Below are 72,089 nucleotides of genomic sequence, written 5' to 3' on the forward strand. Positions count from 1 at the left end.
AAAAGCGTATTTTCAGCGTCAACGTCAAAGTTTTAGAAGCCTAACCTTAAATGCGAAACTCGCAACTAAGTTTTTTACACGAGACAGTTCATGTTCTGAGGCTGGAACACATGTCTAGAAGGACAAACACAAACGTGTTTATCATTTCTTTTATCATTTTTCACTTTCACACGGAGGAAGCGAGGTTTCTACCAAAACTATTTCTGAAGACTTCAAACAAACAAGCTTTTTTAGAAGAGAGAAACTGATGTTCTGAGGAAGGAACAATTTTATTTCTTTCTCCAGGAAAGTTTCAACGATCTCTTCGTGGACACAATGACGCCTCTACGTTTCGCTGTTGTCTTCGTCCTCCTCTTTGGTAACAGTAATATGAGATCTTATATGGGATGTTGTGAAAGTCTGATCGAATCAAAAGCTCCATTTTGAGAGCTGCGGTAGTTTTCAATTGACAATTATTCTACTATACCCGGAGGAGATGTCCTAGGATAGCACAAGAACCGGTAACATATCAAGACCCCCGCACCCCCCTAACACCCCACCCCCCAAATGTTCAGTGACACCCCCTAACTTTTTGACCTGTGTATCCCCTACAGGGGGTGCCCTTACGATTTCTGGTTTAGATACATGTCAGTGACGATATGTTGTGATAACGTAACTATGATAATGACGTACCCCCACCCACTTTTTCCAACACCCATCCACGCTTGGAATTCTGGGTAAACCACTGAAAAGAACACACGGTGTTGGAAACATTGGCGGGTTCCGAACTACGGCTTTTGTCCCCGACACTTACCCCTAACGGATCGCACCAGCATAATTTAGCTTTAGTTAGGTTGAAGATATGGCGAACCGACAGAAAAACGGCGATGTACACCCCCCTATCCTTTCCTTTTTCCTTGAACATGTCCTTCGCCCTAAAACAGTAGAAAGTTTTCTACACGAATGCTTTCTTCGTTATTCGGTAACACTTTTAGAGAGATGAGGTAGTCACGTGAACACGTGCTCAGGACGCGTAACAAGCTGTCGAAACCGCGTGACGCAACAGCTCACCTGGAGCGATCCAGGTGGCGGGGAACTTGAGAGTGCGAGAAACTCAAAATTTCCCTTTCTTTTTAAGGTGTATTTGTCGCCAGTGAAGCTGCACCTGAAGGACACGAGCTTGAACGTAAGGACCTTTGGAATTATTAACGATGTTACCGTATAGCCATCATTGTGAGGACGTTTCCCTTTGCAGGTCGTCAACTTGACGTCGACCTCTGCGGTTGTATTTTGAATATTTGCCCTGAGAACAAATGCACACGGGCAAGCGACTGTAAGAAATGCGCCATTATCCGTTGATGAACAACATGGCTGACCGGCAACCCTTAACTACGAAATGATCAATTGCACGTATATGAAATAAGAGACCCTGGTATTCTGTTTTACCAACATGATCATGAGTGGTGAGAACTTTTGAGGGCAATAAAGTGTACTAGGCAGCAGACGTTGCGTTCGTTTATTTCTCTTTCGATTTTCTGTACGACTACATTTACATCGGATCCCTTGCGTCTGCACAACTGCACGCCGTGCAGCGATAACAACACATGCCGTCTGAAAACCCAACTTTACTGCGTAACACTCTCGCCATCAACCATTTTGCCGAACGATACATTTATCGGTTCGCAGAAGAGTGGATCCTTTTTCTAGGAGTTATCGTATACATCCAGATTGTCACGGAAAGGGGTGCGCAAATCTCGAAAAAGAACAAATCTACTGGAAAGAGGACAATATCATATTCTGAACAACGATGATCTTGAGCGTACTAAGGGCCAGTTTTCACTTGGCGACACGGCGCATCCGTCGAGACTGACAATGTTAGGTAAGGAGTGTCTTTTATCTATTTCACAAATTGGGGTGTACGCCGGTTCATGTAGAATATGCAGCCGTGAAGGCTGACAAAAGTTTGGTCAGGAAAATCTTCACCTGACCCAACCTTGGTCAGTCTCTACGTGTTCATATCTATACATAAACTGACCCACTCGCCAAAGTGTAAAAAATTCGTAAAAGGCAGTCCTTACCTGACCCTGGTCAGTCCCGACGGGTGCATGTTCTACATGAACCGACCCACCCCCGAGTGTGAAATACGTAATAGGGTGTACAGGCATAAGCTTTGTTCACTCTCAACGGGTGCATATCCCACGTGAAGTGACCCACTCTACAATGCATGAAAAATATAGAAGGCTCTCCTAACCTACCCTTGGTCAGTCTAGACGGGTGCATATATTCTACGTGAACTGACCATCTCCACGACGTCTGAAATACACAAAAGGCTCTGAAAGGCTCCACACGAACTGACCCAATACCACACGTATAACTAACGACCCAGCACACCATTAATCAGATTCCTACAGCTTGGGACAAAAGTTTATTACGCAACACCTCTGTGCAGCATTTCTCCAATGGAGCGACAACCTAGCAGCAAGCAGGAGTAGGCACACATACTGAGAGATGGAAGGAATAGCCGGCCACCCGTTTCTTATTCGATCTCTTCGTCATAGCCCACATGGGGCTGCTCCTATGAAGAAATGGGCAGGCGCCGTGTTCCGTAAACTTTTGCCACAAAGCTGTACAACAACAGAGGATACGAAATGAATCTGCGGCACAGTGCCAGGTCCCAAACAAACGATTCAATGTGACTCGAACACACACAGTCGACTAAAATAACTGATCGTGTACTTACGAATAAAACGTGTTCCCGTGACAGAGCTGCTTTCTGTTCGGCGAGAGCCGCAGCGGGGACAGAAACACATTACCATACGTCGTTTCTACGAAGGTGCTCACATTTCCACAATAAATGGCTTTCGAAAAGCGAAATCACACGGTGAGCAGCGCGAGAAACAAAGTCTCGCAAAACCGAAACTTTAGAGAGGATCACGTGGTGGACAGGACGTAATGGCGATTTTGACCCGAGCGACCGCTAGAGGGCGGCTATGCCAGTCTGGAAGGAAGAGCCGCTCCTTGCATTTCCTTCCTCCATGGATACTGCCCCAGCGTTAAAGAGATGTAGACGCCTGAAACTCAACTGGAACTCGAGTCCTGATCGGCGATGATGGTATAGAAGCGTCAGATGTGCTGGAGAGCTCGTGGGTCCAGGAGTAAAGATCCACCAGGATAATCACATGAACAACATCCTAAAGAAGCATTTGGTCCCTCGGATCAATTTCTATTTTCGGTAACGAACCATAAGTGTTTCAACGACACTCGGCGCTAGCTCACGAAGCAACGATGGTGCGCAGCTGGAGCAGAGGAAGTCTCAGTGATTTGATCTCGGCACAGGAGTGATCCCCATACAGTCCTCATCTCAATCACACTTATCTGCGGAGTATAATAAGCACGGGCATGTTGTACTCCTGACTGCAGACTCCTTCGAGTCTCATTCGACGGAGGCGTGGGACAAAATGGATGACTACTACCTGCGACACATACTGTCAACTCCTTCCTGCGTCGTCATCTGCGAGTGCATCCCTAACAGAGGCGATGCAGTTAACAGGTCTGATTTATTTCGAGTAAATGCATTACGTTGAGCTGAAAATATTAGAAAATACGAATTATACAACTGAGGAGTCATTATTCAGGACAATCCGGATACAGCTTCACCACGCGACACACGCATGGCCAATCACTGCACAGATCTGAGGATAATCCAATAACGTCAAGTAAGAGGGGAGTAGTTGTGGTGTCCAGTCACTCCCTCGCATAAAAAGCGTTCCCCCGAGACTCAGGACACCAGCGATAGAACGTCAGACAGCCCCATCGGCAGCTGTATCATTGCGCCCTTTCTTAAAAAGCCCCTTCTCCTCGGAAGGCGGGACTAGTTGTAACTGCCGTAACGAACGTTTCTCAACTGTACCTGAAGCGTCAGTCACGAGAACATTTATTCATTAATTAAGCCAGCGCTGTCTCATGTAACAAACATCACAACCACATTTAGTCTCTCATACAACACACAACTGCCTCACAGTGATCGCTCCATAGTACCGAACGATTCATAGACGCTGTGTGTGTCGCATAGTCTCTTCCTCCGTTTCTGATATTTGCCTTTCGCCGTATTTCGAGTGGTTTCGACGGCAGATATACCACGTCGTTGTTGTCCAAACCAAAACCATGCACCCACATGGTCCCGCGGTCATCCTCGTCGTTCACAGTTGGCTCAGAGAATTGGATAGCTATGACGTAAGCCCTTTTCAAAGCCAATTATCCAGCAGTCACGCCCTGCTATTTTTGCCCGATAACTCTGTCCCAGTTGTACTAAATACAGTTAGAGGTCGATGTGTCTATTCGATAGTGAAGGATCATGAGAAAGTTGTCCTGCAGAGTGCTCGCTATTCACGGGAATCATCATGGTCCCTTTAAGTTCGTTAATTTGCCCATCACTTTCCCGCTTACCTGGTAGTGGCCTGGTACTACAGTGACTTGTGGTTCCTAGGAGTGGTGGTCACGCCGACACCACTGATTCAAACTGCTACCGTAAGGCACGCGTTCCTAGATGGTGGTGGTGGTGGTAAAAAGGCTTGCCGATGTCGCCCTCACATGGTCGCGTTCCTTCCTACACTCTTAAAAAAAGGGTGTACTTTAACTCCTTTCCTTGCCACATATATAACACCCTTTTGGAGAGTACAATTAGGCTCAAAAGGGTGTCTCCTCACTCCCTCAAGGGAGTAGCATAACACCTTCTCCCTGCCAGGGAGTAATATTACTCTCCAGTAGGGAGAAAGGTGTTATGCTACTCCCTTGAGGGACTGAGGAGACACCCTTTTGAGCGTAATTGTACTCTCCAAAAGGGTGTTATATATGTGGCAAAAAAAGGAGTTAAAGTACACCCTTTTTTTAAGAGTGTAGGTATGATCCTAGGCAGAATATTTCACAGAATTGTGTCACCGGCACCAGTTAACTTCATGCGTCGTCGTCATCGCCTTCAGCTAGGGGAGCACCCGTGACGAACATTTTTAATATAAACGCATCCGCCACACCAGTAAAGTTGAACGACTGGCGCTGAGGTTATGTAACAGTCGCCAAACTCGGATCTCGCGTTTGCGGTGATCGCCGCGGTAACAGTTGCAATATGGGTAAGCTTACACTCTTAAAAATGAACTTCACCTCATAGCACGCTCCTAGCCAACCATAATCTCGAATGATATCGTTATCTGACCTGATTGGTTGAAAACGGGAGGCGTACGCCTTTTTGTGACAATTATGAACAGCATAAGTGTCACAGAAATGGCGTACGCCCCCCGTTTTCAACAAATCAGGGCAGATAACGATATCATTCGAGATAATGGTTGGCCAGGAGCGCGCTATGCGGTAAAGTTCATGTTTAAGAGTGTATGTCTGCCACCTACAGTCATTCGGGTCGCCATAACTCGCAACACGTTCCGTTTCCTGTGGGCTGGTTCAGTTGAATGGGTCAGGAGGTCACCGAAATTGCAAAATTCCCATATCGGACCCCCCTCCTGGGAACAAGGCTAACCGGAAGTCGCGCGTCGCTAGTAATAAATTGCGCTGTAGTGTGCAAATTCTGTAGTGAGGTTAGGTTAGGTTAGGTCAGTACATTTTACACGCGCGGGGGGGGGGGGGGTGCTCACTTCCGTCTAAGCCTCGTTCCCAGGGTTAGATCGGAGGGGGTCCAATGTGGGATTTCTGGCTCACTCAGGAGGTCACAGCTGTATCTCACGCGTGATCGGGGCGGTTTAGCCGTGCCGGCTATCACGGAGCGCTCTCTAGCACTACAGATCCGGGCTCTCTTTGAGGCGCTTCACAATCCTGATCATCCAGCGTGACCACACCCCCCTCCCTTGACTTCGCCCCCTCTCCCGGCCCCGCTTCCCCTTGGGTGCCGCGCGCCTTCACGCCCGTAAGTTCCGGTCCTACAGCTGGCTAACCTTTTCAGTGACTTTCTTCGTTTACTCCACTCTTAGAAATGAACTTCACCACATAGCACGCTCCTAGCCAACCATCACCGCGAATGACAACGTTCTCGTCATAGATTTGTTGAAAACGGGAGGAGGAGCCTAGTTTGTGCCGGCCTCTCCTGTGGTTTTAAACAAATCAGGGTCGAGAACGTTGTCATTCGGGATTATGGTTGGCTAGGAGCGTGCTATGTGGTGTAGTTCATTTCTAAGAGCGTAGGGTACTTGCTCCAAAGCAACCATACGCGATGACGTCATCTCTGCTCTTGCAACCAATGCACAAAGTATGAATGTGAGTTCACTACATGCCATACAACATTTACTTAAATGTTATCATATATAGTAAACTATGTCATACTTCTACACTATACTACCCTACCAGTTAAGCGACGATTTATGATTTACGTGCTTCTTGCACTTAGTGGTGTAACTCTATTCCTTCAGTGCTACTCTAAACCCACATTCCCACACCAGGAGGTGACACTTACTCACACGACAAACAAAGGCGCGGTGAAAGATAACGCCTTATCTGCCTTCCACATAAGCAGGTTTCCCATATGCGTCGCTTCAGACTCCGCCAGGTGATGGATGGATCTCCATCTCTTCAACTGAACATCACTGGAAGTCTAAAGTGAGGTGAGGTCCCCAATACGTATATTTTTCACTATTATTTATGCTGCGTTGTAGCGATTCACTGTGTGGTTGCGATTATTTTTACTGTTCTCACTGTGTTGGTAAATTGTTTTTTATTAACTGTATAGCGTATTTTTAGAAGCGGGATTTTCTTGCGTCTGTCTTTGCTTGTCCTGCTACTCCTCTGCGACTCATTATCTATTAATCTGTATCGTCACAGTAAATAACGTACGCTGCATCCGGAAAGGTGGTTCGTTAAATTCCCGAAGCATCACCGAAGCGCGCCCTTGCTTCTCCTTCGATTAATATAAAGCGTCACTCTCATCGATGGTCGCTCAGAATTCCCACCTATTTGTGCCGTCTGCTTTTTTTTTTCCTTTCTCGGTGGTTGTGTTGCGGTTAATTGGAACGCTCGTCATTAATGCTACCATCCCTAAATAACTGCGTACTTCGCCCATCATTGTCACCTTGTCGTCTCAACACGATTTGTTGCATCCGCAGTGGGAAACAATCTCACTGCGCCATCCCTTCCCGTGTCTGGTGGTGTCTTTCAGAACAATTGCTGGCGACTTTTGCTCATAGTTTGTTATATAAAGTGTAAATTTAATGATGTCCTCGCTAGGAAAGGTCACCTTGGGTGGTCCGCAGGCAGAAAAACAACTGATAAGACGATAAGAACCCATGAAGGCATCACGTGAAGTACCCTCTCGAGCCTAGGAAAGAGATAATTATCTCTTTCCTAGTCACCGTGATGTGACTAGCTCACATACGGCACATAGACGTTGTAATATATAATCTTTTCCCCTTCTAGCTTAATTGATACATATTATAATACACATTTTTATATTTGTGCAGTTTTGAAACCTATAGCTCCCCTTTATGGTCCTCTATTCGACAGAAAATAAATTTTTTTTGTTATGTTAAACCGGTAGGGCCCTGCTGTAGGTGAAACTAACCCTGAATGACATTACTGACATGCCATTTAAAAGTCAGACTACGGACACTTTATGAATACGTTGTGGAGGCGATCTTCAACACAACGCAGTGACGAGCATGAATTTATGAACGCCAATCGTTGTTAGAAAGCATGCAGCAAGCCCTGTATGGAATGTGAGACAACACAGTTTACACCACACTTGTGACCACACCATGCAAGATCACCATGAGAATGTCTCGTAAGTCACATCGCACATTGCAGGTGGGCCATGGGTCCGGCGTGGGAACAACGACGACGATCGTAACTGAAGTGTTCGGCGGAGCCAGGGCACGATGAGCGCAGGGTACAAAGACTGACAAGTGATCTACCTGGTGCTTGAAAAAAGTACTGAAGAAAAAGGTTTGTAAGACTCGAATACTATTATACGCTCCATTGTGTGGTATTGCATTCAGCCAGATAACATAGCTGACGGGGACCATAGCCCGCATTGCCTTGACGTTTTCTTTTACCGTAGCAGGTATTCGATCAACCACCCGTCAACACGTGCCATCACAGCGAGGGCTCCCAGGGAGGTCACCTTCTTGCACACGGTTGTAACGCGCAATAAGGTAAGTCCCGTCAGAGCCTCCCACTTACCAGAAACGACCGACTGACAAAAAAAAAAAAAAACTGAAAAAAGAAAAGTAAAAACGCGTATGCTGGAATCTGTTGCGTATAATTTGACGCTAGATAAACATTTTGAACATAGAACAGATTCCTTAAAGGGACTTCCTGGACTCCAGATGTGAAGTAAATAGGCCTCATCAGATGATAGTCATTCGTGTAGTAGTTTTCTTTATTTTTTACGAATCCAAGCGGAAAATATTTTACTCGTTGGATATGTTACTCGCAAATCGTTTATTTCAAGTTACTTCGGTTATGTCACTGGTTGTTTGACATAATATTCTGAGAGATGTTCGAATATGTTTATTCGCGTCATCTTCAGCAAACTGTTTCGATCCCTGCCATCTGGGAAGTGAGAGCTTCGGCCACGCTGATTGGTTTTCGCAAGCACGTGACCTTACCGGAAATAGATGCAAACACGTCTTCGAAGGTGTCTTCAGTGATGTCACGGCTGGTTTAGTTGCGGTATTCTCAGTGCGAATTTTCCACGCGCAATTACTTTTACTTTCATATTGTTATTATGTTTTACAACTTGATGGAAAGAGAGATACATAACAAACGTAAATATATAGTGTAACACACTAGTGCGTAAATAACGCAGTATAGGCAGTACAAAGACTCGTTTTCTTCTATAGATTAACTCCAGACGGCTTCATCATTTGCAATGCTCATCTTACCTCAGATATGCGATCTTTTGAATCGCTATGTTTCCCGTGTGTGAACCACGCTCTGAAAAACCTTCCTACTTTGCAGAAACGATGACGACCGTTACGACAAATAAATCTGAGCTGGAGCTTCACAAACTCCTTGAACGAGCAGTCCTTACGTCCTACTACGACAAATTCATCGAGATAGGTGAGCCAAAACGCGACTTCATATCACCGGGCATGTCAATCAGGGACGTGACACTTTCGTCGTCAACCACGCAGCGCCAACAGGTCGGGGTTGACCGCTGCCGAGGTCATGGGTTCGAAACCCTGTACCATGAGAGCAGGAGTCGGTCACGTCCTCCTCTGAGACTGTAGCCAAATACGCGTCCTGTGCGATGAAGTTTAGCGAAGTAACTCTCAATATAGGACGAATGATAAGGTACTTCTTGACCAGAGTTCCCTTTCGAGGCAAACTCCGATGTTACTAGAACGCCTATTTCCTTTCCACTACCGCGAAGAGGCAAAGGTCGCAGTACAAAATATTGCGTGCCAAGGTTGTCTACACTGAGGGATGTGTTTATATCGACGTAATTCGTTTACAAAAATATGTTTCAACGACAACTTTCACCTTGGAACCGAAGACCCGCTTAAATGGGTTGTCGGGTCCGGAAGCGCGTGCATGAGATCGATGGTGTAATTTTCTGCACCGCTTGATAGCTTCCTTGGTGAAGTTTCCCTCCCGAAAACAGCTTACATATTAAATAAACGGGATTTAAAAACTCGCACACCCTCAGAAGTCCCGAAAAAAATCTCCCCAGATATAAATAGCGTTGATCCCGTAACATTTGGGGAAATATATTTTTCGTACGATTTTTTTTTTCTTGTTAGATGAAACACCCTACAACAGAAGCCTCAAGTCCTGAGAACAAGTACTTTATATTACTAAGAGCAGCTACTTTACAGGACGCTCTGCATATTCTCAGGCATAACGGTGGTCGCCTCGTGATCTAAAGACTAGGAATGAGAGGAAAATCTGTTGAAATATACATAATTACCTCGATACTATGCACTTTGGAGTACGGATCCACATGTTAGTGCATTGACAAAACGCAAGGCGACTGTTCCGTCCACAAAAAAAAGAAAAAGAGAGAAAGAAAAAATACGGGTTCAGATAAATAATCTTTGATATCGAAGACGAAGGCTGCAAACAATGACACTGGTACCTCTACAATGCATGGAGCCACTTGTCTTGATATGGCATCTGTCCACCCTAACCTCACTTACGGATTTGCCCTTAGGCGGGGACAATGTGCAGCAGCTTCGTGACTCCAGTGATCAAGATATCGAGGAGTTGATCAACATGGTAGATATGGCCAGAAAGCCACCTCACGTCAAGAGGTTCAAGAAAGCACTGGCAGAGTGGAAACCAGACACAGGTAAATGGAAAACCAAATTGGGAGAAGGGGCTGGATCTTATGTACCGCGTGCTGGCGTGCGTGCGCGATACATATGATGGCCGTACAAAAAGCCGGCGTTTCGTTGAACTTGGCCTCAAAGTCCGGCCTCTCAAGCAGATCAGTTAAAGAGCTGTTTTCTGCAATCTCCGTAAGTCTTTCAAATGTTTCTAATTGCGTTCATGGACCTCCTATATGGAAGCAACGATTGCATAGGCTTCTGTGAGAACGCCCTGCTCTCCGTATATGCATAACTTGGCAGAAGTGTAGGATAGTTAGGTAGAATTGCAAGCGGCTGCATTCCTCTCTAAAGAACTTACTCAATCGACAGTTACTTTACCGCCACATTGGCCCTTCAGTCGTTTCCGACAATGAAAAAGTGCGTCTGAATCTAAGAATAAAAACGACAGTTGCAGCAACTTCCACTCCAGCGGATGGAGCAGAAGGGGAGCTTCACAACCTACTTCGAGGAGCGGATCTTCTCTCCTACCACGACAAGTTCACGGAGATAGGTGAGTCAGAATAGGCCGTGTCGATGCGTACACGGATTACTAACGGAAGCTAGTCGTGCGTGTACAACTACGGACAAGAGACGGTGCCGCATGATTCAGAGCGTACCCGCGATCAATTAAGCCTGTTTGGAGAAGAGAAAGATACGGGATAAATTTAAGAAAAAGGAAATCCGCTTAGCACGCAATACGTATTCTGACTCCCACCTGGTTCGTAGGAGACGCCGCGCGACATGTCGTCACTGTTAGCGTTGCGTCTGGTGTAATAATGGTGACACAGAACACGATTGTCACGTTCTCACTGTAAAGGCCGACTTGCATTCTGAATAGTGACTCCTGGTGGACAGCTTGACAGACGAAGCAGGATTTCGAGCGACGTCAAATGTCGCTGGATTGCTTCTCTAAAGGGACGCTAAAATTCAAAATGAAGTTGCTCTCATATGAAAGTCAGCGTTTGAATTGGTGTAATGCAAACACAGTGCGCACAGCGCTAGCGCTACAGGAGAGAGCCACCCAATTGGAGTACCGACGAAATAAGCAACACAGTTAAGATGTTTAATTGAGAAAGGAAGATTTCCATTTATGGAAGGAACCAAAAAGGTCGTCCTACTTACAGAACACCACGATGGTCGCAACGGTTACTTCCCTCTAGTTTTGAAAGCCGTACTGTTCCACAAATTGGGAGGACTGCTTTTGCATACTACTGTCTATACATGTCTATACATGAAACACGTTATACAGGATGTTTGGTGTAACGTGTCCCTAAATTATATTTTTAAAAAATTACGAGAATGTCGCTTGCTGCATTCGTCTTGGCGGCACTTTTTTCGCCAGGGAAGACTGATTTTGTCGTATTTCAACTGCGATAAATTGAATTTTTAAAATTGATCTCGCTAATTTACCGAGTTAACCCCACGTTTTTCCAACGGAAATGGAATGCGCACGTTCGATTTACCCCGAAACGTCACTGAAGGCGTCCAGCACCACAGCGGGAACACATGAAAAAAAGAAAGAAAGAAGACATGCACTCCCAAGGGACTCCCAAGTCGCTGGGCGCGAGTAGTTCAGCGCTATATGGGCCGTCGTTGCTCCGCCCCCTTCACAGTCCCTCGCCGCACAAGATTTGCTGCGTCACGCCTTCAGCTTCCCCTGACGCTTCCTGTCGTTCCACGCATATCTCTTCTTGCCGAGTCCCAAAGCGGTGCTTTTTTGCATTTTTTTAATGTGTTCCCGCAGTGGTGCTGGACGCTTTCAGCTATGTTTCGGGGTAAATCGAACGTGCGCTTTCCATTTCCATTGAAAAAACGTGAGGTTGACCCGGCAGATTTGCGAGATCAACTTTAAAAACTAAATTTAATGCTGTTTAAAATTGACTGGTGAAAAAAAAAGAAAAAAACTGGTGTCTTCCTCGTGAAAAAAGTGCCGCAAAGACCAATGCAATAAGCTGCATCCTTGTACAATGTCTAGGTTTTTTTATATACTTCATAGGCACTTTATAGGAAACATCCTATATATTTCTAGTCTCCTTGCCTGAACCTGACCCCATTGATGCCATGTAAAGTATTCGTAGCGGATTTTGAGCCCTGTTTGTCTTCCTGTTCTTGTGGATATTTCGTTCCCTTGGAGTTGAGATGAAAACAGGTGTCTTTCTTTCTTTTTCGGAGACTGCCACGTTTCAGTTGTTCATCTTCTATGTACAGGCCCCGACAAATATTTACGGAACACGCAGCAGGTGTATTTTCTCCTGTGCGCGACAGCCAACCAGCGAGCGGAAACTGGCCCGTTTATTCTTTCAGAGATGTGAGTGAGTTCCCTGGTAGCGACACACTGCGAGAGTTTCGTTATGGCTTCAATGTGCCCGAACCAGGTGGAGATCTTGGGGGGGGGGGGGGCACGCGTTCAGACCTGCCCTGAATTCCAGACTTGAACATAGTGTTAATGGGCCCATATCCCCAAGCAGCACAATGTACTGAAAGTCGGGTGCAATAGGGGTGGACGGGTAGGTGGAAGGCCTTGAACAGGCTTGTGAAACGAAAGAACATTGATGAAACACATACCGGCCACCCCTATTGCACTCGACTTTCAGTACATTGTGCTGCTTGGGTCAGCATGCACGTGGCACTTGCCCATAGGGACCCCCCTCCCTTTGGAAAAATCCTAGATCCGCCCCTGCTCGAAACATGGTTTGAATTGGTGTCGCTGCCGTCTCACTCCTCTACCCCTCTGAACGAGTGAACAATCCCTCTTCCGCTTGCCGCTAGGGTGTCGCACCGAGGTGGAAATATACCGGTGGCGTTTTCCGTAAACTTTTGCGGGGCCTGTACTTCTACTCTCGCGACAAAGAACGCCGTAAGCGGCACCGAAGGCCAAGCATCGCCGACGCTGGCCAAGGAACCGTCGAGAAATCACCGTGTGCAGGTGGGCTGAGCGGTTTTCTGACAGGCTGACGTCACCACCGCGGAACTCGGTGTCTTTCTGTCGAGAAAACGTTGTACGCGGGTCTCATTTTATAGCGCGGTCATCGCCATGTATCGCAGTCGGCGCTACTCTTTCGGATATTTCTAGGGTTCACTCACCATTCAACGTCTACTATCCACCTGTAGCCGCCCTTTCAGTTTGTTTTAGTGTTACTTCTATAATGCACGAAGTCACGTGTCTTGGAACCTTAACCTCCGTTTTGGAATTGTCTCTAGGCGGGGACAATGTTCAGCAGCTTTGTGACGCCATGGGGGACAATTTCCAGGAAGTGATTGACCTCGTTGATATGGCCACAAAGCCATTTCACGTCAAGAGACTGAAGAAAGCACTGGGCCAGTGGACAGGACCGTCAGGTAAATGAAGAACCAAACGGGGAGAAAGGACTCCATCTTCGTGTAACCCGTATTAGCGTCCAGTATACCGGTGTATAATGGCACCTTGAATGCCGGGAAGGCTTTCTTCGTTGGTTCACAAATCCAATATTACGAGCCAAGCATTTGACGACCTATTTTCTGCAATCTCAGCAATATACCTAATCGATCTAATTGCATGGAAGAACATTTCAAATTGAAACAGATGATCACATAGGTCATTTGGGGGTACCGGAATTCCGCATGCATGATTGCATAGAACTGTAGAATTGAGAGATAGAGGTACCGACAACGTACCCACAACTGACTCGATTCTCACACGCGCTGTCGCCACATCAATCACTCTGTAGTCTTATCTCTGAGTATCGTTAAATGAAGATAGTGATAGGAGTTTCACGTTATCTTACAATGAAGAAGATTTCAACTATGACTTTGTGTGGATGTCGGTCGATAATTGCGAACCAGTCGTGAACCTATCGAACCATTGAATCAGTGTGCAACAGTCGACATTGCTTTACAGTCAAGGTAACATCCACTGCGGCCGACGAATCAGAAGAGGAACTTGACGAATTACTTCGACGAGCGGATCTTCTCTCCTACCACGACAAGTTCATCGAACTGGGTGAGTTAAAAAGTGTGTCTGTGTGTATCGAATACAAGCGGGATCCAGGCAGGTTGTTGCATTTGCAAAGGCGTGTGTATCTGTGGGGCCGGTGGTGGTGAAAGGCGAAATAGGAGATAGAGGAGAGTATTAAGCCGTCATCTAACTCTGTCCCAAATGCTAGTTCTTCTTCCTGCGCTGAAGAAGCGCTAAATTTCAACTCGTAGGTCCGTGTGAGCGCGCCACAAAAATTCCACGCTTCGCTAATTGGCAAAGGGCGGGGCATGGCGGATGAACGCTCCCAGCCAAAATACTTTGACTTTGACAGGACTTCGACAGGACGCACATTTCCCCAGGGCGTCAGTCGTGACGTTGCCCACATACGTGAGGCCGACAACGGCAAGCCCTTTCACCATCACCACCACCCCCACCACCCAGCCAAAATGGGGCCTCAGGTTGTTTTTCATATATTTTTACCATAGCCGTGGGAATGCAATTAGCCATCAAAACGGCGAGCTTTCTATACAATTATTATTACAAATAAATCTCGTTCGACCGATTGATAATTTCGGCACGCTGAGCTGAAACTGAAGATGTTAGAATGATGGGCTAGTTCTGTTGAAATTCTAAAATCGCCAATGGAAGGGAACACAAAAAGAAATGCTTACCTCTCGTTTCTTGCTCCCTTGCATGGTTTCTCTTGCCATTCTAAGCAGTAATTTAAGAATACTTATTTTAGAATGGGTTTTAATGTTTTCTGCATCCCCCGGAGATAAAGAACGAAAAAGACTGAAAATAGGGTCTTTGGGATTGCAGAGGTTAACGAGCCCTATACATGTAGGTCATCATAAAACTATTTAATGCGAGACAAAGACAAAAATTTGTATCCCAGGTCTGGTAGGGTCTTCTGCGTTAGGGATGTGTCTAATGTGGCTGAGGACACGTTACAAATGTTTAACCTCGGTATTGGATTCGTTGTCAGGCGCAGACAATGTGCAGCGGCTTCGTGACTCAACCGACGAAGAGTTCCAGACACTCACCGAGCACGTAGGCATGGCCAGAAAGCCCCTTCACGTGAGAAGATTGAAGAACGCACTCAAACAGGGGTCAGGGCATGCAGGTAATTGGAGAAATCTCGGGTTCTGGTAAAACCACTCACTTTTCGTGTACATGCTCCTCGCACTCCACTGTAGTATTCATACACGACGGTCCGTATTGGCAAAAAGGAATTCGGTTGTATACGTGCGGTGTTTTTTGATTCCCAGGTCATAGGCTGAGTATATGCATAGTAGCAAGGTGTTACGTGGCACTGTAAATCAGTCGTATTTGGCTTTATGTTTCCTTTACTTCAATCTCCGCCCTGTTATGCCTCTAATTATTCCTGTCGTTCTCACGAACAATCCGCGATCCACAAAAGATGTTACGGACCCTTCGGAGCACGTACAGGTTCAGGTTATTAAAGGCATGTGCCTCAGCAAGGATTCTCAACTCGGGAGGGGAAATTTGGGAATTGAAATGGGGGAAGGACACCACGCGGCACTCACTTTCGGTTGTCACTTGTGTAGTGTATCATTTGCAGGACATCTCCCTCGCCAGAGACGCACCAAGGGTAGGTCATGGCAGTTTCTAGATGCGCGTGTCTTATCGCTGCTAGCAGTAGGGTCGCTCGCGAGGAGCGATACAGCCTCCAGAAACTCGAAAGAAGCAATAAGATACCTCTGAACTTATGCGCGTATTGCTTTGGAGTTATTATGAGTAGCGGTCCCAGGGGATAGCGCCTGGGTGAACGGCAAAACGGGTGCATTGCGGTGATCGAAAAGGTGTTGAGAGCCGATCACGTAGAGAGGTACCAAGGGTGTTGCAGTCCTGTGTCTCAAACCTATACGCACGACTCCCTTGTCAAGTGGGCTCCAGTTACATCAGTCATTGTGTCCTTTTATGACCGAGTGTTCCTCTGGAGCTTGCAAAAGAAATTCAGTGAAGGTAATAAAGTAAGTGAAACGGTGGCCCCAGATGTTTCCTCACCCATTTCTCATGTCAGGGGAGCAAAATCCTCAGTCCCTCCTATGGTTTTATTATCTTGTCAATGAACAGCGCGATGGCCGTAGGTTGCTATAGGTCTGGTTCCCTTAAGGACGTGGACGTCAGCCGCGAGAGATATGCACGATGGCTCATAAACCCTATTGACTGACATGTCTCCCGCATTTCAGAGCCAGCTGCGTTTCGAGATTCGAGCACAAACAATGTAATACGCGTCTATTGCCTTTTGTTGCGAAACTCGAGATACAGGTCCTCATCGTATCAGAGAACCTTCGCTTAAATACGTTCACTTAAATATGTTAAACAGGGTGCCAAGTGTTACATCCCCTTCTACTTATGTTCTTCCCCTTTCTGGTCCAGTATAGCTTACGTAGTCGTTATCGACAGTTCCTTTACGCTAGCAAGTCGATTTCATCTTATCTTAGCTGAAAATTTAAAATCTCACTACTCGGACATATGTGTCTGTATCGCCTACAGTGAACTTCCTTTGCAGCCGTAATGACGTCCATTCCTTCAAACGAGTCGGAGCGTGAAGTTCACGAACTGCTTCAGCGAGCGGATCTCCTCACCTACTACGACAAGTTCATCGAGACAGGTGAGCCAGAATGCGACTTCGCGTCACCAAATATAGCGAGCTCACAGGTACTTCGGTTGTTTTTTTTAAGTGTTTTGTTTTAAGGTCACTATTTTTCGGCATGCTCGCTGAACGATTTTTCTGAAGTCAGCCTCGGTGGATCAGTGGTATACTGCGGCCAAGTGCCTCGGATTTGAAATGGCGCGAATAATAATAAAAATAAATAAATGAATAAAGAGGACAATTTCTCTCGCTCTTAGAGAGTACCTTAGAGAGTACCTTGCGTGGTCTACAGTGCATTTAGTAAATCATCTTCGTGAGACTTCGAACGTGTTTAACTTAAGTGTTGAACTTGACCCTAGGCTTAGACAATGTCCAGCAGCTTTTTGACTCGACGGCAGAAGAGTTCCAGGAGTTCATGGATCTTGTTGGCATGTCCGGATATCCTTTTCAACTGATGAGGTTCCAGAATGAACTGGAACAGTGGACAGGACACCCAGGTGAGCTACACACCACTGCACTGAGGCATAGCACTCATACCTCGTGTACTCCACCTTGGCATTCCTGCGCGGAACATAATGACTTTGGCGAACATAATGACGCGGAACATAATGAATTTACACGCTCCCCAACTATTTTTTAAATCTCCGCAATGCACCTAGTGTCCTACTGACTAACGACATAGACTGAAAGAACGAACGGGCGTATGGACCGCATGATGGACACGCCTATACCCTAATACGCCGTTCAGTTTTTTTTCTCAATTTACACGCTGTGTAGAACGTCGTGTCCACAGTGCAAACTAATAACGTCTATCGAGGTCTCGCAACCCGTTTAGATACGTAGATCAACAATCCACTGCTGTGTTTGTACTTATGTACCACATAATAGCCACCGTATTTCATTTAAATGGGCCCTAAAGATGTTCGTGTTTTGCGTTTCATAGGGTACTGGACGCAGGTGTATTCCGTATTGAATGGTTATTATGTTAATACACGCACAATGCAGCGTAGGAAGTGTCTTTGTTATTGCCGTTTGCATGCGCTGGTGCTATACATTTTCCTGTGAGATGTCGTTCCAATGCATACACAATGTATGTAAAGCATATAACGCAGATACGAGTTCAAATATCATTTTTTTTCCAGCGTGCCAACCAATAGCTTATTTTTTTCAGTTGCAATGACGTCCGTTCCGGCAACAAAACCGAGACTCTCGGAGATTCACCACCTCCTTGAACCAGGGGGTCTCTTCTCTTACTGCGAGAAATTTGAGGAACTAGGTGAGTCCAAACGATTAGCACAGCATGCACAGCACACAGGGCGGTTGTTGGTCTGTGCAGGCTATGGTAAGTGCATACTGAAAGCCCTGTCTTTCCGTTCGAGCTAAAACACATTCTGTCGCCTCATGCCATGGAACAACCGCACGAGTCAGTCAGAAGGGAAATACGCGAATCGTTATGGGTAATGATGATGAGTCCTTTCACTGAGTATATATTCCCAAATATGAGTCTTGGTGTTTTTCGAGTAACGGATACTCCCACAACATCGGAAACTTTATTTTAAGATGATGAATGGGGAGTTCCATCGCCACGTCACATACTCTACCTGGTGGAGATGTGGGAAATGAAATAATGAGCCCCTTGAGTATAAGGATCAAAGTCATACGGTGTCCAGAAAGGTGCAGAGAGCTTGGAGGGCAGAGCATTGGTGGGCTGCGGATGTGGCCAGGGACCAAGCAGTTTTCTGTGGAGGGGGGAGGATGGGCGAGAGTCCAGCTGACTAACGTTGGTAGTGTGGCCAAAGAAAAAGAATTTACTGAATTGAGGCTTATTCGTAGAAGAAGCTGAGACACCATGCATTATCTTACGACGCAATGTTAATCATTTGATGTCACCTAATTTATAAATAGTCCTAACGTGCGAAAAAGAATCTTTAATGTAACGTTTCAACGGGAACATTACATTAATTCGGAAATGCTCGTATACGAGCCCATGGGATTTCACGCTTACGGTTTTAGTCTTGGTGTGACGGGCGACTACATTTGCTAATTTGTTTAATCTCGACCACGCTCGACATCGCGGCCCTTAAAGGTTTAGTAAACACCACTATGCGCACCGAACGCTCTTGAGCAACTCGATGCGGATCGGAATCAACCTGCATTGATAATGCCCTGCGAATTGGCGAATGTTTCTGTGAAGAGTTTGCTTTCGTTGCAGTGACATTCCTGCCACACATGAACACCATCTCATGGTCAGCAGCACTGCCTGCGACAATGCCACTGCTCACACACTGGGTCTCGATTTTGGTTACAGTGGGGTCCATCGGTGACCAGGGCCGGATTTAAGGGTCTGTCATGGGGGGGGGGGGGCGGTCTTAAGGAAATTTCGTGCTTTGCAGCGCAGCATCGTCCAGGAGATAGGGTTTTTACATAGGGAACACAACCGCATGAGGTCCCCCCCCGTTACATCCGCCCCTGTCGGTGACCCTGAATGAAAATGATTGTGTACGGTTTGTTGCGTGATCACCTGTTCGAAGTCATCGATCGGGGTCATTGGGCTGAGTCTTGGGAAAACCCAGGGAAAACCTCAGACAGCACAGCCGGTGACAGGATTCGAACCCGTGTCACCTCCCAGTCTCGGCGTGGAAAGCGATCATGACTAACGATCATGACTGGTGACTGATGATCATATGACTAGTACACTCAAGAGGGGAAAAAGGAGTGGGACGGAGATCAATAGCGGCTCCTTATAGTTCCTTAGACTGCTATTCCCTCCCCATTTTGGTGCCCTAACCCCGACGTTTATTCCCTAGAACTGCAAATTGTTACTGACCTTCGTAAAATGACCTTCAGAATGCAATAGTCTACGTAAATGTGTGCTGTTGGTCAGTTTGGTGGCATAAGACTTTATAATTGAGCCAACTTAGCGATATTCCACCTAGAGAGAGTAAGGAACTGTTAGCGCATCTTTCTTCTCAAATTGTACCCTATGTATGCCGAAAGATTTTAGATCACTCCATTTTTTCTGTAACATGTACGAAGGTGGATATAACAACCTCCTGCGACGCATTCGTATAAACTGTGTTCATAAAGCCTCAGACGATTTTAACCCCAGTGCTGAAATTTCCCTTAGGCATGGACAATGTGCAGCAGCTTCGCGACTTGACTGACGAAAAGTTCCACGAGGTCATCAACCGGGTAGACATGGCCAGGAAGCCGTTTCATGTAAAGAAACTCAAGAAGGTACTCGAAGAATGGACAGGGCCCACAGGTAACAGAAAGGCCACCAAATCTGGGGGAAGGGTTCCATTTTCTCTCACATGATGTTACACACACTCTCACACTCCACGTTATTATTCTCTATAGACTCGCTACAGTGCTTGACGTCATGGGGGTGCGGCGGCGCTGCTATCGTGCTTGGTGGACGAAAACCGCGCGATCAGTAATTGTGTGTTTTCGGTCACTATTAAGGGCATGCCGCAAAGTGGTGCAGCTATTGCATGTCCTTCGCGGTACAGAATGGAGAAATACGTCGCATACATCGTGCGGTTTCCGACTCCATTTTCTCTACCAGCTACGTCTACTCTATGCGCGTGAGCGGACGCACCCTCTTGTTTACAGACTGAAGTGGGTCTATACATTACACAATGCCAAATATATTTTCGTCCAGAGCTTGTTAGTTGATTGGCAGATCCCCTGCTAGGCTTCCAACTAGCATCTCTCGTGCGTTGTTTTCTTTCTTCGTTTCATTTCTAATCTCCCTAATTGCTGTGAAGGAGGCTATCCCTGATCACAGCCAACGGTCGGATATTCGCTGATGGGCAGCCCATTGGGCCAGCATGCATAAATTTCTACTATGGTAGGTGATGAGCAAGATGAGAAAGAAGCGACGTGGCGGCACTGCATGCCAGACTCACCGTGAGGTCATTACATCGGTCTTTGCGTTTTCTAAAAAGGAGCTGTAAAGTAAATGGCACACATGTACTTGGACGCTTCAGATGCCTAAAGTCTCTGCTGCAAATCCTCCTGCTTTTTCAGCAATTGAATTTCAAAAATTGCTTGCCAAGCAAAGGATGCCGATTCCGCTGCTACTCAGACGCGACAACCCTTACTCGACTAGAACGCCGTCTACCGAAAAGGCAAGCAAACACCCAATCGAGTTCGTGGCCGTATTCGCGAGTGCAGTGCACGCCTCATTATCGAAGGTGCAGGATTTGTGTTTCTCAGAATAAAAGCCCGTAAGCCTGATATCCGTATGAACTATGAAGTGCTTGGATGCGAGTTTTCGGAGGCAGTGCTCAGCCATGCAGCGACACAGAGACGCGGGGAGAGAGAAAGACCAACAGAGGGCGCGGACAGCGCACATACTCGAAAACTTCTGTTGCTTCACTTGTGTTCCGTCCTAGCATTGTTCTGAATTCATTAATCATTTGTACTGATCTTTTATCATAATATTATTGTTGCTTCACAATGCATTGCAATCTTTTGAATTGAACTTTTGAACTGAACTCTTTGAACTCTTTGATCTTTTGAATTGAACTCACGTTACATACGTGGCATTCCCTATCCCCGAGCCGTCCATGTGTATTTTTTCTCGTTATTCTGGTTCTGTGTTTCCCTCGCAATAAGTGTACTAATGCTTCATTGCTTGTTTGTATCTAGTCTTGTGTACTCGCATTTGTCTACTTCTTTTGTGTCTACTTGTTTTCTACCTCTGTCTTCTTGCAAGGATATGATACGGTCGACGGCTATAAGGAAGCCGAACACTTCCACCCCACTGTCTCCTGTTATGTGTCGGATGAAACAAACCTGTTCCCGTGAAATGACTGTCGTGGTCTCGAGAGTCAATTAACGAAACAAGCAGAGGTATCGATGAACACTGGAAACTCAAAGACACTAGACAACAACCCAAAATACAGCAGCGACGACATATCATTGCTGCTTTTATTATGCAGCGTGATCCCAGAGCAAAAAAACAAGAGTCCCTGTAGCCACTGTTGCTTCGCGGCGCAAACACGGAAAAACGAGAGTCGAGGTCCAAACAAATTACCGCACTTCACCTGTTACTTGCATTTCAATTAGTGTTGCATACGTTCCTAAATTCCTCGTTAAAATTACAGGAATACCACGCTTCATCTCCAAGGACATGGCTTCGACACCTGAATTCGATCTCAACATGGAAAGGTCGCCACAGTGGGAAGACGTCAGGAAGGAAATGCACGAAGCCGTTGCGGCGAAAGACGAGGCTCGTGTTCTAAAGTGCCTGGATTCCGTGCCTGCATTGAAACTGTGGTTGGACCCTGTGGAAGATAAGTCAGCTCGTTACAGAGCTGTTCAAAAGAAAGCCATCCATATACATGGCCTCTTAGTCTCGCGTGGATGTGGACTCAAGAACAAGAAAGAATCATCGTGTTACAAAGGTCTCACACCCCTTGAAAAAGTTGAAATACGACGGCAACGACATTACACCACAGAATGCGATGGCTCTTACATCGACTATTTGAAAAGCAAATCAAGGCACGTCGGATGTGATGACTTCGAGGAGCGATTGGAGCAGATGTTCAGGGAACTTTCAACCGACCAATTAAACGAGAAAATATTGAAAGTTGTTGCCACAGCACCGCATCTGGATATACTATTCGACTACAACAGTGAAAACGTTCAGGGGATCACGGGTTGCAGCGGCAGCCGCGACCTCGGACTTGCTACCTGCGAAGAGCAAAGAATTTTTATCGGAGGTAGAGGAACGGAAGCCGAAGTCCGGGGCACGTTTATTCACGAATCTTGTCATATGGCACTTCATCTGGTGTATAAAAATGATGGCAAGCCATATTTACGCGAAGATACAGAAGTGGAACTGCGATACAGAGCCATTCTGGATGACATAAAACGAAGAAAAAACGATGTGGATCTCTTGATACGGCTAGCTTTGAACACAAGTGAAGAACAAGAAGCGATTGTTCGTATCCCACACATACTAACTCAATATGGCAGCGATCATGGAAATAGGGTTCTCGAAAAGGAGGTACCAGAACTGCGAAAATTTTTCGAGGATACTGTCATCCCTGACATGCAGAAGTACATTCAAAATGGAATCCCATCGTTAGATGCGAGAATGATAGAAAAGGAAAACGCGAGACTCAACAAAGCTTTCAACATTGACAAACTCAATGTGAAATTCGAGAACCAACTGAAGAGCAGTGCCTGGGAAAACGGGTTGCTTCACGTAGTTACGAGCCCAGAACTGAGGCTTCTCGAAATAATGGTTCACAACGCTGTGCGATCTACGGGACTTCCGTACATGTTTTTCGATGCAAAACAGCTGGACTCCGCACTGGAGGATGTGTTACTAGACTACAAATATGCTTTTGCGCTTGTAACGGTCCAACAAAACGAAGGCGTCCGAAAGATGATTAAACTTCTCAGTGAAGTCTCTTGTGTCACTGGATCAAAAGTCATCTTGCTCGTGGAAGACAATGGCAAAGACTACTTGATGACAAAAGTGCAAGAAGATGCATTCTTTGGCGAGAGGCACAAAGTTCACAGGATCGACGAAGCAAGCTTTGCGCATGTCACGAATAGCTGCAAAAAATGGATTTTCGAAAATTCCCGCGTAAAACTTCAGGGCCAAGACGTTTCTACATTTTCGGACGCAACGACTATAGATACCTTCTTACGCTGCGTAGACACTGCGGTTTTCCTAAAGCTATGTGAGTCAAGGAACATGGACCTGGGACCTCCTCTTCATGAACTAGAAGAACGTGTTCAGAACTATTATGTGGAACGAGAGTGTAGAAGAGCCGTGGAAATTAAGTTGAAGGAATGCAACCTAGATGACGACAGTGAGGCATTCGCACTTCTGGGCTGTCCACACAATCACCTCGCAACACTTCTACCTCCCGGTTGTAAGCCAAAAGCCCAGGAGGTATTAACGAGGTTCGAGAAAGTCGTACTCATACGACAGTCAGGTGACTACGAAGCTCTACTGGAAAATGTTCATTTCGAAAGCAAAATAGTGCACCTGCTAAAGTTCGACGAATCTTGTACTAGGCTCTTGTGGACCACATCAAATGGTCGTCTCAGTCACCTTCCAATGACGAGAAGTGAGAGTTACACCGAGGACGCGTTGTTGAACGTTGATGAGAAGGTTGTCATAGTCTCTGGTACACCAGGTATGGGAAAGAGTATGCTGGCAAAGCGCTTGTGCACAGAAGTAAAAAATCGGGATTTGAAGCGGTGGGTGATGTACGTCGACCTTCCTCAGAGAATGGCGTCTGTTAAAACAGCGTTGGCGAGTCAAGCGGATATGTGCAAGTATCTAGCGGATCTGTGTCAAGTACAAAAAAATGGTATAGAGTTCGCTTTGTTTGAGAAAAGTTTGAACGTCGGAAGCCCTTTTGAGATTGTCTTCATCTTGGATGCCTTCGATGAACTGAACAAGGAATACCGCAAGTGCGTCTTGGAGCTTACGTCGTTTATATCTCAAAAGAAATCTCACAAGATATATATGTTTACTCGTACTGTATTTAAGACCCATGCACAAGATGCTCTGCACACGGTGTCATATGAACTCCTTCCTTTTTCAGCCGAAAATCAGGCGGAGTTTATTAGAAAATATGAGGAAACAGCTCATTCAACCAATGAAAACGATGGAGCTTCCGAGCTGTTCCAGCGACTGCACACGAACTTGAAGGAGACAAACGAGACAATCCTAGAAACCCCTCTCCTGCTTCGTATGATTTTTGAAATGAAGAATGGGGAAATTGTAGAGTCTGACGATTACTGCTCGTTACTTAAACGTGCAAACATTTCAGAGGATAGAAACTTATACGTTGCACATGTCTACAGGCTGTTTGTGTGGTACAAGCACCTTGTATACCAAATTGAAAAAAAGAAAGAAAATATCCGACTACACGCCGTGCAAGAGGAGGATAACGAAGCAGCGAATAATTTTTACACAAAACATCTGCTCCTGGCTATGAAGTGTATATTTCCTCAGGAAACCTTGAAATACTTATTGAACAAAGACGAATTAGAGAATTTAGTGCCCGAAGGACGTTTAATGAAAGACGCAGCTAATAACAGTCTCAAGGAAGGTTTTCTGAATGGTCTTAACAACGGAATTCCAGAGTTCGTTCATAAGACTTTCGCTGAGTTCTTTGCAGCTGATTACCTACTGCAAAAGGCGAAAGAAAGACAAAATTTCGACGTGAGGGATGTCATTGTCAATCTGTACCGTGAAGAAGAATACGGCGGTGTAATGATGTTGTTCGACGCACTGGCATCGTACTCCTTTCCCCTTCACTCTGCTGTGATGAACAATGACGCTTCATATTTTGAGCAGCTCGATATCGAAAGAGAGGATATGTTGAAAGTCGATAGGCTCGAAAGGACGCCACTGCACTTAGGAGCCCTGCATTCTGATCAAGCAACATTAAAGAAGCTTCCGATGGACGATAAGCTAATCAAGAAGGATTTGTTTCAAATGTCACCATTTGGGTACGCAGAGCTGCGGTCTCCATGGGACGCAAAATACGCTGGAGAGTGGATGGAAGGCTTGCGGACTGAGACTTCGGCTGCGGGAGACAGACTCAACGTGTTATGCGCTCACTGCAGTGAGGAAGCAGTGAAACGTTCTACCGAAAATCTACGCACGTGTGAAACCTTGGAGCAAAAGAGACATTTTCTTGAACGAGCAATATTCACGGCTGTGAGACACGACCTACGAGGCGTTTTAGACGTGTATCTGACCTATGTGTCCCGGCGAGAGAGTACAGTAGATCTGCACAGAGACATCATGAACCAATTAGAATCACGGGAGAAACGAAGCTCGAGATATTCTGCAGAGTCTTCGCTAATTGGAAACCTTGATTGTTTTACAGACAGTAGCGAGAGAACTGTCCCTTTTTACGCAAAGTCCGAGACTGTTTGTAAAATGCTCGTTCCTTACTGCGATATGGGAATTCTTGATAAGGATGGAAACACAATGTTGCACATTAGCGCGGAAGAAGGAAATCTGGAGACAACACAGTTTCACCTCGCACATTTATCCGTTAACGATAGAAATGGACACTTTCAAACTCCTTTGCACTTGAGTGGAGATGCAGATATTGCGAAGCTACTTCTTTGTCGTTATCCTTCAGTGAATGTTTTCGATTATCGTAGACAAACTCCGATGGATATATGTGCAGAGAGAAATAATCTGGAGGTCATGAAGTTGTTACTCCTTCGCACTCGGACGTACGACGCACATCACATGAGACTGAACACAACGCTCCATGTGGCTTCTGGCTCTCATTCCCTTAAAGCTGTGACGTTTCTTCTACCTCACACAAATGCGCACATGCTTAACGACGAAGAAGAAACGTGCTTACACCTTGCTTGGACAACTTGGGACGATCCTTCGAGTTTGGAGTTGAACTTTTTGAGTTGTCTCATCCCACACTCGCTCGTGAACTCACCTGAAACGTCCGACTCATCACCGTTGTACGTCTGGGCGAAACGTGGTGGAACGAAAGTGATGCAAACTCTATGGCCTTATTTGCGACACAGTGACCCTAGGCATGCACGGAGGATCAGCGGATGCTCCGTGTATACGTGGTTGGACGGGGATTTCCAAGGAGAAATTTGGTGTCTGAAACTTCTCTTCCTTCACTTAGATGTCATCGCTGGTGATCGTTACAGCCGTAAACTGCTACATGATGTGGCCAAGTGCAAGCTAGGCCCGGTACAAGCGATACATGGAGTAAATTACATTAATTACATGAAACTGTTACTGCCGCATTTAACTCTCAGTGAGCAGGATTATGTAGAGTGGAGCGGAGAAAGTGACGATATTGTTACCTTATATCGGGGATGGTCGCACATGAATAACACCGATGATCCCCACATTGACGTTGTCGACACGGAAATGATCGACGACGATGACAATACGGAGTTGCTCAGAGAAGCAGAGAAAGGTAATGTGGAAGCTGTTAGGATTCACCTCTCCCCTTCATCCGTGTGGTTAACAGATGAAAAAGAGAACACTGCATTGCACTTGAGCGCGGTGAATGGACACCCAAATGTGGTGAAGCTTCTCATTCCTTTTTATACATCAGTGGACGTGACCAATGTGGATCGAATGACGCCCATGCATCTGTGCGCCTTCATAGGAGACCTGGACGTTGTAACGTTATTATTACTCCGTTCTAGTATGAGTTCCCGTGGCGAGTGTGGAAAGACACCTCTTCATTTGGCCTGTGAAAGTGATGCCGTTGATGTCGTGAACTTCCTTCTTCCCCACTCATTCCCTAATATGCCCGACGGGAGCGGGAGCTGTTCCATGTGCTGCACTCTTTCCGCTGAAATAAGCAACATGGATACTCTGAGATGCCTCATCCCTCACTCTCTTATGAACTCTCTTAGTTGCGCAGACAGTTCACCAACGAGAACCTGTGTAAGACGTTATATTAGAGAAGAGCTGGTGACATTATTGGCATATTCTTGTGATTATGAAGCTGCGACTTTATTGACGCCTCCCATGTTGTCACTTTATGAGGACGATGTCTGTATGAGAAGCACGCCTTGTCTGAAACTTATGGTTCTCCACTCAAATGTCAAGGCAGTAGATGCGTGTTTTCGTGAAACCCTCAACGACATTCGAGTGTTTGATCCAGAGAGTTATAAATTTCCAACTGTACAAGAGACTAGGAAATCACTTCAAGTGAATTGTATTTCACTCTTGCTTCCTCATACAAATGTTTCTGCTAAGGACGATAAAGCAAAGGAACTATTAGAAGTCCTCCAAAGCAGACAGGATCCCGAATTGGATAGCTTCCTTCAGAAATGGCTCGCATGAGTGACATTCATTCATTCGTGATGATGACAATTGTTGGCACCGAGTTGTCAGAGACACGAGCTCTCAAGACGGTATGGCTGTTTTAAGAGAAGTATCAATAGCAGTATACTGAGTCCTTGCCTTCACCCGATAAAGCACAAACATTTGCCAGACTCAAAAAAGAAACAAAAAATCACTTTTGTGTTTGTCGTGGCTAACGCGTTCTTTCTGCTTGTTGTTCCTTTTGTTACAAAGTACGGTTCCGTACTAGGTTCATAAGGTGATCCGAAAATGTGTAAAAAGATGTATTTATTCATAATGTGCTAGTTATATGGTTAGCTACGTTATACCTTTTAGGGTGGTAATGGCTTGTCACCAATGTTAGTCGAAAGATGTGTGAAGTTTACCGCCCTTGGTGTCAAATGCCGAATGTATATGAAATAAAGTGTTCTTCGCACATTGGAGAAGGCTTAATTCAAATAATTTTGGAACTCTCGTTCACTTCGCTCCAGAGTGGTGTAAAGTAACTATTGTCGAGCGAAACACATATGTGCGAGACACTCGTACTTGTATTACGACCGAATAAATGTACGGGTTCCAAATTGCTTTGCCAGTTATGATTACAGATTACAGTGTAGTTACAGATTACGAGACATATTACTTTGACGTAATCAAGCTTTCTTTAAAGGAGCCACGACTGATCCAAAAATACCCGTCACAAACTGGATTTGTGTGTCTGTAATTAAATGATTGCATGCAGCTGTCCTTGGAAGTAATGTGTCCAGTTAGATGTCATCAAGAGATGCAGAAGGGAAGAAAATCCAGTAAAGAAATATGAAGGGAAGTGTCCCAGAAGGAGAGCCGCCCATATTTCGAACAGAGGCTGTTCTTCTCCCCCCCCCCCCCCCCGGGCAGTTCCTCTGTTCTTCTTCATCATGAGCTAGATGTAGAATTAGCGGCTCGCACGCAGCGTAGCACATGTCCTAGGGCCTAATAGCAGCCACAAGGACAAGTGTTTCGACGAGACACAAGCTTTAGCTATGGCCGGCTTGTGATAGCTCGGGATATGTGCTTTAGTTGTTATTACAGGTACATTTGCAGATTCTATCTAGCCTAGCAGCACACAGTAGTGGTCCAATATTGGCACTGTCCCGGCTTCATTGGCCCTAAGGAGGGCCAATCAAGCCAATGAAAAGCAATAAGTTGTGTTATTTTGGCTCAACCGCAGGTACACAAAAATGGACAAATAAGACCCGTCATGTTAGAAAATGACCAGCATGTCATTGTTATTGCGGTTTGAAGCAATGTCGCCCATAAAATTACTTTCTCGAATTGCGTAGTGAACGATGTCGTTTCGTTGGCGGTACACTGGTATGCCGTTAAAACAAAGTGCCAATGTAGCCAGCTTTCAACCAATGGTTATATTTTAATATTCTGAAATCTCGTGATGTGTGTAAGGAAAAAACCAGAATAGTATCGCTAAAATTTAACTCGCGCTCTCGCGAAGTATTCTGGCAACAACTATTTCTTACTTTTTTTGGTCCATATGTTCTCAGTGATTGGTTGTTCTGTAGGACTACTCGAATCCCAGACAGAGCGAGATCCTACTATCTCACCACCGCGTGCCACCCATGGCAGTGTTTCAGTATCTACAAAGATAAATATAAGAAAAAAGCAGAAAAAAAAATGCATTGTACCGTGATGCCTTCCCGTTGTCGTGCTGCCATTCAAACCAATTAAAACTAGACTGGAGTGGCAGTTACTATAGCTACAGGGCATTCGTATTCTACATAATTGGCTCTCTACGGGCTTGCAATATTGGACCAATATCGGCAGTTTCATTGGCATATTACCAGACCTTTGTTACTGGACTAACGTTACTTATATTGGTGGTGGTGGTGGTGGTGATGGCGAAAGGGCTTGTACTTATATTGGCCGCCACTGTTGGACCGGTATGTGACCAATGATTGTAAGGTGCCGAGAGGTAAATAAAGAGAAAGAGGAATGGGCCACGAGCCTCATTCGAGTTTCTTAATTCATCTTTTATTCAGTCATTTCATTCATCTCATCCTCTCATCGCTTCACGTAACCGTCATTAACTGGGCCCTCATGTCACGATCCGTGGCCGATTGCCCCGTGCTGTGCGCCACTGCGGAGAAAGACGAAGAAGAAGAAGAAGAAGAAGAAGAAGAGTTTCTTAAGAAGAAGAGACAGGACTGTGAAGTCTTACGTTGGCCCAGCCGACAACGGAATGTGGGTTGAATTCCTCCTAGAAGCCACGCCCGAAGGGTCGACACTGTGACGTCGGAGAGGACACCTTCAACACGGATTCTCACCCCGACCACCAAGCCCTCCTTCAATATGTGGCTTCAAAGGCAAACCTCGACATTTCTTCGCCTGCTACTCAGGGCACGTTCAGAGTGAATATGAAGCTCGATGACCTTGATGAGAGTAGTCTGGTTTCCTCGGAACTCACAGACGCGAGAGACGGCTTCGCGAGCTAGTGGAGACACGGCAACGTTGTTACAATGATGGTGTGCTGTTTGTAGAGTTATGTTTACAGTTACCAAATTAAATCTTCCAAGGCATGTTGTGCTTCCACCACATCACGTAAAAGACCTTTCATATGGTGCGTTCGTGCTACCTAAACTCGAATTCGCATCGGCCATATGGGATCCCCATCAAGAATACTTCATTCAAGCATTATCTAGAGTCAGTTGAAAACAGGACGATGCGCTTCATTACATCTAACTATTCCAGAGACACGAATGTTTCACGTTGAACACGTTTCACCTTGACGTTGATCTTCTCTCGTCAAGACGGTTGATTGCCAGGCTGTCTCTCTTCCATAAAATGTATCACAACACAAACACTCGCGATCGTCTCCTAATCTCTGCTAACTACATTTCATCTCGTCTGGGCGACATCCATAAGATTAAGCTTCCTTCCATTAAGCTTCCATTGTAATATCACTTCCTTTGTAAAATTCGTAAAACAACTAGTGATTGGAATCTTTAGCCTGAACATGTTGGTCGTACACAGGACACTGCTGGTTTTAAGACTGCTCTCCTCTAATGCAGGGCTTCAGTTTCATCATGCTCTTCCCATGGTGCACCTGGTCTTCTTCCCTAATCAGCATGATATTTATTTATTTATTTACTTTATGTAATACTTTTGTTGTGTGTTTCTATTGTACTTTTTCCTATGTGCTACTCACCACTCCGTTATGTACTACGTTCTTGAGGTCTTTAAAGTACTTCAATAAATAAATAAATAAAGTCACTTAGTTCTGTTTCAATTACATACAGTATAATTGGAACGAGGTCCGGGTAAAAACAACTCTCAAAATGTTTATTGTAGCACTCGTAGTGTCGATCGTCGTAATTGCCAGTGCATCTAATGCGCGTTTGTGATAAGCAGTTGTATTTTCTCGGTGTTTTCAGGAGTAAGCTCAAACCGGTTGAGTGCCAACATACTCCTTCAAAACAACAAAAGGTAATTTGCGCAGTAACAACCGTCTAAAGAACGACAAAAGGACGTCTGAGGCTGGTCCAGTGATAAGACCTTCTCACTTAATTGTGGTTCTAACGTGAAAGAACTGTTCTAAGTCTGGAACGACACAGAGAGGACAAAGAGATACAAAGTCTCAAATTGCCTAAGAAATTAACGAGAAAGATGGAAGTCACTGCAAATAATTAGCCAGCTGGAGGACTCGAACCCACTCGGTAATCCAGAAGATGTGGGTTCAAGTCCTACAGCCTGGCTAACCTCTTCAATGGTTTCCATCTTTCATCGTCGTGGTTGTAAGTTACTCCCTCAAAATATATACAGATCAATATATTGCAGTCAGCTCAGGTGGCACAGAGGGTTAAGATGATCACTTTCCACGCCCAGACTGGGACGTGACACGGGTTCGAACCCCCTCACCGGCTGTGCTGCCTGATGTTCTCCCTGCGTTTTCCGAAGACTTTCCAGACGAATGTCCCCCACAGTTCCCCCTGAAGTCGGCCCAGGGCACATACTACCCCCCACTCCTTCCTGCTGTCCTCTCTCCATCTGTCCACATCTGTACGCTGCTCATTGCCACAGTTGCTTCGCGGCGCTAACGCGGAAATAAATGAAAATATATTGTAACTATACAACTACAGGTTGTTGGAACAAAATGGACACTACTTTTTCAGAATATTTTATTAACGTAATTATCTAATTACGCAAGTAACTGCCCAGATTGCGCTTCACTTTTATCTAACACAGTAACAACCTAGATGCTGTGCGTGCAAACTAGCGTTATAAGTGTGTAAAAATATGCTAAAAATATGTACAATCTAGCAGCCATTCCAATGTACACATATCAGGCGAAATTCGACGGAAGAACCAAATGGTTGTGATTATTTACACTATTTGCATTATCTGAATCCCTCGCTGAAAACACGAGGTTCCTTATAGCAACGCGCCCATACTTGACGCATATCTACCGATTAGACCACTGACGCAGTGACCCCTGCTCCTCTAGCGAAAAGAGAGACGGAGCTCAAGGAAGTCACGGAGCTAACACATAACAAGGATAAGTCGTGTATGCATTGCTCGAATGCATTCTCGATTCGGAACTACAGCCCGACATTGTACGAACGATTTTCCGAGAAACGCGATTGACGAATGGAGGGTTGACTCTATGCACTTGTATGGTATTTACGTAAAAAAAAAACTCTTCCCGTTGCGGCTCGAAGAAATGCAGTGGGAGGGCCGGGATGGTTACTTAGTCATTCAAGGCTTACCCGGCACGAGAAAAAAAGAAAAATCTACATTGAATGTATACTGCGTAACGTACGACTTATAACGATGCTGTACGGTAATTGAAAACCCATGGGATAGCGACACCAACGGATACATTCTGCGTGGATCTCGCGCAACGTTTTTATTAAACACGTTTTGGCGGCTGATGGCGCATGGTGGCGCTGCAGTAGTCTTCTGGCGCGCTATCCCCCTGTCGGTATCTCCAACGGCGTACGTAGTCGACGGATTAGGGCCAGTTCTCACTTGGCGACGCCCGACGCGGCGTCGTGAGCCGGCTGTGGAACTAGACGCGCATTTCCGGAGTCGGGAGAGGAGAGACGTCGAGCCAAAAAAACTGCCATGCCGAACTTCTTTCACGACGTCGGCGAGAACTGCCGAGAACGATATACTGGCGACCAATTAGATGCCACAGAAAGGTCACGCCTCCTGATTTTTCGTCTGGTTTGGATGACGGAATGCCACTGTGGTGGGAACATGAAAATCGTGAGCGCTGACGGGGCGGCGGAAATCCGCCTCTACTTCCGCCGCCCGCTCAACTGGCCCTTAGATTTCTTTTCCTTCTTAAGTTGAACACGACTCTCGTAATTGTTATACTGAATCCTAATCGGACCACCGGAGCCGGGAAGTTTCACAGGGTGTGACAGAGTTACTCGTGACAGGGTGTGAACTGTTGACGTCACAACGAGTGCCGAGCGGGTGGATCCCCTTCGCATATTAGCTGAGAACCCCTGTTTCACAAAACCCTGAACATTCCAAAAGGGATCCTCAATGCAGAGGGGGATCGGACTTGGAGACTGGGAGGTCCGTGGTTCGAATCCGCGGGCCGGCTGTGCCGTCTGGGGTTTTTCCTGGGTTTCCCTCAGATGTGTAATAGGCGTATGCCGGCACAGTTCCCCTGAAGTCGGCCCATGGACGCAGCTATGCTCCCCCCGAGCGGATTCCGCTCGGTCTTCCACTTCACCCTTTCCTCTCCTCCTCCCCACCACCTTTCCCTTCCCGAGAAACATGCCGCCTAATCAGGCAGGCAGACCTCTCGGGTTCCTCCCAACGACACTCCTCCTCCTCCTCCTCCTCCTCCTTGCCGAAGAAGGGAGCCACCATTCGCTGGCCATGGAAGGCGTTGCCTTCCGTTGGTTGCTTCATTCCACTAAACTTGACTTCCTTTTTTTCCTAAGTTCGCCGCAGGTTATCTTCAATTCGGCATACTATCTGCGCATCTCACACAAATTTGTTCAGCAAATAAATAACGAAAGAAATGTTATAAATAAAAATATATAAATAAATGGATCGGCGATGGATATTTACCACTACATCGCTTGCCTCGTGTCCTGTCGTTCGTACGTGACTTTATCATTACAGAAACTCAACAGACCGAAGCAAAATGGCGGACAGTTAACTGTTCCTCGTCACATTCGGATTCGGAAAAAAATCTTCCCGACAAAAGGACCGCAAAGCATACAGATTGCTGTGTCCCTGCGGAACGCTTGCTATGTTCCGTACGACTTATCCCTTATTTATGTTGCAAGTGGGGCTGCTCCATGTCGTGGCTTCAACATTTCATACGCGGTAAACATGATCAACCGTGCCGCTGCAAAGCAAAGGCTTCCCGTCCCGGCACCGAGGACGATCTCACAGATAAATAAGACATCGCGTACATGCGTATATCCCAAAAGTACGTGCGGGGCTTGCCTCGCTACCTTCACTAGCCATCCATACCTCCATAGGCCTGATTCTCTGTAGTGTTTGTGGCATCCGATTTGACAGGGTTGCTCGCAAACGGTGCAGCTCCGATTACGCTTTCCCCTACCTGCCCCGCTACGCATTTGGACATAGAAATATCCCTCCTCAGCCACGTGACGGCGTGGATGTGACCATGTCCTTCCGGCTCCCATGGAAGCGACAACTTAGACGCACTTTTATATATCTAGCCTTCTGGACCGAGCATTTCAGCACCCACTGCACTTTTGTGAGCCCAATCACTTTCATAGGCCCTTACCTTGGGCAGCAGCCCTGATGGAAGGCTGTAAGGCAGGATGAGGCAAGGCTTCGGAAACAGCGCCTGCGGAAAGGGGCGTTATACAGTGCAGCTCATCATGCACGAAGGGAGACACCCATACTCACCCCAAGCGACCAGAAGGAACAGAATAATGATGGCCGTCTTCATAGATGATTGTCTTCAGAGTCTGCTGTGAGAGGAGGAAAGTGGTAATATTACAACCTTTTTCATTTATATATTTATTGTATGTACATCAAAGGCCCGGGTACAACATGACGGAGTGGAGCATAGCAGAACAATGGAGACAAATCAACATAAGAAAAAGTCAGGCACGTGATACATCCCTATAGGATACAATGGGCAAGAATATATGTACAAGGTCACAAGGCACAAACAGCAAAGCACGAGAAGTTATGAGTAAGAAGAGGATTAACTAGGGCGAGCAGAGGGGGGGGGGGGATAAATCGTGGATTGCTTGCTTAAAGGTCAAATGATCACTAATTCTAGCAATGTCATGAGGAAGATCGTTCCACCACGTCAAGTTCGCGGAACACAAGATTCGGAAAAACACTGAGTATTACATCGGTATTCTGTAACCTTAAACGCATGATCAACACGGTGAGATATATGGCTAGGGGGCAGCAGTATAGAGGAGTAGAGGAAGATATTGTGGAAGGTTTTGTGGAAAAGTAGCAGGGCAGAAATCCTACGACGAAGGGTCAACGTGGTTAAACCGAGCTTCAATTTTATCGCAGAGACACTGCTGTCGGGACGATAGTCACAGGCTATGAATCGGGCGGACCGGTTTTGAACCTTCTCCAGAGAGTATATGAGGTACTCCTGATGAGGGTCCCATATCGCCGCGGCATATTTAAGCTTTGGCCTCACGAATGTCGTATAAGCTAACTTTTTCACCCACACTGGGGCCAGTGTCAGAGTCCGCCGAAGGAATCCCAAGGTTCGATTAACGGCAGCTATAGTGTGAGAGATGTGATGGGACCAAGAAAGGTTGCTACTTAGATTAATCCCGAGGTACTTATATGAGGTAACGTGTTCAAGCAGAGACGAGCCACAAAAGTATTGAATTATTGTGGGGTGGACCGCGTTAACGATTTAACATTGATTGAGCGTTAACATTGAACGTTAACATTGATTTACATTTATCGGCGTCAATAAGTAACTGCCATGAGGAGCACCAGGAAACGATCTTATGAAGGTCATCTTGGAAGGCAATTTGTTCTGACGAACTTGATACATGACGATAAATGACGCTATCATCAGCAAATAGGCAAATACGAGATGTGAATCCAGGTGAAGGTCATTAATTTAAATGAGAAATACCAGGGGGCCAATAACGGAACCCTGGGGGAATTTTGGAAGTTACTCGGTCTAATGAGGGCGGGAAATTGTTAACCAATACGAATTGATTTCCGTTACTTAAAAAGTTCCATATCCATGTAAGAATCCATAAGGTTTCCATATCCTTCTCCTTTTTCAGTGTCATGCCTCTATCATTCCTATCACTACTGTCACTCACACGCTCTGCACTTTTTTTTATTTATTTTATCTCTTTATTTAATTACTTACCTCATATGCTCGACGGCTTTACACGATAGGTGGGAAAATAAAGCGACACAGAATTACATTTTTATGAAATTCCGTGTCGGTTTATTTCTATTATTTTTAGAAGCCCTACACAATTGCTTCGGGAACTACCGACATATTCATCACTAGAGAGACTTTTGAGCACCTCAAACTTTCTTGATGTCCACCCTACTACACCCTTCCAAATACTGCCTCCGGTTCCTCCTCTAACCTGGCTTTCGTCATCTTCAGCATCCTGCTTGTCCTCATGATGAACCTGATGAAAGACTGCACTTTCTTCCTCAAGTGCCCGCTCATTTTCTTATCTGCTTTTCCCGAATTATTCTCCCACATTTCTACGGAATTTTCGTCGCCACCATCCGCATCCGCCGAATTTTCCACACCCTCAGCGACACCGTTGTTCCCTTCCATGTCCGTGTTTCCAAAAACAAGGAAAATTCTCGTGGGAAATCCACGGAGTGTGAGCAGGATCAGAAGCTCCTCCCCACACCGAAACTCTAAGGTCGGCAGGGACGTTCCGTTTCCTCTCCTTTTCTGCCGTACACTTCCCACATTCTCCTTCATAGAAGGAGAGATACCACCGTCATCTAAGGGTCTTACAGTCACACTCAGCACACCTTCGTGTAACCCCGTGGTAGAGACATTCAACGCGTGTCCCTCTCACCGTCAAAAAGCTGGATAGTTCCCCTCTAAGCTCCATGAGAAGGAATCCCGTACCCATCTCTCAGTCCTCGTGGTCACCCCTGTACTTCTCCTTCTGTGTTTGAATTACAACTCTGTATTGCCTCAGTTCCTTCTCTAAGTCTGTGTGAGGTTAACCAATCGGGTACCTGAACACCGTGACCCTCTTCATCTTTACTCCCAAATCAAACACATCAACTTCACTCCCCCCAATCACAACCGATCCCTCCTCCTTAAGCAACCTCACTGCTTCCAAATCATTCATTACCGCCTCATAATAACCATACCTTTTATTCTGCCCACCACGAACTTTACCAAGCGCGGCAAGTTTTCACTCATCCAACACATCTTTTCCAAAGTAACGCTGCGGTGCTCGCACTTTGAACACCAGCACACATTTGTTGTCGCGCATTTTATCATAGCCCGTTGTCTCAAACGGGAGGCATGGCTTCGCACCCAGTTATTCAAGAAAACAGTTGTAGTTACAAGGAACGAACGTGAAAAAATTTAAGGGAAATAATTCCACTAGGCCTAACAAAGCAGCAACGGTGCGTGTCTCCGTATTGCCAGCTGTAGGATGGGACAAATGAAAGCTTGCTTACATCACATTTCAAAAACAGTACAGCTCTCGTCCTAAAACAAAGAGCAGTGCACGTCTTGCCACCTCGTCGTCTTCCTACCGTTGTATTCTCATCAAGCAGGAGAATTACCTATGGAGGCTCTTTCGTGTATTGTCATCAAACAGCAGACCTACGTATGGAGGTAGTCCCCTTTGGACAGACACTAACTTTACGTTGCAGTCCCACAAGCTAGATAACAACATTCTCTAGGAGAGTTCGCTTTTCGTACTGAGCATATACCAAGCCAACAATCCAAACACCGAGGTGTCGCTGTGGAGTGCAGTACAGTCCTACGAGCTGGCTAGAACATGATATGCCACTCACCCTGAACGTGGCGGAGAAGACGAGTACACATCAGCCAGCGGCGAGAGCACTCCACAAGACAATACAGTGCTTCCTCACGGACAATGTTGCTACGAGGACAGCCCTGCCCTGACAGCCTGAAATATAGCTGCGTCTCCGAAGTCTGGGCCACCGAAAGCGAGTCGGCAACGACGGATCCAGATTTGAAAGTTGAGCTCGGTAATTAATAAAGCCAATTGTTTACGCGGAACGCGCGGAGCAGGCAACGGTTCCACGAATTGTACGGTGGCCCAGGCGACAGTCGACAGCTCAAATATCTGGGTTACTCTACGCCACAACAAAAGAGGGAGATGACAACGCCTGAAACAGTGCTGCTATTTCACACGTCCCGCAAGACGGGCAACCGTCAGAGCGAGAGATGTGAAAACGGTGTAGTCGCTCACGAAGAGGAAGAACATCGTGGCCCAACTTCCACTGAAAACTGGCGCGGCGGGCATCTAGCCAGCCCGCACTGATTCGACGCCAAGACAGCTACGTCAGAACCGAAGGAACGGGGGGACCAGTCTCCAACTCCCGGAGTGTGTATTGTTACTAACGCGAAATTCTACTAACTTCTACTAACGCTGGACGTGACTGTTGTTAACGCGAAATTCGGGTCTGGCGACTGTTACATATCATAAGCGCCAGTCATCCAACTATGCTGGTGTGGCGGATGCGTTTAGAATAAAAATGCTGCTGCTCTCATAGCGGAACGCGATGACGACGACGCCTGAGTTAACTGGTGCCGGTGGCACAGTTCTGTGAAATATTCTGGCTAGGATCATGCCCAGGAACACGACCATGTCAGTCCGACAACGCCGAGCTCTTTTACCACCACCACCATCTAGGAACGCGTGTCTTGCGGTGGCAGTTTGAATCAGTGGTGTCGGCGTGGCAACGACTCCTAGGAACCACAGGACACTGTAGCACCAGGCCACTAGCAGGTAAGCGGGAAAGTGATGGGGAAATCAACGAACTTAAAGGGACCATGATAATTTCCGTGAATAGCGAATACTCTGCAGGACAACTTTCTCATGATCATTCACTATCGAGTAGACACATCGACCTCTAACTGTATTCAGTACAACTGGGGCGGAGTTATCGGACAAAAATAGCAGGGCGTGACTGCTGGATAATTGCCTTTGAAATGGGCTTACTTCATAGCCATCCAATCCTCTCAGCCAACTGTGAACGACGAGGAGGACAGACGCCGCGGGTCCATGTGGGTGTACCATACGCCTTATTCTGGTCAAAAGACAGCAGTACCGCGGGTTGCTGACGGCTGTGCGCCCAGTGGATGACGTCACGCAGGGCCTGTGTGTGCAAGTTGATTGACAGTCCAGGAAGGGCACAGACCTGACAGGGGGAACTACAAGATACAGGACTAAGGAAATTACAACTATTACAGCGGCATTCACCGCAAATACGCAATTCGGGTCTGCCGACTGCTATATGTCATCAGTACCAGTAAGCCAACTTTGCTGGTGTGGCGGAGGCGTTCAGAAAATGTTCCTTACTCCTGACTATGGCGGGCTAGAATCTTCTAGCCCGCCATACTCCTGACCCCAAGCAGTACGAGATGACCATGACGCCTCAGTTAACTGATGCTGATTCGTTGAAGATCGTGTACTCATCTTCCTAAACGTTCCCTAACCATTTACTCCGTTTGTTGTCCGTATCTTGCCTATTTCTCTCCTTGAAGCGTATTGCCAAGTGTGTAGGGTCGTACAAGCGAAGTCAACAGAGTGTATTGGCATCAAATGGAAGGCCGACCAGAGGGGCCGGCTTCCTGTAGCATCTCAAACAGACGCGAACAACATTCTGAATACCAACTCTCGCCCCAGCGACTAAGGCTGTTTCGCCGTTCAACAACCCATATGACACTGGAAAGGCGCAAGAGGGAGAACGACACGAGGATGTGGTCATTGTCTACCCGGAAGGGAATGTGAGAGGTCATCCAGCGGCGGTGAAACTCAACTGCTCCAAGCACCGCTCGCTCCCTGCAACCAACTCTGCGAATACCTGCGTTAACAAGCTGAATCACCTCCTGCATACTGCGGCTCTGCTGCGCATGCGCTCGTCGGCAGCGTGAAATCGACTCCTGGTAATTCATTTCGACTACCAAGAGTACAATATGCCGCGTTTCCCGAGGCATGGAGAGGGTAAACACCACGAACAGGGGTTCATTCAACAGCCGTCAGGCTATAGAGGCCTGCTACACGATGCCACAGTGCACTCGGCAACAAGCATTAACTAAAAGCATGTTCTGATGACTCCCTGTACTCGCAAAAGGGACAGCCGGGTGATGCTACACCAAAACGCGTAAAACGCTCACGCAGCTGCAAGACATAATGCTCTAAGGGGCTCTGAAGACTGGCCCGGCGGGCGTCCAGCCAGCCAGCAGTGGTCGTATATGCCACGCTATGTGACGCTGAATACGCGTCGAGTTCGGGGGTGGCCGATCAAGCGCAAGAAGTGCCACGTAAAGGCGCCATACAGGCCATGATGTTATATCATCATCCGGGAAAGTAGCTCGCAGACTGCTCATTGCCACAACGTATGCCTTGAGGTGGGAAGTCCAAGCACTCTGAACGCGAGCGTGTGTGTCTCATCATAAAAAAAAGAAGAAGAAGAAGAAGAAATGAAAGAAGATATCGGGCCCTGAGAGAAAAGTTATTAGACACCGAGCAGGATGCTCCTGCTCTTGGATACCCTGAAAGGTCGCTCGCAGACCTAAGGCAAGGAACTTCGCTTTTGAAGTAGGGCATCAATAGGCCGCCATCTATGCGACGCTGATACATATATGACATCTTGATACCTCTTCAGTTTTACGAGGGCTTCGAGCAAACAGCTTCCGAAGGCCAGTTAAGGATGTTGTTGAGATCCTGTGCAGGATAGGAAGGTTGTAAAGTACAGTTGCTCTCGCCGACGTCGGTTCGACGAGCGAGAAGGGAACGCTGATCATATCCCCATTCTGAGCCACGAATATATTGAATTCCAGGGAGTCTTCGGTGCACTTTGCTTTCATACTCGAGCGAAAATGCAGCGAGAGACGCGGATAGGTGGGTTAAAACAAATACGACGGGAGACCTGCAGAACCACCTGTCCGCTGCTCTTGTTGCATTTTCACTCAAGTATGTACTTCAACCAACTTCCCCGCTGCAACCCGCTTGTTCACTTTGCTTTCATTGTGCTTAATATAGCGACCCGAGCGACGTCCGAGTCGATTACCGCGCCAAGGAAGAGATTGAAACCTACAGGTTCAAGTTTCTTGGCATAGACGCAAAGAGGGAAATTTGTCATAATTTTGCGTGTGAAAGGCACCATGCGCGGCACACTTTTCGTGCGAAACGTCCATCCCAAGTTGCGTAAAGTACGATGTGCATTATGTAAAGCCAGCTGCAAGCGACTCTGAGTGGCTGGACACCATTTTCTTGTTGTCTAAAGCACAGTGTCAAGTAGTCTAACGTTCTACTTGGAGTATTAACAATATTGTAATGTCGAGCGTCTTCTGGGAGCTACACAAAAAGGGAGATCACTCGGGGCAGTCAAAAACCCACAGTTGGAAACACAGCGGGCGCTAAGATGTCCCTGACGATGAGGATGGAGACACATCATCTTTGCATTATTATTATTATTTTATTACCTTCGCAGGGATGGAGATCCAGCCGTCCTGGCGAGAGGATCGAAAGAGAAGGGGGGTGATAAGATGTACAGCTTTCGGCTAGATGCGCGCCCGGTCTCCCGGCCGCGGCGCGGGTCGTGAAATGGGTCTATGGGCTCCACGACATAGTTGACGTCAGATGATGTCCTCATAAAAACTACCATTACACTTATGTTGATCGCTCTGGGACAACAGCTGATACGCCTCTACCACCATGACAAAGGCAACATCACTTTGACCCAACTTTTTTTCGTCACTTGAAAGAGATATGTCGCTCGGGAACCAGCGACCGTCATCCACCGGATACTGTCGCAGTTATTATTGTGGCATTCATCCTCACTTGAGCCGCGCGGAAGAGGCCCAGAAGCTACAGCGGATATCACTGTCTCCTCCCCATCCACTGCGTTAGGAGCGACAACAGCGGCAGGCTCCAATGCCACAGCATCCGTGACCTCCGACATCACATCCGCAGAAAGCGAACTCTCTCTCAGCGCCACCGGTTTCCAGCACTGCATGATCACCCATGTTTAGGGGATAGCTCTTTGGCTGCACGTATAGCATATGTTTGGAAGTCAAACATCGCCATGCCAGTACTGGACAGCTGTTTCGGCCTTCTTGGGCCTCATCAGCAGTTACTGCTGATGAGGCCATGCCAGTCGTCGCCATATGCCATGCCATGACGTCGCCATGCCAGTACTGGGCGCTTGTTTCGGCCTTCTTGGGCCTCTTGGGCGACGTTTGACTTACAAACGTACGCTATACGTGCAGCCAAACCTCCGGCTATCTTTTTTTTCCTATTATACTTCACTGGTTTTGCACTGGGCTTTCAGTGGTGAGTTAGCTTACCCTCACAGGAAGAATCACGTGTTACGTAACCTTCTGACGCCATCCAATCAAACGTTGCCTGCCTGCGTACTGCTGATAAAGCCGACGAAGGCCAAAACAGCTGTCCGGTACCGGCATGGCGACGTTTGACTTACAAACATATGTTAGGGGATGTTTATTATACACGTTCGTCATACACGTATGACGGGATGCTCGTGTATAATGTATAAACAGTGTGACTCTGGCCTAACGCGGATGAAGTTTGGCACCCGAGACTTCCTTTCCATAATCACATGGTGGTAGCAGGTGCCTATGAAATTGAGTTCTGGATGGTCGAATGTCTCGCAGACAATGTCCTTTGCTGTATTGTCATCAAGCAGGGGAGATACCTATGGAGGTGTGCTTCTTTACACAAACAGGAACACTAGTATCGCGCTATGCTGAAAGACAGGATAACAACTCTCCTAAGGGAAATTGCTATGTGTACGGACCATACCCTGCGAACAATCCATGATATACGGGAGAGTCGCGACGGAGGACAGTACAGGTCTAGCAAACTGGCTAGAACAGAATGTGCCACTCACCCTGATCATAGCGGAAGATGCGAGTGGAGCAGAGTCAGCGACGGGAGCACTCGACTGGGCCGAGCACTGCCTATTCCCTGGTGATCAGCGCCCGTAATCCAGTACGAACTACCTGAAACAAACCTACGCTCCCACAGTTGGGGCCACCGAGGGCTAACCGGCACCGGCGTATCCAAATTTTGAAATTTATTTCCGCAATCAAACACGCCGAATGTTTCCGATCCCTAGCTGCAACCGGCAACGGTTCCATGAAGCTTACAGTGGCCCATTCGACTCTTGGAAGGTAAAAAACAACAGCTGCTCTGCTCCACATGAGTAGCGGAATCTGGCACTGAAAGAAGAAGTGCCCTGGTGACTCCGAGATGCCACAAGACGGGCAGTGATCCGTGCGACAAATAAGAAAGCGGTGTAAACGTTCAAGGAGCGGCAGGACACCATGAGCCAGCTTCCACTGGAGACTGCACGACGAGCGTCCAACCAACCAGTAGTGATACATCGCCAGGCGCTCCCGGAAGTACCACCAACGGCACCAGGCAGGGAGGGAACCAGCAGCGCCTCCACGAGCGCGGCGTAGAAATCAGTGGCCTCCCAAAGAGACACGTCAGCGACCGGGGACATCTCGCGTAAGCGCCTGACGGCAGCTATGCAAGCTGTGAAAAGGGGAGAAGGAACTTCTGCTCTCGGGCGGCTGTGTCAGTGATATCGGTGAACCACCGGACGGTATGACTGAGGAAATAGTGCACCAAAGCGCACTCTGGATGATCAGGACTGTGAAGCGCATCAAAAAGAGCACGGATCTACAGTACTAGACATCGCTCTGTGATAGCCGGCACGGCCAAACCGCCCCGATCACGCGTGAGATACAGCTGTAACGTCCTGACCCATTCAACTGAACCAGCCAACAGGAAACGGAACGCGTTGCGAGTTATGATACTCGAATGACTGCAGGTGGCAGACATACAGCGGCGAGGAACAACAGACGACTGTAGTACTAAGAGGCCAGTAAGCGGGCACGGAAAGTGAGGGGCAGGTCTACAGATTTCAGTTCACGGAGAACAGCGGAGGAACGTTTAAACACTGTAGGCCAGTTTACTCGAGCTACCCCACTACCATTGAAGACAACACCAAGGATTTTGACTTGAGGTTTTGAGGGTAAGCCATAGGGGGCAACACGGGAAGATTCCGCATTAATGTAGAGGGCACCGCTCTTAGCCCTGTTGAGTTGTGCGCCAGACACTTTACCGTAATCGTCGAATGCCTTCAGCACAGGTTCAAGGCAAGCTTCCTCGGTAGTATGACAGAGGTGTCATCTGCATACGCGAAAACAGGAGGGGGGCAACCACCCGGCAATCTAAGAAGCATAGATTGATAAGTTACCCGTCATAGAGAACTCGTGACAAGTTAAGTTACCGTATGGAAAACGTAACTAAGTGAATAACGAAGCTCTTCAGCCTGAAATGTAACTCGCAGTTACATTGAGTTGCCCGCGTTGAGTTGCACGCGGAGGAGTGCGACACGCTTAGATCTTTTTCATTTATGTCCAACAATAGACATATCCCTGTTTGTAAAAAATAAAGTTGTCCGTCTCAAAATAAAGTTATTGTTGTTTTGACAGCTCCAAAATCTGGTAGAATTGAACTACGCTCGAAGCTAGAGGTGGACAAGGTCGCGCCCGAAAATCACGGTCTTGAGGGGATTACAGTATGGTCCTTTAAAGGGACGCGACCCTCGGTCCTACTTTTCTTTCAATGGGAGGCAGCGAACAAGTGCAGCGTTCGTGGAATCCAACCCTGTTCTTCCAATTTGTTTCGGTTTCAGTCTGTCTACCAATGTCATGATGACGGAAGGGGTTGCCTCAGGATAGAAGCGGCCGATATTTCGAACAGAGTTTGTTCTTCTTCTGGGCACCGTCCTCATCATTGGCATGGTATTTAAAGGGTTAGGTGTGACGTGTTTAAAGGTTCATGCGAATTTCTTTCTCCACGTAACCGCTAACCTCCTTATCTTTCGCTATGATTGCCAATTCTTGCCTGTTGTCCCGTTTCGTCCACCTGTTCGTGAACCTCCCATTTTTCTGTAACCGGTCAGGAGCCTAGATCACTTCGGGACGGTGTCACGGATGGCCATCCTGTGGAGGACCGATGACCTGCCAGCGACCGAACAGGCTTGACATGGGTGCAAGACCTTCTTTAACTGCGGCGAAACGCGTAGGACAGGCGCCTTGGCTAGAATTTTGTAGTCGCAAGTCAAAAGTGTTATGGGGCGATACGCATCCTGGTCCTGCTTTCTTGACGCGTCCTTGCAGAGAAGGACAATTATGCCACTCTGCATCGTGGAGCAGAGCGCGCCTCGCGACAAGCATTGATTACATATACGAGTTAAAGCACCGCCAATTACCCTCCAAAAACGTTTGTAGAACTCGTCTAGGAGGCCATCGATACTGGGACATTTCCCGTTCGGTATTGACGAAACAGCGGCAAAAAGTTCATTTCGCGTGTGCGGTCCTGAGTGTGCAAACTCTATTTGTTTCACCGGGAGTGGGCACTCTGGGCTAACAACCGGCTCGTCGGATGATGACTCTTGATAAATGGCCGCGCAATGCTCACGCATTGCAGCTCGAATGTCATCAGGTTGTGTGAGAAGTGAGCCGTCAGCTGACCGGACAACGGCTACATCCGAGGCCGGGTTTCCTGCCACAGAGCGCCGGAGGAGTAAGCGGGAGTAGTATGCTTCGCGACACCAGCGTTCAAGGTTTCGCTGCGCTGCGAAATTGCGCCAGGAGCGCCTTCTCATGGCCATCAGGCGCCTCTGCACATCCGCAATATCAGATTCAGTGTCATGGCTGCGAGAGCCAGGGTAGTGTAGAATAGCTAAAACCTGCCTGAGTGCATCTTTACACTCCCGGTGTTCACTCGCGCGCCGTCTACCCCAACATCGAAAGCGATCAGCGGCTCCCAGCTTCAAAGCCTCCCTCTGATCGGGCCCAAAATCGGATACGGAACATTGTTCCGACAGCCAATGTTGCATATCTTCTTTAATTTCTTGGTCTTCTAGTAAGGACGCGTTCAATCGCCAAAGGCAGCGACCGGAGCGAAAATTCTTCAGCCCTGACAAAGATAAAACGACTCCATGATGATCAATGAGGTCCCCGGTCGGTTTCGTGTTGCACCCAGAGACAGAATTCAGCATTCCCGGAGGCATATAGAAGCGATCCAGCCGACTGTGGTGGCCGCGGGAGGCCCAAGTGAATTCGTATCTGTCACCATGAACATGGGACCAGGCGTCAGTTAAGCCGATGGCGCTTACAAGACGCTTCAATTCTCTGCAGGCCTGCCTACCGTGTTGGCGGTCGATCGTGCAACTAGAATCACCAGCAAGTATCAAGTTTTGGCTGCCAAAAAGAAAAGTGTGTATTGTCATCAAGCAGGAGAGACACCTATAGAGGTAGTCCCTTTTGGAGGAAGTATGAAGTTTTGGCAGCCGAAAAGAAAGATCTAAGAAAAGATCTTCCTGGAACAGCACCACCAAGACGAAAGAATAAAACTATTTCCCGGAACAGCACCGCAAGCGGTAGTGCCCCGTCGACCTGTTTATCGGCCGTACCAGTCAAAGACACGGCCCACCCAGGGGCGGACCGCGGTATCAAGGGGCCCTTCTCCATATATCAAGGACCGGCTCCCTTTCGCCTCCCTCCACCGCGAAAGGTCGTGGCCACAAAAGGCGAAATATCAATGCGCGGATTTGAAGGAGACCAGAGCACGAAAAGTGTGGAGGTATTCCCCTTTGGACAGACACTAACTTTACGTTACAGTCCTACAAGCTAGATAACAACACTCTCTAGGGGCGTTTGCTTTTCGTACTGACCATACCAAGTGAACAATCCAAGCACGGGAGAGCCGCTGCGGAGAGCAGTACGGTCCTAGCGAGCTGGCTAGCTAGAACATGATTTGTCACTCACCCTGAACGTGGCGGAGAAGACAAGTAGACATCAGCCAGCGGCGCAAGCACTCCACGAGACCATACAGTGCTTGCTCACGGACAATGCGGCTACGAAGCCCTGTCCTGACAGCCTGAAATATAGGTGCGTCTCCGAAGTCTGGGCCACCGAAAGCCAGCCAGCAACAACGAATCCAGATTTGAAAGTTGATCTCGGTAATTAATAAAGCCAATTGTTTACGCTGAACGCGCGGAACAGGCAACGGTTCCACGAACAGTACGGTGGCCCAGGCGAGAGTCGACAGCTCAAATATCTGGGTTACTCTACGCCACAGCAAAAGAGGAACACGACAACGCCTGAAACAGTGCTCTGCTGTTTCACACATCCCGCAAGACGGGCAACCGTCTGAGCGAGAGATGTGAAAACGGTGTAGTCGCTCACGAAGAGGAACTACAGCGTGGGACAACTTCTATTGAAGACTGGCGCGGCGGGCGTCTAGCCAGCCCGCGGTGATTCGACCTCAAGACAGCTTCGTCGGCACCGAAGCAACTGGGGGACCAGACTCCAACTCCCGGATAGCTGTATGAAAACCTCTGACAGCCCATAACTGAATGTCAGCATCCGGGAGCTGCAGTCGCAAACACTGTACAACATCAACACAGGCACTGTAGTGATGAGGCAGGACTTCGGACCTACGCCGAAACCTAAGGCTCTCAACGAACCACCTGGTAGCACATCCCAGGGAGTACTGCACTAATGCGCACGCTGGGTGTTCGCTAGTGTGCAATGCCTCGAAATAAACGCGCGACTGAAGTGCAAGGCACTTGTCGAGCACCACCGGCAAGTCTAAGCCGCCTTTGTCACGTGTACGGTGCAAGCGGGACCTCGCGACCCACTCCACTGAACCGCCCCAGAGGAAACGGAACGCGTGCCTAGTGGTGGCAGTACGAATTAGTGGTGGCGGCGTGGCAACGACACCCAGAAACCACAAGCGACTATAGTACCAGGCCACTAGCAGATGAGCGCGAAAAGTGATGGGTAAATCAACAAACTTAAGCTGCCGCAGGACAGCACTGCAACGATTAAACGATTCGTGGCCAATTTACGGATGATATGCCAATGCAATCAAAAGTAACACCAAGAAGTTTGACTTCAGCCCTCACTGGAACACAGAAAGGAGCCCCGCAGGAAGACTGGAGGTTCAGAAACAGTGCTGCACTTTTTGATCTATTCAGTCTTGCCCTTGAAACGGCTCCGTAATCCTCAAACGCCTTCAAAACAGGCCCTTGGGAACACTCACGAGAAGGGACCACAGAACGCAAAGACAGGGGGGGGGGGGGCATCAATTGGGCAGCGGCAATGTAACAGGAAGCGAGCACAGTCTCTCGAGTAGAGGGTTGATGGCAATGGCGTACAAGGCGGGAGAGAGAGGACACCCTTGACGGACCCCACAAGTTACGTCAAAGGGGGACGGCAGTCCGCCACCGACAGAGACAACGCTTCTAGCGCCCCTATACAACGTTTCCACATACCTGACCAAAGCAACGGTGAACCCATATGCCCTCAGCCGAGAGAACAGGTATGCGTGTCGCACACGATCAAATGCCTTGCACTGATCGAATGACGCCAGCACAGCGGGGGCATGACCACTGTTAATCCAGTTTGTATCGCCAGCTGTGTGATGGGACAAGCGTTAGCTTGCCCACATCACATTTCAAAAATAGTACTGAGGTCCCTCAGAAGCCTTCATTGGGATCGCAAGCACCACCTGTTTGTGACGTGTTTGCAAAGAAACAGATACTAATACAACAGTCCAATTGCCAACTGTAGGATGGGACAAACGAAAGCTTGCCCACATCACATTTCAAAAATAGTACTGCCCTCGCCCTAAAAACGAAGAGCGGGGTCAACTAGTGCTAGGCAGGCAGTCCCACGGAACTGCCAGTTAAGCCAATTAATCGAGTTTCTGTATTGTTACCGCGGCGATCACCGCTAACGCGAAATTTGGGTCCGGCGACTGTTACATATCATCAACGCCAGTCATTCAACTTTGCTGGTGTGACGGATGCGTTTATAATAAAAATGTTAGTCACTGCTGCTCCCATAGCAGAACGCGATGACGACGACGCCTGAGTTAACTGGTGCCGGTGGCACAATTCTGTGAAATATTCTGCCTAGGATCATGCCTAGGAACGCGACCATGTAAGGCCGACAACGGCAAGTCCTTTTACCACCACCACCATCTAGGAACGCGTGCCTTGCGGTGGCAGTTTGAATCAGTGGTGTCGGCGTGGCCACGACTCCTATAGGAACCGCAAGTCACTGTAGTACCAGGCCACTAGTAGGTAAGCGGGAAAGTGATGGGAAAATCAACAAACTTAAAGGGACCATGATAATTTCCGTGAATAGCGAGTACTCTGCAGGACAACTTTCTCATCCTCCTTCACTATCGAGTAGACACATCGACCTCTAACTGTATTCACTACTACTGGGGCGGAGTTATCAGGCAAAAATAGCAGGGCGTGACTGCTGAATAATTGCCTTTGAAATGGGCTTACGTCATATGTACAATTTTCTCTCGTAATTGCACGCATACCGCAACAACTCACGAGATGCCCTCCTACAGTGACTTCAGACTGCAATATGTTTTCCAGTGTCACGTGACCAAACATGACGTCACTGCACAAGCCTCATTGAGGCTACTAGCCTGCCCTGACAGCCTGAAATATTGCCACGAAATGATGATTCGTGGCAATATTTCAGGCAGCCTATTTGAGGCAATTATCATAAAAATATTTAAATATTTGGCAATATTTCAGGCAGCCTCATTGAGGCTTGTGCAGTGACGTCATGTTTGGTCACGTGACACTGGAAAACATATTGCAGTCTGAAGTCACTGTAGGAGGGCATCCCGTGAGTTGTTGCGGTATGCGTGCAATTACGAGAGAAAATTGTAAAAACATACGCTGCTGCCTCATTCGGCCCAAAGAAAGACTCCTCTGAAGCATCCCCATGTTTTCCCATGTCACGTGGCTCCAAGGCGCGCAAAAGCTGCGCGTGACGTCACGTGCACAAGCCTTATTCTCTCAGCCAACTGTGAACGACGAAGAGGACAGACGCCGCGGGACCATGTGGGCGCCACTGATCTCTATGTATAAAGGCTGGATCGCGCATGGGAGAGGGGCTCGTGGGGGAGAGGCGTGCCTTCGGGCCGCCATGTTGGTGGGCCCTAAAGTGCTGTGTGTGCCCATAGAAAACAATGGGAGGCAACGGAGATTGTGAGTATTTATTGCGCTGCAAGCATTGGTCGTTGTTTGTCATCACACAATTTTGTAAGGTGCCAGTATACTGATGTATCCTAACAGTGTTTCACAGGTGTCCTGCCGTTCGATTCTTAATTACGTTATGTTTTTCATTCCGAAACTAGACCGTCACTGCAGTGCAGCGCTGGGGATTGAACTACAGCACGTTTCCCAGCCAATATTTCAATAAGAAACGACTTGAGGTTAACAACAACCATGTATATAATATCCCGTACTGCGTTCTGGACAAAAATTGTTCCATAAAGAATGGTCCGGGAAAAGATATACTCGCATGGCAGAAAGAGATCGTTCTGTAGAATCACAGCCGCAATGTTTTAGCCGTGTATGCGTTTAGTATGATTTATATCAAGCATCGCCTTAGAAAGAGTCTTTTAGTAAACGACAGCGGTGCTTTGCCTCGCAAATATGGACACATCGAAGCAGCCCAGATAATTACTTCACGCAGTTAGATCACACTCGTTAGGACAGTTAATCAGGTAGTGATGTAAGCTTAAAGGAGCATTAAAGTGGTATCTAACATGGCCCAAAACTGCTGTCATCTTGTAAAGCAGTATGTGAAAAGCATTCCCACAAAATATTTCTGTCCAAAGTTGTATCACCACGGTGCAATTAATTTGGAAAATCGCTGCCGCGGTGACAGGCCGGAGCGCTCCAACTGCAGACCACACCCACTCTAGTGTGACGTTCGTGGTAGAGAGCCCCTCATTCGTTCGTAGGAAAAACCGTCTGCTACGAACATTGCTAGCTGCTTCTTGTTGACTTCTATTATTTATATGATTTATATCACGTTTTCTTTAAAAGAAGAAGCATATACGCAGCCTGAGAAAATGAGATTACGATCACAAGAGTAATATATCCGTGGCTTCTGTGCAACCTCAGCATTCACAGCAGCAGAAAGCGATTGCGAAGCGGTATTGTGGAAGCGGTATTGTGGCGCCACCTGTTAGCCACTGAACCAACTGCACGGTGAAAACTGTCGGACAGGCTGCATACTCTCGAGAAGCACGGGGTTTTTGCTGTACAAACGCAGTTAATTTCGGGCTGCACCACTCGTTCTTCCCGTGGTGCCTGCGGTCCCAAAAAATCGTGGTTGTGTCGTTGACAGCCTTCAAACCCTCCGTTTCGGACATCACGAAGCCGGAGAACGCATGGCGTCTCCGAAGCGGTAGCAGACGCCCCGGCCTGGGCGATGTTGCTCATCTCGATCATGTGATCCCAAGTCCAATGAGGAGCGTCCTCACCACTTGCGTCACATAGTGACGTGTGTGGTGGCGCTCATCACGTGCCTATCGTGAAGGCGAAGGAGGGTGTTTCGCGCGCGGGAGGTTCGGGGAGCTATTGCAGGCGTCCCAATTTAGCTACGGTTGCACTAATTGTGGGAAAACTGTTTTCGGCCGCCTAACATTCCATACTGACCAAAAACAGAAAAAATGTTGTGGTCCTCTAGACTGCTCCTTTAATCAATTAGGTTACTTAGAAAGTGGTAACACCTCCTTGAGACACAGGACTTATCTCTTTTTGAAGTACAGCCCTTCTATGTTTGTTTGCTTCTTCCTTTATTTGTTCTGATTATTTGCAGGCGCGGTTGTCCTTCTCCAGCGCTCACATGCTTTTGTTGAATACAACTGCAGCGTGAGAAAAGCTGCTTGGGGACGGGGTCCTGCTATCCAGTGCTGACTTTGTTATGGTTGTTATGTGGAGCATGTTCCAAAAAATGCAGCTCCACGTATGGTCTTCAAATTGCAACAGGACTATTTGGAGCTTGAAGCAGTTGTGATTTTGTCATTTTGGCCCTCGTGTACCCAGTCTGTGAAACGCAAACAAAAAAGTCTAACACGATATGCTTTTGTAATGAAGATCACTGATGATGAGTAAAGAGAATATACGAGTTCAAGTTTATTCAATATTTTATATCATTCATTATATTATTCAACATTTTACGTCAAGTTTATACAACATCAAGTTTATTCAAGTTTAAGATTTATTTCTTGCGCTTATGCGTTTCAGGATACAATGAATGTGCAGGGAGGTCGCAAAAGACTACATTTATTGTTTTGTGACCTTGCCACAATGGCAATATATATTGGCAATGGCAATATATATTTTAGGAATGACAATGGTCAGGTACGCTCTCTAAATTTGTAGCAATCAATTTTAGGTTGGAATGAGCAATGAATAGCAACTTCCCTCCTGATATTTTCTCATATATGCTAAATTTTAAATTTAATGTGATCGAATATGTGATAATATAATAATAATATATAAGAATAAAATATGTGATAAATGAATGTGATCAACAGTAGATGTAAACAACATGAGTAGCCAGAGAAGTGCATTCTCAATAAATAATTTTCTTCTTGTAGCGTATATGTGCATTCCTATTATCTGAAACAATTATCACAGTTCCCTGACAAGTTTTAATTTCTGAGAGTGTACTGTAGAGGCTGCTTAGACCTACAACAGTTCATACAAGGTATTATATACTGTGAATGCCTTTAAAAATCCCATGTGACACATATGCGTTTACTTTCTGGAGGTGCTGTGGTAGTCAAAGTTTGTGGGCATTACGCAGGTTCTGCACCCATTTCTTGAGTATGCCGAGGCAGCTGTGAAGTAACCTGCATTGATGATGATTATTCCAATTTTTATGGTGCATCAACAACAAAGGAAATAATACATCAGAACATTGGTTTGGGTGCAACCAGTTAAAAATGAATATGTTGTTTAATAAATGCATTGGACAAATGTTAAAACATCGTTTAAAACATGGTTTACAATCCCTGTATCTTCTAAAAATTAAAAAGATTAAAAACTATTCTAAAAAGAATATCGGGAACTCTTCTAAAAAGAATTATAATCTCTAATTATTATATTGCTGGGTAAAGGAGCCTAAAGTGTAAGGTGTGTTTCTGATGTGAACATGTAAGAAAATACGCAAAACTGAGAGAGGCAAATTATTACTATCGTAACAAGCTGACGATACAGCTCAGACACAAAGGCGTTATTCAAGTTACGCCACACCACGGTTACGTAGGATTCTTTGTCACAAATTAAACCAAGGCACAAAACAATACCAATACAGGAAAAAGGTGACAATCGTGGTCTCATTATCAATGTGGCACTTGCTTCCGCAGAGAACACCGTGTACCATGCTAGCAATGCATGCAAAAAAGCGCTCGAGTGCTCGCACATATATTGATGACAACACTACCTGTGTAGTGTAACATGTTCTTTCAAGCATATTATGCACTCAAACTGTATTTGCCGCCGGGTAAAATGAAAGTGTGCTCGATTGAACGTCGGAAGAGCGATCAAGCAACCTGCATCCAGTGCTCGTTTTGGGCAAAAAAACACTTCATAATGGTCAAATAAATGTACAGAATGGACGCCTATTTATTCCTTGATGAAGAGTGACTCACCTGTATAAGTTTAGGCCATGTATCCTTGCCAGTACGGTTGGTACGACCGTAATTGCAAGAAGTTGCCATGATCGCTGCGGCGACTGTTGTGGGTACAGTAAGATGGCGGCCGGTTTCTTCACGCTCGCGCTCCCTATCCGCGATCCAGCCTTTTACAATCGAGATCAGTGGAGGGCGCATGGTTTTGATTTGGACAACAACGACGTGGTATATCTGCCCGTCGAAATCACACGAAATACGGCGAAAGGCAAATATCAGGGGTCCGATTCACAAACGCGATCGTAAGTTAACGCTAAGATGCGCTAAGACGTCGTAGCCTGCGATGCACGTACGACGGCGTCGTAAGCGCGATTCACAAAGCTATCGTAGTGGAGAGGGTACCCTCTTTGACGAGGAAGTTGCGTTCTTCCTGTCACGTGCACCTCGGAGAGAGAGACAGCCAAAGGGTGCGAGACTATGTTTTCGCTATGGTAACGATGACGAAAATTTGTAATCGCGCCAATAAGAGTCGTCCCTTTAGAAGTTGTTCGTCCCCAAATGTTTTGTTACTGCACGTGCTCTCGGTCTTTCGGTAGCCATAATGGATGCCATGCAATCACAGACGAAACGCGTTCGATGACACAGCAAATATATTCCCAGTATGTTCGTCTCGGGGAGGGGGTGGGTGAGGGTGCTTTGTAAGCGGTGTGTGGCACCCAGTTCTGCAGCTTTTATGGCTTCTTTTACCTTTCTTGCAGACAATTTGGAGGGGTGTTGGTGGTGTCTTAGCGGGGTGTAGGGGATGCTTGAAAAATCCCTGCGACCCTATTTTACGGAGCACAAAGTCGAAGCATTTGTTGAAGATTATCAAGCAAAAAACTGCCTCACTGTCCCTTCGGGGATGGTCTCGAGGGTTCTGTGGCAAAGTGCAATGCGTTGGCGCGTATTACGGAGTTCTCTATTACGGGGTCTTTGTTTGCCGTCTCCAAATCCACCGCTGCCAAATAACGCCGCCATCTTTCTTCGTAAGACTGCTCGGGAGCTCTCGCAGGATTCCGCCGTAAGCAGCGAAGATTTTGCGCCGCGCGCCCTTCGTGAATCTACACTTCGTCGCAACTTTCCCGTACGACGGAGACAGATACGACAGATTCCGTCGCACGAGCTCTTTGTGAATCCGACCCCAGAAACGGAGGAAGAGATTATGCAACACACACAGCGTCTATGGATCGTTCGGTACTCAACCGATGTATGCATGTATATTCTGACGACTAAGAAGTTCAGAGAGAAAAACGTGCTCCAGTAACCATGCTGACATTCAACGACTACATTATAGGGTGTTTTCACATGACGTCAAACAAACGCGTTTGGCTGCCATAGTGGCGGTCACTTATTTGGCGCAGCTGCCGGGCTTATCCAGCGTTTGCTCGAATACGAAGCCTTGAATGGTGTTTGTGAAATCCGGGAGCGTCCGTACCCTTCTTTTATCCCGAAGACACTTCGTCATTGTCGTTCTCACATTTTCTTTGATGAAAACTATGGTTCTCGTATTGAAAAATAGCGCAGTTTCTCATCTTTCTATGCCGCTAGCACAACAAGTGACCACCAGTGGGAGGAGCTCACGAGCATGCACGTCACTGCGACGTCACAATGTGACGTAGATGAAAACTTCCTATAGTTGTCTCAGGATTTATATGCAATCGTTCGTCGGGGAGCTTCGCTGAAAGGCAGGGACTCAAGCATTCCATCGCAGCATCATTTATTTGCGACCATGTCTCGCGGTACTCGAACCAAGAATGCACAATGCGGCATAGTTCTCTCTCCGCGAGAGGAACCGTCGTAGGGCCTGTAGAAAACACTTGCTGGAAATGTCCTCGAACAGCTCGAGTTTTCTACTGGACCTACGACGAAGTTGAAGGACGTTGCTTGTGACATTATACCTCATCCATAGCTGCGGAACTCTACGCCATACTTTTCTTTCTGCAGCACAGCGTTCCATTCCCCCCGGAATTTGGTGGTCTTTACTGACTCAGCATCCGCGCTGCAAGCAAATGAAAATTCTGCCATACGAGGCTTCTCCGCACCGTTGGTTATGGATGTGTTAACGTCTTACCAAGCTTGTCTGCGAAGCAGGACATAGGCTCGCTCTCCAAAGGGTTCCAGCCCTGTGCGGTGTCCAAAGCAATGAACTGGCTGACAGCACCGCCGAAGCAGCTCTCTCGTCTCGGGGACGGACGCGTATTGCACTGCTGAGAGGAGATCGGCGATCCATACTTCGACACCTCGTGACTCCTCTGGCTACCCGCCAACGGACCGCTGACATACTAGCCCCGCCATGCTGAGCAGAGGTGACCCAGAGCTCGCTTTCCGCATGCCAGCACCTATCTCTCGGCAAGATGCCAGATTAGTTCATCGAATGCGCCTTGATATGACTTTCACAGCACAGTGGCACCACCACTTGAAACAAGTCGCCTCTCCCCCCTGCAGCCACTGCGGTGCTGTTGAAGATCTCGAGCACATTCTTCTCCATTCTCCACATTACCAATTTTCCCGATCCCCACTCTCCTCATCCCTCAACGAGCTATACTCCCACCCCCATCTCTCACAAAATTGCTTGACCCCTGGCCGCATTCAGCTCACCAACGCTCTGCCCTCAAGGCGCTCTTCGCCTTTCTGGACGCCACAAGATTTCGTTCCTTATTGAGATGGGACTCATTATTTCATTCCCCGCTTCACCTCCAGCAACGGGGAAGAGTGTCGCCCCCTGGCGATGAAACTCGCCATCGGTCATCCCGAAATAAAGTTGTTGTTGTTTGTCTTGAATCCTGTGTCAAAGGTTAGATACGATCTAGGTGAAATTAAAACACATTTCATGGTAAAGTATGCAAGCTTGTTTGCAATTTTTGCAGTTTGCTCTCAAGAGCCCGTCCACGAGTCCTCACCACGTTCTGTGCATGGTGTCACGCCCAGTTCACCTCGAAGGCGGGCCGTAGCACCTACCGTTCACCCCCTTCCGTGGTTAATATACAATATATTTTCTATTTGAACCATTTTAAACTTCGTATTTCACAGAGTGAATTATCTTGCCTAATTACTATCTTACTAATTACTAAGTACTGCCTTACTAGTACAGGGGAAACAATTCGAAATGATCGTGGGATCGGTCCTTTTAAGATGCTGCAGGGCAGCTCTGCAACCATTAAAAACGTGTGGCCAATTTACTCTAGATATGCCAGTGCAATTAAAAGTCACGTCAAGAGTCTTGACGTCTGGTCTCACTAGAACACGTAAAGGAGCCCCGCAGGAAGGCTGCAGGTTCAAAAACAGTGGTGCTACACTTTTTGATCTTTTCAGTCTGGCCTGAAGCAGCTCCGTAATCTTCAAACGCCTTCTACGCCTTCTAAACAGGCTCTAGGGAACACTCGCCAGAAGGTATCACAGAGATGTCATCCACGAACAGAAAAAGAAGAGGTGGGGGCATCCATTGGGCAGTGTCAGAGTAACAGGAATCCAACACAGTCTCTCGTGTAGAGTGTTGGTGGTGATGGCGTAGAAGAGAGGACAGAGAGGGCATCCTTGAAGGACACCACAAGTTAGATTAAAGTGCAGCGACAGGCCGCCAGCGACAGTGACAACGCTTCTAGTGCCCCCTATACAACTTTTCCACGTACCTTATACAAGCAATGGCGAAACCATAACACCTTCTCCAACAGAGGTGAAACGCGCAACAGACGAGTTGTAGCTAGGATCTTATAATCGCTCGTCTGTAAAGTAATCGGGCGATAAGAACCTGGGTTCAGTTTTCGAGACTTATCTTTGCACAGGAGGAAAACAACACGAATCTGCATGCTAGGGCATAGCAACCCCTTAGGTAGGCAGATGTAAAAAACCCGGGTCACGCAAGAGTCTATTACACTCTAGGAGGACTTGTAGAACTCAACTGGAAGGTCGAAAATGCCGGGGCACCTTTCCGCTCGTCATTGAGGAGGCAGGCGCAAATGCTTCATTTTGGGTGAGCACCCCTGAGTAAACATGCTCCATTTGTTATGCCGGCAGCGGACACTCTCGTCTGAAAAGAGGATCGTCGTCGGGTGACTCCTGATAAAGGGCCCGCAAGGGCGATAATGGGCATCGTGCAGAGAGTCGCTTACAAAGGCCTTTCGAGACATTAAAGGAGCCGTAAACAGGTATGAAAGGTGCGCATCTCTCTGCGTTATATTATTGCAACTTAAGCAGGGAAAGTTCCGTATAATTACTAGCGCTCAAAACAAAAAGGAGCTTGCATGCGAATGAAATATTCGCTGCACTCTTTCGCATTTTAGCTCCGCCCTGCGCTCTAACTTCCCGTTATTTTGATGTGGCACTTTCCTCACCAATTACGGTCAAGGGTTCCACGTATGATTTTATTCCACTTGGGGAATGGACTAGATGAATGCGAGTCCTCTTCTATTCAATACCAAAACAGTTACAATCTCAAACTGAAAAAGAAATGCATTTAATTTAGGTATCACACGCGCACTACGTTTTCCGCGCAGTAGCACGCCGCACGCCGTGAGCGCGCATGGATCCGTCACTACAGTTCCGGAATCTAAGGTAGGAGCGCGATGGGCCGTCTTCGTCATGTTCGAATGGTTCCGACGAGGGCGCTGCCGTACTTTGGTTTGAGTCACGCGGCATCGCGTCTCCAGCTCGCCTGGTGCAGTGGTTAGCGTGCTCGCCGTGTCACTCAGGACCATGTCGCCATGTCACACCCGGGTTCCTCCTGGGAACCCGGGTTCGAACCGCGTCCAACGACAGCAGTCCATCTGCTGGCGTTTGCTCCAGGCGAAAATGTTGGAGATATCATGACCCTCAATTTCAGAACCGCGGAGCGCATACTCAAGTTCCATAGAAAACAAACGAAGCACTCCGCCTTACAGCCATAGAAATCATAAGGAGAGAGGCTAGAAGAAAAGCTAGGAGGAGATGGGGGAGAGCAAAGGTATTTGTACGGGGCCGAGACCCTCTCCCAATGTCCAAGTCCGGGAGGCGCCATGATCGACATTCTGGATTTGGCCGGATTTGCCACAGCATTTCCAAGTGTGAAGATCGGGTGCCTTCGGTGATGAATGATATCCAATCCAATGCAAGTCACTTCCGCTGGGCTCCGTGTGCCACGCCCTGTGCGAAGTGTATTTGTTTTGTCTGTCAGCACCTGTGCGTTTGAATTGTTTAGGGAACGAGTGTCGTACAGTTTAAACCCTGCGCTGCGACATGAAAGAGCGGCGCAGAGATCTTGTAGGAGTCACCGTTCGTAAGGCGCTAGGCCTACCGTATCGATCACGGCGATGCACATGTTGAGATACACCTCTCCGCTGGCTTGGCTTCTAGTTATTATGTGAGCCCTATGCTCACAGCTGATAATGAAGCGTGTTTATTGGCTGGTAGTTTGAAACGTCATGTTCGAAGCTCGGCCCCGCGATTTGACGGCAACAGGCTACGTAGCCATGTGACGTATGCGTGATGGAAAGAGGCGCGCTGGTTGCTCATCTTTGAAAGTTCAATTATATGGGTCATTGCGAGCTGGTATGAACCGAACGAAATGTATATTTGCGTATTATGACCAGAGTTTTCTTTTACGGAGTCCCATTAGATGCGAAATGTTCGGCGGCCTGGTTATGGTCGATAATTCAGAGTTTCTCCATTCTTTCGAGGAGATAAATGTCTCGAAGCAATTGAGACAGGAGAGAGACCGAAACATTTGTACTGTTTTTTGTTTTTGTTTTTGTATTGTTGACTGATTAGATGAGTCAGAAAATTAGTGAGCCATCTTCCTTATCTTTTAGCCTACCACTCCCTATATCCTGTTGTACTGTTTCTATGTACTGTTTTGTACTGTTTTTGTATTTCTACTGTTGACTCGTCTTTTACGAACTTCGAAATTTTGAAATGTTACTGCGAATATCGCTATAAGAACTGAGTTGAAGATCGACCACGGCTCCATATAATCACTGGCTGTTATCCAAATTTGCCGGTGTCACATAAGCTTTAAGAAGGAAAGTGTTCGCCACTCCCGACGCTATGCGGCACGCAGCGGTGACGACAACGACGATTCAGTTTTAAAACCATAGAGTTAATATAGGAAGACGCTAGAGAACGTAATTGTCGCGCCGTCAATGGTATTCTCCTAGCCCCGAGCGTGACCTCCCGGGCGCAGCCATCCGTTGGTCATGGACACTGTTAGTGGACGAATTTCTACCCCTTAACTACTGCAGAGCTGCTCCATTTGTTGCCAACCCTGTGTAGCCACGTGGGAAACAAACGGGGAAACAAGCCGATGGAGGGAATAACGCCCAGCGTAGGAAGCGAGGCAACCCGTGTAATTACGTTGAGTACGTACGAACCTTCGCAACACGTGCAGAATTCAGTAGTGCTACCGGAATCGCAAGGTAAACGTTGTCATATGAAACGTGAATCATATTTTATCTATGAGATTACATGCGACACCGCCATCCCTTCGCTTTCGAATAACACACATGAAGATGTTTACCGCCTGTGGCGTGTTGAAGTGGCGTTTGTATGCCTTGCGAGCGAAATCAATAAATCGTTATCCATCGTAACAAATGTAGGCACGTATTTCCGAAGACAACAATAGTCCAAAGATGAATACACACAGTAAACCGACACGTCCGTGCCACTGATCTCGATTGTAAAAGGCTGGATCGCGGATAGGGAGCGCGAGCGTGGGGCAACCGGCCGCCATCTTACTGTACCCAAAACAGTCGCTGCAGCGATCATGGCAACTTCTTGCAATTACGCTCGTACCAACCGTACCGGCAAGGATACAGGGCCAAAATTTCTACAGGTGAGTCATTCTTTATCAAGGAATAAATAGGCGTCCATTTTGTACATTTATTTGACAATTACCAAGTGTTTTTTCCCCAGAACCAGCACTGGGTGCAAGTTGTTTGATCGCTCTTCCGAGGTTCAATCGAACACACTTCCATTTTACCCGGCAAATACAGTTTGAGTGCATAATTTGCTGGAGAGAACATATTACACTACACTGATAGTGTCGTCATCAATATGGGCGAGCACTGGAGCGCTTTTCTGCATGCATTGCTAGCACGGTACACGGTGTTCTCTACGGAAGCAAGTGCACAGTCATTTCTTTGAATCACTTTCGCGCACAAGTTCAGTATTACGACGTAATGAGACCAAGAGAGTCAATCTTTTTCATGTATTGGTATTGTTTTGTGCCTTGGTTTGATTTGTGACAAAGAATCCTACGTAACGGTGCTGTGGTGTGACTTATGGATACCGCCTTTGTGTCTGAGCTATGTTGTAAGCTTGTTGCGATAATAATAATTTTTATTGATAATTAATAATGTTAATAATAATTTGTAGCTGTGTTTAAGGCAAAAGTGGTCTCTCAATACAGGTTTCCTCACGGGGGCTACCCAGAGGATCGTCTGTGCAGTGTGATGCGATCGAGCTTGCAGATAAGTATCATGTGTTCCTCATCCACGGGTTCCTACTTTATGGGGAGGAATCACCTCAGTGCACGCACTGTGGTGAGCCTCTCTCAATTTTGCACGTTCTCTCTACATGTTCACATCATGGATCACATCACTTAAGAGAGTTTTATATGCACCTTAGGCCCCTTCACCCAGCATTGTCTTGGTGATGAAGCTATAATTCTTTTTAAAACGGCGTTTAAACGTTGCAATTTCAAAAAGATATCGGGATTGTAAACCCCGTTTTAAACTGATGTTTTAAACATTTATGCAATGCTTTTGCTAAACAACATATTTATTTTTAACTAGTTGCATCCTAACCAGTGTTCTCTCCTTCACAGCTGCCTCGACGTACTCAAGAAATGGGTGCAAAACCTGAGCAGTGCCCACAAACTTCGATCACCGCAGCACCTCCAAAAAGTAAAAGCATATGTGTCACATGAGATTTTTAAAGGTATTCATAGTATATAATACCTTGTATTAACTGTTGTAGATCTAGCCCACCTCTACAGTATACACCCTCAGGAATTAAAACTTGTTGGGGAACTGTGATCATTGTTTCGAATCGGACCCAAGAATTCGTCACCGACAGATCTGATGCCTTCTACAAACTGAACTTTTATTCCTCTCGCTCCTCGTCTTCGTCCACCACTGAGCCTAAAAGCCCTCTCCTCCTCCTCTTTCTTCCACATCCTCCCGGGCCACGGGTGGTGCGATATCCCCTTCCAAGCGGTGCAGCAACTGCACGGGACGGTGAAGAATGGTCTTGTTGGCCAGCATGACCGCACAGGCACGAACAACACCGTCGCGTCCGGGAATGGTCTGAGTTACGCGGCCGAGCTTCCACAGTAGCGGCGGTCCTTTTTCGTGGATGACGACCACATCTCCGACCCTCAGTTGACTCTCCGGGTCCCGTTTCGCCATATGCGCGGATCTCAGCTGGAAGAGGTATTCCTTGCGCCACCTGCTCCAGAACTGCTGGCGAAGACTATCCTGTGCTTTCAGGTAGTGCTTGAGTCTCCCTGCGTCCAACGGCTGTGCAACTTCGCCCGGTGTTGGGGTGGCAGTCAAGCGCTTCCCTACGAGGAAGTCTGCAGGAGTCAAAGGGTGCAGGGCGGCGGGATCGGAATCCACATACGTCAGCGGCCGGCAATTCACTATGCATTCTACTTCGCATAAGGCCGTTGTAAGATCTTCATAGGTCAAATGGCGCCTTCCTAAGCAACCCCTGAGGGAGTCCTTCACGCATCTGGCCATCCTCTCCCACCATCCGCCCCACCAGGGTGCTCTTTCGACAATAAACCTCCATTTGATGCGATTCCTTGCGGCAAAGTCTTGCACTTCTGAGGACACGGTGGAGAGAATCCGTGACGTCTGATGGAAGGTGCGAGCATTGTCTGACATGATCAGTGACGGGACCCCGCGTCGGGACGCAAAACGCCTAAATGCGCCGAGGAAGTGTTGAGTGGACATCCCGGTCGCCAATCCGAGGTGGATTGCGCGGGTAACGCCACAAGAGAAAAGGACGATGTACGCCTTCCGCTGTTCGTTATTGTCAAATGCATAGACCTCTCAAGCGTCAACATATGAAGTCGTGGAATGGCTGACACTACCAAGTGAAAGAGGACGACCCGGGCCATCAGAACAGTGAGGTCGTATTTATCGCATCTTACTGAAGGCCAATTTTGGTGTAACTCTGGGAGCAGGCACCCGGTTTTCTGTCGTAGGCGTGCTCAAATTCTTGGTTTCTGAAGTGCTCCAGTCGGCGCGCAACGCGGCTGCGCCAAAAGACACGAGGATGGTGGAAGGTGGCGTCGACGGCGTGGATGCTAACGGGTTGAAGGGTGATGACGATGAGGACGAGCATGCACAGGGGAACGATGTTCGGCGACCATGGGGTGATGAGGCGATGGGGACGCTGTGCTGCTCGCTGTAGGGTCAGTGGTCCGAAGGCGGGAGCTGAGCCATCGCGGGGTGCTGCTGTCATGGGCGTCGGTTCTCAACGGGGATGGGGACTTCTGGTCAGGTCGGGTCATCTTGGGTCTCATAGGTCTGTTGGCAGGTCGGGCTGGGGTGTCGATGACCCTGGCGGCAGCAGTTCCGTCGGGGCGAGCCAGCACCTCCACCAAAATGATACGGGCAGTACAGCGTGGTGATGGCAATGGTTTAATGGACAGAATGAGAATGCGTGAGACATGAGTCGCGTGGCATGAGTCTTCGTTATCGTCGTCACAATATGAGGTTCCATGGTGTAATGGTGAGCACTCTGAGTCCAGCGATCCGAGGTCGACTCTCGGTGGGACGTGTCTGTTTTTGTATCTATACCTGTTTCATGCGTTGACTACTTTTTTCATCTGAATTCCTTTTCTCTATAAACCAGGGTGTCGAACCGCAAAAAATACGGGTTCGGTTCGGGTTCGGGTTGTTTTGATTTCGTTCCGGTTCAGTTCCGGTTCGGCCACGCCAAAAACCGAACCGGTTCGCGAACCGGTTCAACGCTTCCGTTTTATATGTTCCATAAAACTGCTTTGATCAGGAAATGCGTGGAAACAGGTTACTGCTGTTGTCAGCATTGACGTCTTTAGCGGTGAGGTAGCTCTTTAGCGACAGAAATCAGAAATGGATGAACACTTATTGCAAATAGAGTCCACGCTGATGAAGCGGTGTTGTCCCGCTACTTTCTGTTCCCAAAATCTCTTTTTCACACGCACAGTGCCAGCAAGGTAAACTTAAAGGAAGCCTAATAAGGTGGAGAGCGTAAGATAGACGACAGTACTTGCCGGCACAGTGCCTTCGCAGCGTGAATCGATCCGAAACCATACTGAAGCATGTCGAAAATAAGCCTGCCAGCCTTACTCTGTCCGAGCTCACAGCAGTGTACTAGTTAATCCAACTCACAAAGGCAATGTATCACGACACAACTGCACTACCAATAAGTAGAACCACATTTACTTTTCAAACCACGATCAATCAAACAGGCACCGTTCTGCGTACGCTCCTTCTCCACTTCTCATGTTTCTGACTTGTTTAATTTTTACTGCTCACGTGTAAAAGGAAATCTTGGGCGCTTATTTGATCACACATTCGTCGTGTAGAGCTACATAACTGGCCTACTCCATTCCTGTTGCATTCGTCCTGTTGCATTCGCGTGGCACCTCGTCTCTAAAGAGTAGACGCCGCATCACCGCGTGCGTGGGGCGCCAGCCGCGGCGCACACAAGGACAACTGCGCTTCAACATGTGAAAAAGATGCTGAAAGTATACTTACTATACGTCGTCGTCTGACTGCTAGGTGAAAATTTCTGAAATCCATGATATAGGCGCGTGATGACGATACCGATGTGTCTTCGTTCGATGTGTGCTGACTTCTATGTCCGAACCGTTTTGTTGCGAACCGGTTACCGCTATTATTTTTATGGTTCTGCTCCGGTTCGGGTTCAGCAGTGTTATGAAAATTTCGGTTCGGGTTCGGGTTCGGTTCCGGCAAAAATAACGGTTCGGGTACGGTTTTCGGTTCGGGTTCGGGTTCGGTTCGACACCCTGCTATAAACCAACCCCTGCCTAACGTGTCCGGTGTGGTCTAGTGGCTGGGATACCTGGCTTTCTCCCAGGAGGCCCGGGATCGATTCTTGGCATCGGAATATAAGGTCCCATGGTGTAATGGTGAGCACTCTGGACTCTGAATCCAGCGATCTAAGTTCGACTCTCCATGGGAACTGTCTGTTCTTGCATGTATACCTGTTTCAGGCGTTGACTATTTTTCATCTTCTTTCTATTGACCAACTCCTGCTTAACATGTGCAGTGTGGTCTAGTGGCTAGGATACCTAACTTTCACCCAGGAGGCCCGGCATCGGAATATGAGGTCTCATGGTGTAATGGTCAGCATTCTGGACTCTGAATCTAGAGATCCGAGTTCGACTCTCCGTGTGCCTGTCTGTTTGGTCTCTATGCCTGTTTCTGCCGTTGACTACTTTTTTCATCCCATTGCTTTTTTTCTATAGACCAACTCCTGCCGAACATGTCCGGTGTGGTCTATTGGCTTGGATGAGTGGCATGCTAAAAGCAAGCCGTGTGGGGGGGGGGCATCGTGGGGATAGTAGGGGGACGAAGTGGTGGACTTCATTTTCGCTAATGACCTGAGCGTTATAAATGTGTCCGGAGGGTTATCTACACAGTAAAACTTTTCACAGCCTTAAGAGTGTTTTTTAAGCTTTCCCATGGCGAACACCTTTAAGGGTGTTAAGATGGATACCCTTTCAGTATGGAATAATAATGTACACCCATTTTACACCCATGAAACACCCTTGTAGCTTGACAAGGGTGTAGCGAAGGGTGTAACTGAAAAAAGTGGGGTGTCATCCGCAAATTACACCCCTTTTACACCCTAAAGGGTGCAAAAAGATTTACTGTGTACCTTTCATCGTATTAACGGTCACTCTTAAATCGACTTAATCTCTTAATAACTTAATAAACTCTTAATCGGGATTATAGGCCGATCTGTATTCCTTTCCTTATGGGGAAAATTTTGGAAAAATTACTTCTTAACAGGCTATACAGGGTCTTAACTACAGCAAAATTCTTCAGAGGTGGACAGTTTGGATTTTCCCATGGACAATCAGGTACGTTAGCATTACATCAAATTATTGGCAAATTAAGGAAAGCGTGGATGGAAGACAACTCTGGGCTGTTATTGTCTATGGATGTTTCGAACGCATTCGGGATGGTTAAGGAACAAAGGATACGCTCCGTGTTGAGGGACATTAACTGTCCAGATAATCTCATTAATGTGGTGGGTTCTTGGGGCACCTGTTACCAAACAACTGTTACCGATCGGCACTGCTGACTGCACTCTTCACAGTTGACTGCAATTATTTAGTCAATTTTTTATGACTGTTGGAAGAACATTTTGCATTTGAGATATATATTTTTATGTATCTCAAATATATTATATTTTGCATAGTCTTAGTCACACTCTACGCGCTCTACTCAAAACACGAAAGCACGAAAATCAACTCGCCGTCTTGCGCAACAGTTTCAAAAGACTTACGAGACAATCGTCCCTTCTACACACGCATAAACACCGGGTACAATAGCATAGAGGAGAGACCCAAGGTCAAACGATGCAGTCCCCCGCTGCTCCACGCGTAACGGGGTCATCCACGGAAACCGCGAAGGAGGCGCCCCGTCGTAGGAAGCCCGTAAGTACATTCAAGATGGCTACCGTGAAACCGTAGCCTTAAAGGTGTGAAAACTGTTCCAGTGTATACATTGTCAAGACTGCGTTTAATCATCCTCCGTGATTTTCTGTGGGTTTCCGTGGAAGCTTTTGATGTGAGCACAGCTCATCATCGGCATTACTCCTGTGTCCATGTGTTCTGGTTACTCAATGTGTGGCGTTACGACACAGGGTCTCCGACAGTGTCTTCCCACAGGAAATATGAACCAATCAACATACCGAGTAGGTCTGATATGCGCCGTGATATAACAAGAAGAAAACGCGTATAAGCGGACAGCCATCTCAACATTTCATTCCACAGCTAGTAACACGTACCGCGTGACCATGTGGCACATTCCAAAAGGAAATTTTCCTTCATTTTTTTTTACTCCTTCTATATTGCGAGCGTTCGATTTGACTTCTTGTAAAAAATGTTCTAATTTCGGTTGTTAGTGTCAGCACCAACAGTAAACAGGAGAAGTGTACTTGCTGGAAAAGAAGACAGACCCCAAACGTTAGCCCTGTACAGTTCAGCTACCCTGGCATAAAGAATTCAGCACTGTGAACAGTAAAGTTTATATGTGTTAAAAACATATATGTGTGGATGAATGCGTTGAAACATTATTTCTTCTCGCTTGTTTCGTTGTACATGGTGCAATATGCTGTTCATGGCATGCTTTGTAGAGCTAACATGCTGCAATCCCGAGTTTCGCACTCAATGTGTCCAAAAAATCATTAAAGGAATGGACATCCCACATTTTTCTGTGAGCGAAATAAAACGCAATAATGGCTGCACAATGGTTATGCACAATGCACGATGTTAATTCTGGACAGTAACGTTGAAACATTACGAATCGCATTCTTTTTTCCCTGGAAAGTCCGCTTGTAATGAGGCACATAGCTCTGCATTTTGCTGTTAAACCTGGCTAAAGGAAGGCAGGAGAAACTGGGAATTGGAAGTAGCTGTACAGCCTTTGCTGGTACAGCTTGGAACAAGAGTTTACGGAATTCGGCAATGGCGTATTCTTCATTGGGACGGCTCTCTGCTATACATCAGGAACATACCTGAGTAAATTACTTCTAAAATGTAATTAAATTACATTACTCATTACTCCAGCTAGAATTTAATTATACATATATTACATTACTCGTTACTGCACTTGAAATGTAATGAAATTATATTAGAATTACTACGAAACAGTAACTACATTACAGAGTCATTACTGCGAAGTTAATCGCACCGCTATTGAGGATGTGGAAAATAATTGTCAAAGAGCACTATGTTGTAACAACAAGACATTTTATTCTGTTCATCACAGGTATTGTCACTCTCTCTTATTGCAAAGAAAGTTCTTCTTGCAGCATAGAAGCAACGGACTCTCGAAGTGGCAGTCTTTGGGCTACCCCCTCTTATGAGGAAACACGTCTTCAGCCATGCGGAAGATTCTCTGTGTCGATGCGGACACTGGCAACGCGGTGTTGTACTCATAGTCATCATCCTCATCTACATCTTTTAACTCGCCAGTCGGCAACTCTCTTTCTGCCAAGTGCCAGCACAGGACACACACACGATAGTTTTGTAAAAGTTATGAGTAATGTCAGTAAAAGTAACATGTGATTACTTTTGTAATTTACTGTAACATGTTTGTTGCGGGTTGCTTCGATACTCTGTGTGGACATAAATATACAGTGATGAAACGTGATCTCGTTGGGGTAGAGAGCAAGATGCTGAACATATATGTACGTTCTGACCTTTATGGTACCACAGCACAGTCTCATATATATGAGAGTATTCACAGATCTTCAAAGCGAACTGCACTCCTCAAATCACTTTTGCAAACTTCTTGATGTAATACGCGTCTGCGAAACCGTCCGTAAAATTCGTGTCACCACATAAGTTTTTGGCGTCGCTGTGCTCAATGTCGAAGAGGACATAGCCGCCGTTGTAGCTGTACAGTCTTTGTGCGTTGCATATCCGAAAAAAGAGCAGTCAGTAACTGTTCGTACTTTGATTATACGTTGACGATCCAATATATATCTGCTGGAGAGCCCTCCTTGATGCTACGTATCTTCTATGGTTACGGTTCCTACCCTAGGAGGAATAGTTGCGCGTACGCCATAACTTCCTTGTTTGTACCTGCTTGCAAGAGCCGGCGATGCTATGGCGCCCGCCGCTACGAAGGTGCGAAGCTACGAACATCAAGCCGACACGATGGACATCGACACGATCAAAGCGAGAGGACTCCCCGACCTTTTAGCTTGAGGTTGTCGGAAGTGACTCGTGCCCAATCGGCTGCTTCGAGGGGGGGGGAGAACTCTTGAACTCGGGGCGCAACCACTGGAACTCGGGGCGCAACCACTGGAACTCGGGGCGCAACCACTGGAACTCGGGGCGCAACCACTGGAACTCGGGGCGCAACCACTGGAACTCGGGGCGCAACCACTGGAACTCGGGGCGCAACCACTGGAACTCGGGGCGCAACCACTGGAACTCGGGGCGCAACCACTGGAACTCGGGGCGCAACCACTGGAACTCGGGGCGCAACCACTGGAACTCGGGGCGCAACCACTGGAACTCGGGGCGCAACCACTGGAACTCGGGGCGCAACCACTGGAACTCGGGGCGCAACCACTGGAACTCGGGGCGCAACCACTGGAACTCGGGGCGCAACCACTGGAACTCGGGGCGCAACCACTGGAACTCGGGGCGCAACCACTGGAACTCGGGGCGCAACCACTGGAACTCGGGGCGCAACCACTGGAACTCGGGGCGCAACCACTGGAACTCGGGGCGCAACCACTGGAACTCGGGGCGCAACCACTGGAACTCGGGGCGCAACCACTGGAACTCGGGGCGCAACCACTGGAACTCGGGGCGCAACCACTGGAACTCGGGGCGCAACCACTGGAACTCGGGGCGCAACCACTGGAACTCGGGGCGCAACCACTGGAACTCGGGGCGCAACCACTGGAACTCGGGGCGCAACCACTGGAACCAATATTCGCTAACGGAGATTAAACAGTTTCTTACAGAAGGTGCGAGGAACTTGGCCGTATTTGGCTAAGAAAGGAATCTCTGCCCGTCCGTCAACGGTTGTCCACCATAGGCAGAGTAACTCCAGCGACGTCACCGTAGTGCCTCCAAAGTACACAGACAACACATCCAGCGCAGATCCATGTGGTGACACACACAGAAGATAAACCAGCAATCCTGAAAAAGACCAAGGCTTTAAGCAATCCTAATGTTTCTTTACCGTTTGCCCCGTTATCCCAAATATGCAACATCGGGAACGCTAAGTTGTTACGGCATTTGTAAAGTTTGAAACAGGGTCGGTTCTTTTCACTTCGCTAGTTTTCAACGTACGAAACAAGCCGCGAAATTATAGCAAAAACTACCGCCAACAGCCCACCTCAAGATTGCCGAAACCCCCTTTGAGACGTACAACACCTTCAGGAAGAACAACAGCGAGCATCAACTTACCAAGCAGCTGAAGATGAAGTGGCCTAACCTCGCACGCCTTGACTTTGAACTGGACGCCTAACCTTGGTATACCCAGGAGTGTTCGACGTCACCAGCCTCAGTGACAAATGACGATGATCGGTTAGGAATATCATATGAATCGGCAGAAGGTGCAGGGGGCGTCGATGAGGGATTGAAAGAAAACCATAGAAAGAAAGGGGGAATTGTTATCGTTATCAGGCGCGACGTATCGGGCCATCGCAAGCGCCAGAAATGCTGTCAGGATGTCAAGCGCAATGGGGGTGGCCGATATGCCTCTTATCAATGTTCTTTAGTTTCACGAGTCTGTTCAAGGTCTTCCACCTACCCGTCCACCACTATTACACTCGACTTTCAGTAAATTATGCTTCTTCGGACGTGTCCTTGTTTGTTCGGATGTCTTTGTGTGCGTGTGTTATTCTTGCTAGCAATCTTGACAGCGCATCGAAAAGCATATGGTAAAAACCAAGTATGACACCTCATTTGCCATCAGGGAAAGCGTGCAATCACTTAATTCAGTGGGTAACCCACAGAGCTCGGCATTTTGACTCACGCTAACTCACGATCACAATCATCTGATAAAGTGTGCGCCCATTTCAGTCGCACGCGTAATCAGCGGTGGCTGCAATGGCGTCCGTCATCTCGTACTCACAGGAAACTAATTGCAGCGCCGGTGCGATACTGTACTTACTCAGCGGAGGATCGCTGGTTATCGCAGGCTAAGACGCTTCTAGAAAAAAACAGTGACACTGGTGACTGCAGTCACACGTTGGCGTTATTATAAAGCGTGATTATGGGGCATTACGAGTGCATTCGTGAGATAGCGATAACAACACACGTGCCACCCCGCAGCGCCAGCTGCTGACGCTGTATCATCTCTGATATGGTACAGGAGTGGTTTGTGAGAGAAAAAAAAACACTTCTTTTTTAGGGGGGAGAGGGTATGTTATCATGTGATGTGATGTGATGTGATGTGAATAAAGAAAAATGGGGGGTATGTTATCATAAATAGCGACAGTCTGTTGGTTGTAAAGTCTGGCGTAGAGGGGCTGCAATAAAAGCGGGTTTCCAGTCCTTTGCACAGGAACAAAAAAAAAAGCAAGTAAAAGAAGAAAACGACGATAATAATAATAGTAACAATAATAATTGGTGGGTCTTTTATTATTATTAGTAGTAGGGGTTTACGTCACGAGGCAGCTGAGATCATGAGCGGCGCCACAGTGGTCGGTCTGAAGATTGCTTTTGCCCACCCGAGGGTCACCTGTGATGAAGGCTCACCACACGGCACTTCGTATGTAACGTCCCTCGCGGAAGACGGCGTTTCTAACCAATTTGTACCCAACTACAAAGTTTCTCGGCCGGATTCGACCCCGCGATTTTGTGATCGTACGCGAACACGCTACACCGATGAGCCGCCGAGGCCGTTGATGACCAAAACGTGTGCAATGTAGAACGACGTTTCATGTAGCAAACTACAAAGACATTGGAGGGTTTAGTGCATCATACGCTATCGCCCTTGCGTACGTAAGGGATAGCGTTGGCGGTTTTGGGCACGCGAAATACATAAAGAGAGTTTCGCGCAGTGCACAGAACCATCATGCTGTCCCTTACGTACGCAAAGACGATAGCGTACGATGCACTATAACTCGTGCCACGACTTTGTCGCCGGCTCCGGAAATGCTGCGCTTCAAACGCTCAATAGTGATTTGCATTCCGCAAGGGACATGCAGGGGAGTTTGTGCACACGCAAACTAGTGTTCTGGCAACAGGACAAATTGTGATTTGCTTGAAGGTCTGCTGAAAGCCGTTATAATAAAAACGTGAGGCTACATAACAATGTAGATCTAACGAAGAACCAATTGTACAATTGTACCCCCAGTACAACAAATGCGCATCGGCATCGATACGGGATACAATGCAGAAGAATAGACCATGCCACAAAAGGATTTAAAAAAAGAAAATAAAGTAAGCCCGAGCTGTTTCAGTTTCAAGCAAAGAGCACCGGCCTTCAAAGCGTCGCAGCTTGTGATGGCGCACTCACGAAATCATTACATGAAGCGCGCCATCACGTAGTCCGGTTGTATTGAGATTGCTTTTTCGCACCGCCGTGGGGCGCCACAGTGTGATCGTAATACTCGAACCAGCGAGATAAGATGACAGCTGGGCGCAACCGTAAGAACTTCCCACCTCATTCATACTCCATCAACCTTGTTTAAGATAATCGCAAGTGCCTTGTCAAAATGATTACAACCACGTTAGACTCTTCGCTTCGGTGATTGTGAGTGTGGATATCGCGATTTATCGCACTCATGAGTTTTTTGTTGTTTTTTTTTTGCCGAGGTCTGGTAACCCATAGCAGCGCCACTGGCGTGCGACCCCTGTATTCGCCACTGGGTATGAATAGAACTTTGTGAGGCCGGAGCGCTAACCTTTCAATCCTTT

At 47.2% G+C, this 72,089-nt stretch overlaps 1 protein-coding gene and 1 long non-coding RNA gene across 3 annotated transcripts; both read left to right on the plus strand.

Moving 5' to 3' along the window:
- The first annotated feature begins 255 nt into the window (after positions 1–255).
- Positions 256–1,481, plus strand: LOC135375621 (uncharacterized). Its single transcript, XR_010417303.1, has 3 exons — positions 256–358; positions 1,118–1,165; positions 1,235–1,481. It is a non-coding gene; the product is annotated as an uncharacterized LOC135375621 (long non-coding RNA).
- A 5,015-nt stretch (positions 1,482–6,496) lies between these two features.
- On the plus strand, positions 6,497–28,130 carry LOC135375646 (uncharacterized). 2 transcript variants are annotated; one of them, XM_064608318.1, is made up of 14 exons: positions 6,497–6,581; positions 7,777–7,914; positions 8,030–8,123; positions 8,932–9,033; positions 10,127–10,264; positions 10,693–10,794; positions 13,485–13,622; positions 14,161–14,262; positions 15,224–15,361; positions 16,775–16,876; positions 17,218–17,355; positions 18,030–18,134; positions 19,986–20,123; positions 21,973–28,130. In XM_064608318.1, exons 4-14 carry the CDS (start codon positions 8,937–8,939, stop codon positions 27,690–27,692), a joined length of 6,918 nt encoding a protein of 2,305 aa, XP_064464388.1. In that variant the 5' UTR covers positions 6,497–6,581; positions 7,777–7,914; positions 8,030–8,123; positions 8,932–8,936; the 3' UTR covers positions 27,693–28,130. The 2 variants fall into 2 exon arrangements, with proteins under 2 accessions (XP_064464388.1, XP_064464389.1); XM_064608319.1 differs by having other exon boundaries at positions 8,033–8,123.
- Positions 28,131–72,089: the final 43,959 nt, after the last annotated feature.

This window comes from Ornithodoros turicata, unplaced genomic scaffold (assembly GCF_037126465.1).
Source record: "Ornithodoros turicata isolate Travis unplaced genomic scaffold, ASM3712646v1 ctg00000911.1, whole genome shotgun sequence".
In the NCBI taxonomy this organism is placed as follows: domain Eukaryota; kingdom Metazoa; phylum Arthropoda; class Arachnida; order Ixodida; family Argasidae; genus Ornithodoros; species Ornithodoros turicata.

Bases quoted from the DNA above. Each gene is read 5' to 3' on its own strand.
- LOC135375646 (XM_064608318.1), top strand. From the start codon at position 8,937: ATGACGACCGTTACGACAAATAAATCTGAGCTGGAGCTTCACAAACTC. The intron at 15,362-16,774 runs GTAATTGGAGAA...CTTCCTTTGCAG, and splicing joins ACAGGGGTCAGGGCATGCAG to CCGTAATGACGTCCATTCCT. The intron at 18,135-19,985 runs GTGAGTCCAAAC...AATTTCCCTTAG, and splicing joins CGAGAAATTTGAGGAACTAG to GCATGGACAATGTGCAGCAG.